At 39.2% G+C, this 55,229-nt stretch overlaps 2 protein-coding genes across 4 annotated transcripts; one reads left to right on the top strand and one right to left on the bottom strand.

Moving 5' to 3' along the window:
* Positions 1-20,034: 20,034 nt before the first annotated feature.
* MS3_00003171 (uncharacterized protein) lies at positions 20,035-23,272 on the top strand. Its single transcript, XM_051210894.1, has 4 exons — positions 20,035-20,249; positions 20,287-21,365; positions 21,403-21,499; positions 21,534-23,272. The coding sequence occupies exons 2-4, from the start codon at positions 21,288-21,290 to the stop codon at positions 22,919-22,921; spliced, it is 1,563 nt and encodes a 520-aa protein (XP_051070918.1). The 5' UTR covers positions 20,035-20,249; positions 20,287-21,287; the 3' UTR covers positions 22,922-23,272.
* A 2,294-nt stretch (positions 23,273-25,566) lies between these two features.
* MS3_00003172 (uncharacterized protein) lies at positions 25,567-54,736 on the bottom strand. 3 transcript variants are annotated; one of them, XM_051210897.1, is made up of 7 exons: positions 53,158-53,336; positions 51,092-51,299; positions 43,628-44,556; positions 41,141-41,257; positions 40,207-40,756; positions 38,579-39,054; positions 27,105-27,768 (listed from the first exon to the last, which is right to left on the bottom strand). In XM_051210897.1, exons 3-7 carry the CDS (start codon positions 44,406-44,408, stop codon positions 27,290-27,292), a joined length of 2,403 nt encoding a protein of 800 aa, XP_051070921.1. In that variant the 5' UTR covers positions 44,409-44,556; positions 51,092-51,299; positions 53,158-53,336; the 3' UTR covers positions 27,105-27,289. The 3 variants fall into 3 exon arrangements, with proteins under 3 accessions (XP_051070920.1, XP_051070919.1, XP_051070921.1); XM_051210895.1 differs by lacking the exons at positions 51,092-51,299; positions 53,158-53,336 and adding an exon at positions 53,676-54,736 and having other exon boundaries at positions 25,567-27,771; positions 38,579-40,756; positions 43,628-44,128; positions 44,162-46,976; XM_051210896.1 differs by lacking the exons at positions 51,092-51,299; positions 53,158-53,336 and having other exon boundaries at positions 25,567-27,771; positions 43,646-44,375; positions 44,417-50,069.
* Positions 54,737-55,229: the final 493 nt, after the last annotated feature.

Genomic DNA, 55,229 nt, shown 5'->3' on the forward strand with positions numbered 1-55,229 from the left:
ATGAAGTGAGCCAGTCAATTAGAGGTGATTTGATACTCAGTCGTTTGAGTTTATGGATAGGACATATATGGTTGACCCTATCGAAAGCTTTACGGAATTCAAGGTAAGTCACTCAACCTTCCCCGTGCGATCAAGGGTGTTTGTCCATCTGTCCACCGCAGTCAGCAGGTCGGCTATACAAGAATGACTTTTCCTGAAACCATGGTGTTGGGGTGAAAAGAGGTTTAATGATAATAAATAGTCGTGTATACCGTCGTAGACTCCATAATTTTCGGAGGTATATAGAAAAGGGCCACTAGTCGGTAACCTGAAGGTTTGCCGCGTCGACCACTTTTGAAAATTGATGTGATGTGATCCAGCTTTCAAATTTACGGTAGTTTGCCTCGGCGTAGCGCGTATGTGAACACCACGCAAAGCGGTGTTGCCAGGATTGAAGTTGCTTCCCTCAGTATAGCTAAATGAACCATATTCGGGCCAGGAGAAGTGTTTATTCTTAGGTGCTGCAGTTTCCGGTACACCAAGTCAGCGCTCACGTTCACTTCGGAAAGTCCTGTGCAGTTGCAGATGAAGCTCTCATCAATATAGTTAATATGGGTCAGTTGAAATGTCCGAGAGTATTGTTCAGTCAAACGTTTGTGTCTTAACTTGCACGATTTGGTGGTGTCCACGTAAGTGAGTAATCTGTTGACGTCTGGAAACCCAAATAATGTCATTTAAAGCGTTTCAATTTCGCCATTTTTATTTTTTTAGTGGAAACATTGGATTTATTTTTCAGTTACTGACCATTGGAACTCTGCCATTATTCGCTGAAGATCAAATTTAATTTCAAAAATTGCGTCATATCATCAAGTACATTAACATGCAATTATAAGGACTATTAATTTACTTTGGCAAGGAAGTGTTAGGCACGAGTAATCAAGCCTCCATTTCGTGGAATGTTTTGGTCGGTATAAGTGGACGGGTTAGACGGCTGATTCTGAATGAACTGTTATTGTTTAAGGATGACTTCCAGAAGGCAGCTAGTGGATTTCGTCTCATATGATAAGCATAGTTTTTCCTTAGTAGACAACGTACACTCTTTATATACAATTGGAGAGATGTAATCATGCGAACTTATACTCAACACATAGGTGAGAACTGGGTTTCTTTAGTGGTATGCAATTTCGTCCTTCCTCATGACATCGATACGAATTATTAATAAGACATATATTGTCACGTACTTTCGATGTGGCCGAGGATATTCAGTATGGAAATATTCTCCTACTGTTGGCTTATGGCGATCAGCTTGTTTTGTAATTCATATTCAGGACTCGTGACATAGTACACGATTAGAATAGACCTCGTCCAAGTTTGTGGAGAGCATACAAAATAGTCATACCGGAGTGTATTGCAACGAAAGACCGGTCAGCAAATACTAGCCTATAAATTAAAGATGCATGGCCCATATTTGAAGGTAATCTGAGCTTAATTATGTCCTCGTTTATATCATACTTAATACCATGTAGGCCTATTAACTGCCCACCATGAATAACCAAAAAGATCAAGAAACGTCTTAGACGTAGAAAAGAGAATGGAGTATTATTCTGTACATGCTTTGAGCGGTATGGATCCACTGATTACAAGGCTAGGAATGCTTGCAAACAACTAAAGTGTATGATGTATTTACTTGTTTGAATGACAGGTCAGTTAAAAAATGTACTTGAATGTAACCGCCTGGTAGCGAACACTAGTGTGTGTTCTGCAATGAAGAGCGATTAATATGCAGTTCTTCATTTCTATGTGCAATAGAAGATGAGAACAACAAACAATGTTTCGGTCTTTCTTTAATACGAAACATTACATTTAATTGACTATTTTCGACGACCAAAAATCTTCCAACGAATGTTGTTTGGAAGAAAAGCTACAAAGACAGAATACACACGTTGCAATCGACGAAATTCATGATTTACGTCTCTAATAAAGACTTCAAAAATTAATGTCAACTGAAGAGATAATAAGGATTAGACAGATGATCGCCGCCATTTCCTTTTCCAAAATACATGAGGGTGCGGTTGTTGACTAGCATACCTAAAAAATATCTAAAGAAGAAGAATATATAATACGACAATAACTTACCTCACGGTTGCACCGGTTTGAACCGAATAATAGACTACTAAGTATTAATATCCATTGTTATTATAGATCAGATTTGAGAGTTGCTCAATGCCCAGACGACATAATACAGTTAGACATCTAATAAGAAAGGTCTACCAACAATGTTTTTTATCTGACTAACCTGATTAAGGAAGATTTGAAAACCTCGAAGATTTAGCGGATAAACAAAATCGCCAAAGTAGGTATGGTAAAATTTGAATATTAGGCATATGATTTACAAACGTTTACGCCAACGTTTCTCCATATCGCCGATAAAGCCTCAATAAACACTTCGAAAACCCCGGACTAAGCTTGAAGTCATGCCTGTTTGGATATGGGAGAAAAGTGATCAACTTTCAGACTTGACTGTACTTTCTTTTCCACACCTTTGAAAGCCCTGAACGACAGCGGGCATTTCGTATTTCATGCGCTTGAGGTCGGTTGCCTCCATATATAGTTGGCTCTCAAGTGTTTGTCCATGCACTTAGTCTGTTGATTGCTGAAAATCACTAAAGTCGTTGCTAGAAAATACTTTGTTCTCCCTGGTTTTTAGTTTTGGTCACTGCTAAATAATCTGACTGAAATAACGACATGCGTTTGTTCAGATTGATAATCTATGTGACGCATCGTTCTTTTCGAAGTTAAGGAGATCACTAATAATCAGCGAGTTTGAGACTGCTATTGTCCTACATTAATGTCAACAGTACCCTCTACACTGCAGCTAGCAGAGCTGTTTCCCAACAACCTATTTTTTTGTTTTCTACTAACACGGCATCATTTATCGCGCTTGACTGAGAAATACATTATTCAACCTGACGGATGCGACTAAACGTATCACGCTAGGAAGACGGTTTACGGGTTCGGCAGAATTCGGAACAGCGTTTAATGAATCCCAGAACGTAGGAAAAACGTATTCTCATATGTTTCAGACTACCCACACTTCAGTTAGTGGTACCTGATAACTTCAGCATCGGTTATCCGACTTTTTACACAAGGACACGGATGGAGAGGGGTCTCGATGCTATCTGGATATTGGATCGTCAACAGATTTGGTGATATTCGTGCACTGGCTGCTGAACGGAACGTCACCAGTTGTCATTAGCAAATCCTAAATAACCAGGTAAGGAATTCACCTCATGAAGTAATGAACAATAGATTTTCTATTTCTCATCCTATGTACACTTTCATAGTCACACATTAAGTGCTGAAAATTGTTCTTGGTGAATTCTTTGGCTTACCGCTAATGCCATTTAATATCACGTTATATTGTATCTGCATTTATGAGATTATCTGTCCCTATTTGCCTATTCTGATATATAGTTAAACTATTCCCTGTAAATAATTTTGCTTTATGCGTCATCATAATTGTAGAAATGTAGAAACTTCAACCAGTACTGCTCCTTGTACGTAGTTACAGTAGTTCCGCGTAAAGTAGCGAAATATGTTAGTTGATGGGTACTATGGCAAACAACACTACGTTTATCCAGGGATTTCAGTGACTTCATGATATTTATAAAAACAAGTGACTGATAGCAACGAATACAGTTATACTGAAATATGAGATAAGGAAAAGTACATCCAATAAATATTAAATCTGGTTGCCCTCCATTCGCACATCGTTCTGCAATATATCTCCCTGTTTACAGCAACTATCGACCTTTATTAATAGTCAACAAAGATTACTAGAGTGATCTCAGCTGGACTTGAGGTTGGTATAGGGTGACAGTTTCGTATGATCAAGTTTGCAGTGGTGATACATCTCTAACCTTCATTTCCTTGTGTCGGTAGGTAGACATTCGCTCACGTGTTGAGGCGACGAGCTCCACTCATTGATGAGTTGATGAGAGATTTGATAGACGGCTGACAAAATACTTATTCTGACTTGGAGGGCTTCTTTGAAATGTCCTCCTAAGTTCTCCGTTTTGAAAGGCAAGTTAAATGAGGGCTTGCCACGGGAAAATAATGAATTTCTCGAGTTGCGGTTGTCTATGATCAACACTACAGGAAGACTACATGCCAATTACGGTTTAGACCCCTTCGTAGGCCAAATACCAGAAGGCATTTGAAGGTTGTAGTCAAAGGTGTATTTGTCGGCGATCTCGTGGTATGGAAATAATACCGAGATCGTCCCAAAATCTACAAGCGAGACCATTGAGCGTACGACAGTTCGTACAAGGTCACAGGCAACGAAGAGAGGGTTTTGGTACACTTAAACAAGCAGGTACAATAAAATAATCAATGGTACAGTTGGTTATAATAATTGTTGTCATTATACCAATCGCGTTCTCTTCATAAAAGTAGTTAACTGCACGTTATTGGTCGGGCCATTAGAACATAGCAGTTAGGGAACTCCAGTTTCGACTTGTCGAAGAGAAGCTGAATAACGGAATAAGCTTTTCGGATTAGAGACAAATTTATCGATAAGCATTATCTGGAACTGAAGCCTGTCTCCTCTTATAGCTTTAGTGCATATGTTCCTCACATGTTTGTATTGCCTGTACGCGCCGTTGTTATAACTTCGTTTGTATTCCGCCTAACAGTGCTTTTTGAGGTCTAGCAAACGAAGAGTGCGGTCCTTGATGACTGTAGGTTGCTTGTAGATTTTGGGGACCATTTGAGGGACAGAATGTTTTGTAGCACGTAAGATCATATGCTGTAAGCAATCCCAATGAGCATCAACATCAAGTTGAGGGTGAACATCCCAATCCACCTGTTGTAGGTAGTTCTATAAAGCTGACGGATTCAATCGTTTGAAATTGCAGCACAGTCTTGCTGATCAAACTGAAGGCTATGACGGCGTGATCGCTTCTTTTAAGGTAGGCCAGAATTGAGAGTTTGTCGACTGGAAGTTCTTCGTCTGTATATACCCAGTCTAAGAGCGACAGCGTTGCCGACTTTACATTTTCGAGTAGTCCCAGATCCTCAGTGAGGTTGAAGAACCAAGCTTCAGTTCAGTTTTCACCTCTAATATAGGTATGTTCCGCGAAATTGACTTTAGGAAGATTGAAGTACCCTAGAATCAGGATATGAGTGAATGCGAGACAAGTAGAGCGGGAAAATCCGTTCAGCATACGATTGTCGTACGTGATTTCAGCAATGGGCTTTCAGTAGATGACCTCAACTAGACACCTCGAGGTGGTAGTCAATCTTAATGAGCACCATATAGATTCATCAAGATTGACAAACTCTCGGTTGCGTACTTAATGTGTCTCCAGGCAAGATCGTAAGTATAAGGCTACTCCACCCCCAATTTCTGTTCTTCTGTCATTCCGAAACAAAGATATCCTAGGTATTGCTAGCTCCTGGTCCGTGAACTGAGAAGATATCCAAGTTTCAGATACTCCTATCAGATGAGTATTATTAGCATTGCTAAGTTCGCGCAGCTCATCCATTTTATTTGGTAAACTCGCGGCGTTCATGTATAAGCAGTTTATGCCTTCTTTGAATTGTCCTCCTAAGTTCCCCGTTTTGAAAAGCAAGTTAAATGAGGGCTTGCCACGGGAAAATAATGAATTTCTTAAAAAAAGTGCAGTGAAGTTGCTATTGATCCTTCTGAATGACAAAGGAAATTTATTCGACTGTGTAGTGACTCACATTTATCACGAGAACACGACTGGTTTAATAAAAACAATTATTATTATAACCAACTGTACCAGTGATTGTTTTAACGTGCTTTTGTTTGACTGTGCTAATGACAGCCACTTTGTGCTTCCATTCTTTTACTTACACTTTAATTGTGACTTCGCGCGAATTCGGTTACGTTCTGTAACCAAGCTTGTATCCTGGCACGATCTCGGTATCCTTTCGATGTCACGAGATCGCCAGCAAATAAACCTCGACTTGGTCCATTAATTGCCTTCTGGTATTCGGCTTCTCGGGGATTTTATGGAGTCATTTGGAACGAGCTTCTTACGCCTTCTGATCTACTTGGCACGTGTTTCTTGGTAGCGGTGTTCATAGTTAATCCCAACTCGACGCCACGCTACAAGTGTATCAGTCTCTAGACATATGGCAAGTTTGCGGCTTAGATAATCGAACTAGTTGTAGTTCTCTGAATTTTTTCAGTCCCTTGCTCTAGTTTGGGAAGGACGTGCGACGTATTTAAACTTAAATACCCTTCAGAATTGGCACTGCTAAAAGCTTTACATGAGATACATCAATGTTATTTAACACATATATATGTCATTTGGTGACAATTATGAAATGCAATTTCAAGCATTTATTGGCTACTGCAAAATTGTAGACTGTTCACATTGTTTTTGTAAATCTTTCTACAGCTTTGAACTACAATTTCTTGAGTATTTACTTTCCAAATGTTTTGATTGTCACCGTTACCTAGGAGTGCCACTTAATAGTTAGCTCTGAAAAAATAATGAGACTTTTTACTGACATGCAACACTGGAGGCAACAGCTTTTAAATCGCATACTTTAGTTTGCACGAAATATTCGGTTTTCCATGTGAATAACCATTTATTTACGGAAATTCTTCTTACAATCTTCAATGGTATTGACAAACTGTGCGTTCTAGCTACTTATCTTTGTCGTAAATGGCAGATATAATCAGCTACAACTGAAAACATAAAATTCTCCAGCTTCTATGGGGCCTAATGCTTATCGGTAATATTTGTTACTGCTAATCAAATAGTTATTCATGAATGCTTTTCTATGTTACATCGTTTACATATAGTCTAACCAATGCTAATTAGTTTTGTCGATGTATTTTAAAGAAAACTTCTTTCCAAGTACAAACTAGCCCAGGTTGTACTTTACTGCAAAGTCTATCCTGTTATTAATGATTAGAAGACAGAACCATTAACTCGGACAACAAATAGTGCCCAAGAGCAATAACTCAGTATTAATTCTAAAAATACGTTAGCGCGAACCCGCTTAAAAATGAAATTACTTTTATACCATTTCTGGTTAACTTCAAAGATAAGAGCAGAGATGCTTTAACATTTCTACAAATGTTGCATAAACTCTGGAATAAAAAATGGTTATTTGCCATCAAGTATGATCTAAGACCGTTCAAAATTCATGGAAACCAACAAAATAGCAGACTAGCAGCAATAAACTGAGAAATATCGATTCAACGGCACACAAGATAACATGTACACGGAAACAGCAGAAACTGCTTTTCTACCATGCCCCTGTTGATAAGCAAAGCAATTTCGTATTAACTGCTCTCTCCTCCTAGCTACATTGAACGGCTTGGATCATGACAGGCATTCCAGGCTAGTACAAACTTCAAACTCGATCAGTTTTTTTGTTGCTTTCCATTGATGTTTATATCACAATAAAAGGACGGATTTCATAGGTAAGTAGAGTTATTTATGAAAATTTCGAGCTTTACAGTTGACTGTGATATGCTATTTTCACCATGGCTTTCAGTGAATATATGAGTTTAGTTTCTTTAAGACAAATTGTGTCAAAGCTATTTTGATGGTCGATTTTATTGTCTGCAAAGGTTGTCAGACACCGCAGAGAACAGAAAAAAGTGGATTAAAAAAAGACTCTAATCGCTTAAAGTAGTTCTTCCTGTTTGTGTTTTTAACTGAATTAAATATCTTGTCATGGAATTTTGTCCAGATTTTTGCCTCCCATATATATCAGAATACTGAAATTAGTTCATGTCGGTATTCTCAAGCATATTCATTAAAACTGTTATTAATACGATTATTATCATCAATTGTTGTTGCAAGACAAAGAAATAGATCTATTTTGCTCCTAGGTATGGATTTATTAATGATTGATATAACTGATGTCAAAGAAATCAATAACCATTTCTTAATGGTAACACTGGTCGACCTGTGAGTAATTAATAGGATTCCAATCAAACCGCGAGCTCCTACTCGTGGTGTCCGTATGAACAACTGAAACTTGTACCATCTTAAAACCAAATTAGTGAGGTTATGGTTCAATGATGGTTGGAAGACGAGTGTTTAGTTGCATGCATGACTAAAAGGCTTGCAGAATCAGTGTGCACGTTCTATGAAAATGTTGCTGAAATAGAATCAGTCTGCATATAACAAATGATCAATGGACATCAACATCAGTTCCAATGATTCATCATATTTAAGTATTGTTTAGTGCCTAAGCGTAAAAAAACATTGAAGATCAAACAATGCTGCGACGTAAGCAAGGTTGACAGTGCGTTTTCAAATTTCTATATTCGTTTGATCCGTATTACAAAATTATAATTATTTAACATCTGTTAGTGACAAGGACAACTCATGATACGTAAACGTCGGGTTTTCTTTTTCTGAGCATTTTGATCTATCGGCCGCGTTACAAAAGCCTACATTATTAGCGTAAACAGTCTTGATCTGCCAGTTTGGTATGTTTAAAAACATTTAACCTTCATCTAGATGGATTCTGTTTGACAAGTGATAAAATGGAGAGATATAAAGTAACTATTAACTTATCTAAAGATGTCACTGGAAAACTCTCGTAAAAGTTGAGCAAAACGGTGTGTCCAATTTTGATTTGATGCGGATGCTTCATTGAAAAACCTCAGCTAGTTGTATGCTTAGTGACAACAATGAGGTCAGCATCAATGCTGAACATTTACAAATCTTTTTCTTTTGAAGCGCGTATTAAACAGATAGGAACAGTTAAGGACACCATACTATGTGGCACATCTACATGTAGGCGTCGTAAAATCGTGACGAACCTTTGTCGATGCAACGTCTTCAATACGTTGTACAAACTTCCTCATCCAGATATGCGTGCGACCATCAAGCTCGTAGGTGAACAACTTTGTTAGCCTGGTGTGAATAAAGACGTGAGGAAGTGGGCACGTTCCTGTGTAAGCTGCTAAAAGTCTGACGTGATAAGACACAACAAATGTCCCATGGGCTTGTTCAAAACTCCCGATGCTCGTTTAGACCATGTTCATCTTGATTTGGTAGGACCCTTACCAGATTAAAACGGATACTCTTATCTACTAACATTTGTGGGCCGTTTCACTTGATGGCAAAAAGCGGTAACAGTCAAGGATAATACTGACAAAACAGTGGCCCACGCCTTCGTAAAATAATGGGTAGCAAACGTCGGCTGCCCTTCGACTATTATTACAGACCATGAAAACTAGACTGAATCTGGGCCACCCACAAGCTAACGGGTTAGTGAAACGCTTTCACTGACATCTAGAATCACCACTTTCATCCTTAAACGTTTCACAATGAACCAACGCTCCTTCGCTCGTTCTACTCGGTGTTTGCAATACGACGAAAGCTGACATTGGATACAAAACAGCTCAGTCTGTTTGCGGAACGACACTCCGACTTCTATGAGAATTCATGGATTCTTCGTTTTATTCAATCAATACGGGCTTACAAAAACGATGCATTCGGCAAAACCTGTTTACGCTGGACCGCAATCAACCGATGTTATTGTTCAACCTGCCCAACGATATAGTTCACGCGTTTTTGTACGATGCGACTCGTTGCGACGATCTGTCGAAATGGCATAAGTGGGACCCTTCAAAGATTTTCAGCGTTAACCCAGGTACTATATCATCGATAAGAGCGGAACTAACGATAGCATCAGCACCGATCGTCTAAAAGTCGCGTATTCAGGAGGAGACCCTAATAATGTTGAATTTCCTCGGATACACTCGAACGACGCTGGCCTCACCATTACGATACCTCACTCGATAGTCAACAGTCACAACGAAACTTCAGTGGTATCCGAATGCCGGCCTAGAACAACGCGTCTGGAAGAGCAGTAAGTTTTCTGGAACACTTGAAAAACTACCGGACGAAAGACACAACATAACAAATTGATTCCTCATGTTATTTTTATGTGTCATGTCGAAAAAGAAAGAACTATTTTTTTAATGTGCTCATATACATAACTTTTGTTGCTAATATGCTTATTTTTATTCTTTCGGCAAACACGAAATATCATTCCATGAAGATCGATTACATGTAATTACATGTAATCAAATCGCATGTATACAATTTTATTTTACTTTCGTCCGTTTTCTGTGTCACCTTTCGTACGTGTGTATTTCAACATGCACTTAAAATCCCTTTCTTTCTCTTTTAGGGAGGCTGGAAAAGATGAGAAAGCGATAACTTTTATGGTGAATCGAAATTTTCATCGTACATTTTACAGGTAGTACATGGCGCCTTATATCAGGGTAAGACGACCGGACGCTGCTGAACATGGCAAGCAATTACAAAAGTATTTACCAATGACAAACCCGTTGGATTTAAACTCCTAACGGGCCGCGTCGTAGGGTAATCACTACTCCATTAATGAGGGAGTGATCTGTAGCGTTAAATAAATCCAGAAAATCAATAGCTCTGTAAGTTCCGATATTTGATGCTGATCGCATTGGTTTTATTTGACTCACCTGACTGGAGGCGATCGGTCACTCATTCGCACCAGATCAAGAGTGGGTACGCCGTGCTACAGACCTCCTAAGGCCGTTAACTCAGAATGGTCACTTCCTGATAAATCGATAACACATCAAATGTATTTTCGAACCTCTTCACCTCTGACTTTTGATTTGAAAATCATCTTCCTTATTTTTCTACAAATTGCGATGCCCGGCATTTAAGACCATTTCTTTTTTCATTAAGCTTTGTAGTGTTCAATATAGGAGTACAATATTAATAAAAAACGTTATTGCAGTCATCTTAAGCTCTTCTTCCATATGTGAATACTGTTCTGTAGTGTATTCAATTCACCGGATGGAGAAAAAGCGAAATATGTGAGTTAGGTCTTGGAATGCATTCATCAGGAAAAATTATCCTCTTATATGGGGACATTCACTCACCAAATGAACAAAAACTCACGAATATTGGTGACTGAGTACTGGATGTACTGCAAGTTCACGGGTACATCCTATCTTCGGATTTCCAGATTTTAAATACGTACGTCGTTCAGTGAATTATGTAAATCAAAAAACCTCTGTAGGCAATTTTTAGTGTGGTTGCACTTTTAGTTTTGATATTGGCACACTTGTTGTCTTGTAACTGCCCACTGAAATGCTATCATTATACAGGTCTCATTGAGCGTTTTATCTTATTCAGGAAATAAATCTCAAGTCACATGGCACGATAGAATCTTTATCTGCATAATTGACATTTCACGAAATTAAAGGAGAAACCTCCTAGTTTTGGAAAATTTTCAACCAACAAGACATAGAATGATAAACTTGGTTTAATATGCATTAAAAATAGACTTCCAGATAAAATACCTAAACGACATGTGGGTTAAGGATGCCACGATTATCCGGATTTTCAAAACACCTCACATAATCGAAACATGACAATCCAGGGAAATCAGTAGTCAGAAGGGAAGAGGTTTGAAAATATATTTCATATGCTATCAATATATGGAGAATTGATCACATATGTACACAGAGCTCAGGGTTGTTCATATTTATTGAAGAAAACGAAGAATCCATGAATTATCATGGGAGTCGGAGTGTCGTTCCGTAAACAAACTGACCTGAAGTAGTTCGTTAACAAGTTCCAGATGCTGGAGTTGAGGTTCTTTGTTTGGACTGATGATCAAGCAGTGGTCAACATACGCCCGTACTAGGTTGAGACCTCGAATGTCGTCATCGACGAATCTCAAGATATTTTGTGCAGGATTTCAGAGGCCGATAGGTATGCAAATAATTCGCTGAGATTGAAAGTGGTGATGATAGCGGTCCTGCGAATGTCGTCCATAGCCTTGAGAATTCGGTAATGCGCTTTAACCATATCGAGTTTCAAAAAATCAGTTGCTGTCGAATCGTGAATTTGAAGCAACGGGTAACGATCAGGAATGGTTTTCACATTCAATCTCCTAAAGTCACCTGTTGACACCGCCCATTGCTGTCTTTCTTAAGAAACATTTTCATGGGAGATGCCCATGGGCTGTCTGATGGCAGAATGATTTCTAAGTCTATCACGTCTTTAAACAACCTCAGCCCTTCGGGAGCTTGTCTGCCCGCTTTCGAGAATATAGGTGGTCCTGTGGTGTGTAACATTGCTGGTTACACATGGCGATTTCGGTCGCGTTTGGTATATCTCGAGGTACCTGTCGATTATTTCTTGATAGTATGGATCTATCATGCGCTTTGCTGTGACTAGGGATAATCTACAACCGGAAAGAGAAGCAGATAATTTAGTTTTACCGTTCACTTACCTTCGTTTGCCCGTGTCTATGAGTACATTATATTGTAGCAGGTCTATACCAGTGATTGGCATTGAAACATCTGCAATAACTATCATCCAGTCAATGGGTTTGCGTAAACCCACGTCAAGATAAACACATCTCTTACCATATGCGGCGACTGGTTTCTCGTTGGGCGCCCGTAAGTTGGAGGCTGCTTCGCGCAGTCGATCGTTAGAATTTCATGGAAGAACGCTAACTCGTTCACTAATATTCACGAGGTAGCCAACGTTCGTCAACACGTTGGTGAATCATGGCAGACGGCTACGGTTGCCATCAACGCGTGCCTGTTCGAAAGTTTCCCGAAAGGTTTGTCGTGTCGGTTGATTTGGGAAGCTTCAGGGTTGCCCACAACTTCCAGAAGATTTCCCATATTGATTATGATATCAACACCAATTGGGGTTATCTGTCCCTCGTGATCTGGATATGTGGATTTATGGTCTACTTCGTTATCAGTACTGCTTTAATAGTAGACCTAATACTAAATCTGTTAATTTTTCATGATTTAACTGCCTAATCTATAAGATCTTACGTGGAATTCACATCATTATCTACACCAACTCATCGCATCGTAATAATCACCAATATATGATGGAGAACATACTTATGCTAGAGATAGAACTATATATTTAATATAAGTAAAATATATAAGGCAACGCTCAGAGACGAGCACACCTGCAAGGTCAAGCCGTCACCCGATGGATTGAATTTATTCTTCCCACCCTCTCCATCGTTGGGTTTTTTTCCACGTTTAATGTTGAATACCTATTAAACAATTGTTACGTGTTCAGGTTTGAGGATTGTGTGGTTAGTGCCCAATGTCGATACAGATACGGATGGTTTTCGTGAAGAACGCCTTCGAGGGTTTGGAAAGCTTCTACTGTCATGACGAGTTTTCAGGTAACGTGTCAGAGTATGACAGGAGTCTGTGATGTCGTCTCGTGTTGTTTGAGGCTCTTATTTGAATGAATAGACCTTAGTGCTGGGGGTTCTGGAGATCTCCAGAATGCACATGCAGACAGTTTGTTCACAGAGTTATTGTTGAATGAGAGAAGCACTGCCTGCACCTGTTGGAGAAGCTTAGACAAGAAAAGCTGTCTAAACAGGCTTTCGTCGAAGGTCCGTTAACCAATGACCTTTCTCACTCGTGCCAACATCTCTGTTGCTAAGCCATGTTGTAGACTAATATTGTTGAAGAGTTGATCTAGCCGTTGTTGTTCAGTTAGATCTCCTCGCTTAAGAATAACCTTTTCTATAGGTTCGCAAGATTCCGAAACATCATTAGTGAACATACTATATGCTGAAGATGGCACAGGTATTCAGTGTTTGACAACGCTTTTACCAGCAACACTTTCTAATATAATTCGTACCCACCCAGAGAAATCAAAAGACAGAGTGGAGGAGATCGGAAGAGTGTATTTGGCGATTACCAATATATCGGAATTCTCTGATCTAATCTGGCTAGCGATTGCGGTAGATGTTGAGCACAGCGTTACCACACGTGATCTGGTGCGGATGCCTGACCGAGCGCCTTCAGCTAGATGAGTCCACTAAAACATATGGTCAGCATCCAATGTCGAAAACTTATAGAGCTATTTATTTTGGGGATTTATTTACCTCTACAGATCACTCCTCCACTAGTGGGGTAGTGATGACTCTAAGACATGCCAAGCCAGAAGTTTAAAACCAACGAGTTTTGTCGTTGGTAAACACCCATCTGATAGCTTGCTACGTTGAGCAGCGTCCGGTCGTCTCTCTTTACTATATGGGACCGAGGTACAACATAGTAAAAAAGAAAAAGCACAATGAAAATTTCCGCTCCTCTTAAACTTCATCGTTCTTTTCCAGCCGTCCTGGAAAAGAAAAAAGAAAGTGTAAGCGCATGTCGAAATACACTCATACGCGCGTAAAAACACAATGTCGCCCAAAAAATGGAAAATAATCTCAAGCACACGTAATAGCGTTAAAAATTTTTTGTTTTTTGTTACTTTTTAAAATAATATAAATATATAAGCATACTAAACTTGTTTTTTTTTAAAAAATATTATTTACCGTTAGAAGAAAGATCGAGATAATATAAAATGTCGAGTAGTGCCTTACGTGCAGTAGTCGTTTAAATGTTCTGGAAATCTTACTCTTCTTCCAGAACGCGTCATTTTAAGTTTATTTTCAGACACATTCGGAGTAACATCGCGTGTGTTGGTTGTCGGTTGAGGAATTGTGAGTGTTGGAATCGTGTTGTGCGATTGTACCGAAGGAAAGTCGACGTGAATAGGATTTCCTTCTAAATTCGCTGCTTTTAAGCGATCTACGCTGATGATATCGTTTGTTCCGTTCTTATCGACTGTATAGTACTTAGATTCACGTTGAAGAATTTTGAAAGGTCCTTCGTATGCTGATTCGAATGGTCGTCGATGCGAGTCTCGACGAACGAAAACGTGTGTACTATATCGTGAGTCAGATTGAATGAAAACATCGGTGGATTGTGATCGAGTGGAAGCAGGTTTAACTGAACGCATTGCGTTTGTAAGCCTGTTCCTGTAGGAGGTTAGATCCATGTTCATTGAAGAGGATGAAGGATCCACGAATTCTCCTGGAAGTCGAAGTCTCGTTCCATAAACGAGTTGAGCCGCAGTGTATCCAATGTCAGCTTTCACTGCATTGCGAATACCTAGTAAGACGAGTGGAAGAGCACCGGTCCACTGTGAAACGTTTGCAGCTGATAGTGAAGCTTTTAGTTGTCGGTGAAAGCGTTCTACCAATCCGTTTGCTTGTGGGTGGTAGGCGGTCGTTCGGAAGCGAGTGATTCCCAGAAGCGTGGTCAGACGACGGAAAAGTTCAGACTCAAACTGACGTCCGCGGTCTGTAGTGATGGTTGAAGGGCAACCGAAGTTTGCTACCCATCGTTCGACGAAGGTGCGGGCCACTGTTTCAGCAGTGATGTCCTTGATAGGTACTGCTTCTGGCCATCGAGTGAAACGGTCTACGCAGGTTAAGAGGTAAGAGTATCCATTTGAATCTGGTAAAGGTCCTACCAAATCCAGATGAACATGGTCGAAACGAGCATTGGGAGTTTTAAATGAGCCTAAGGGACATTTATTGTGTCTGATAACCTTAGACTTTTGGCAGCTTACACAGGAGCGTGCCCACTCCCTCACGTCTTTATTCATTCCAGGCCAGCAAAACCGTTCCGCTATAAGTTTGATGGTTGCACGGACACCTGGATGAGAAAGTTTGTGCAACGGATTGAAGACGTTGCGTCGATAACGTTTCGGCACGATTGGGCGATCCCTACCTGTAGATGTGTCACACAGTAAGGTTTCCTTACCTGTTCCCATCTGTTTGATACGTAACTTGAGGGTTGTGGACGATAACTCGTGCTGAAGATCACTGTCTTCTTTTTGAAGCTCGGCGAGTTTATGAAGGTCGATTCCTTGGAAACTGTTCAAGGAAGTTATGTGAGATAAGGCGTCTGCGACTACATTGTTTGCTCCAGAGATGTGTTGAATGTCTGAAGTAAACTGCGAAATGTAGTCCAGTTGTCGAGACTCACGGGGAGAGTACTTGTCTGAAGTAGAGCTTAACGAGAAAGTGAGCGGTTTATGGTCCGTGAAAAGAGTGAATTCACGGCCTTCGATATAGTGTTGGAAATGCCGTACAGCACAATACATAGCTAGAAGTTCCCTGCCGAATGTCCTGTACCTCGATTCGGTGTCTAGCAACCTTCTAGAGAACAATGCCAAGGATTGCCAGGAGTTGTTAACCCATTGTTGTAAGACGCCACCGATTGCCGAGTCCGATGCGTCTACTGCGATACTAATGAGTGCTTCGGTGTCCTGATGCGCGAGCATTGTTGCTTTCTCAATAAGTTCCTTAACTGTGGAGAATGCTTTTCGTGCGGTGTCGTCCAAATTGATGGATTTCGCATTTCCACGAAGTTGGTCGGTAAGAGGTTTCATAAGTAATGCGCATTTCGGTATGAAACGTCTATAGAAACTTACGAGGCCGTTAAACGTGCGTAATTGCTTGACGGTGGTCGGTTCTGGGTAATCCAGAATGGCCGCCACTTTGGTTCTAAGGGGTCGGATACCTTGAGCATCGATAGTGTGTCCTAGGAAGTCTAATGAGTCGGTCCCGATTTGGCATTTCTGAACGTTTACAGTAATGCCATGTTTTTGTAGTCGTTCGAAAACAAGATCCAGATGCTTGAGATGTGTTTCTCTGTCCGGACTTGCGACTAGGCAGTCGTCAACATACGCATGTACGAAGTTGAGACCTCGAAAAACGTCGTCTATGAATCTTTGGAATGTTTGAGCAGCATTTCTTAGACCGAAAGGCATTCGCAAAAATTCATAGAGTCCGAAGGGAGTTATGATAGCTGTTTTCGGTATAACGTCAGTAACCATAGGGATTTGGTTATACGCTTTAACCAAGTCAATTTTCGAAAAGACAGTTGTACCTTTCAAGGTAGCTGTCAAATCGTGAATGTGAGGCAACGGGTAACGATCGGGAGTGGTTTTCGCGTTCAATCGCCGATAGACACCAGTTGGACGCTAATCGTTACTGTCCTTTTTAGGGATCATGTGCAACGGAGATGCATATGGGCTATTTGACGGTCGTATGATTCCTAAGTCTATCATATGGTCGAACTCGTTTTTCGCTAACCTTAGCTTTTCGGGAGCTAGTCGTCGTGCTTTAGAGAATACAGGTGGTCCTGTAGTCATGATGTGATGTGTAACATTGCTGGTTACACACAGTAGTTTCGGTTGCGTTTGCTGAATTCCAGGATACTTATCGAGCAGCGGTTGATAAAATGGGTCTATCATATGTTTAACTGTGACTGGGGATACTCTGCAACCAGTAAAAGAAGTTACGCAAACGGACAAATTAGTGTTTCCGTCTACTAGCCTCCGTTTGCGCGTGTCGATGATCAGATTATGGTGTTGTAGAAGATCCATACCAATGATTGGCATAGAAACATCAGCAACAACGAAGATCCAGTGAATGGGTTTGCGTAAACCCACGTTAAGGTAAACGTACCTTTTGCCATACGTAGCGATCGGTTTTCCGTTTGCCGCCTGTAAGTTTAGGGTCGATTCGTGTAGTCGGTCGTTAGGATTTGCTGGGAGAACGCTAACTTCTGCGCCAGTGTCGACGAGGTAGCGTACTCTCGTTGTCACATCTGTGACGAATAACAGACGGCTATGTTCGCCGGCTACGGTTGCCGTTAACGCGTGCCGGCTTGGAAGTTTCCCGAATTGCTTTTCGAATCAGTCGGTTTCGTGTTGGGAAAATTGCAGGGTTTTCTGCAATTTCTGGAAAACTTTCCATACTGGTTATGATACCAGCACCAGTCGGGGTTATCTGTCTCTCGTGGTCTAGAGACAGATCGCTTACGTGAAGTGCTTCTACGGGTGGTGTGTGAGCGCTTACGGTCGTTACTAACATTAAGGTAACGCGTGAGTGTATGACATAACTCGGTTATGTCATTCTGAGTCGTTTGAGGCTTTTCTTTGACTGAAAAAACCTCGGTAATAGATTTCGTAATCTCTAAGATACGATCGGCAGATGCAGCCAGCTCGTCTAAGGCGTTGTTCTGAAACGAGAGCAGAACCGCTTGCACCTGTTGGGGAAGTCTGGACAAGAAAAGTCGTTTGAATAGGCCTTCGTCGAAAGTTCTTAGGCCTATAACCTCTCTCATCTTTCGCAATATGTCCGTCGCAGAACCGTGCTGCAGGTCTATGTTATTAAAGAGTTGATCCAAACTTTGTCGATCGGTTAGGTCTCCTCGTTTAAGAATCGAACGCTTTAAGGTTTCGTACGGGTCAGAAACATCACTAGTAAACATACTAGGTGTCACGTACCTGTTGAATTCCCGCGGTATTGCCTTGACTACTGCGAGGAATTGTGCACGTGTGTCGATCACGCCGTGCTCGTGGAAGTCGGCTTCTGCGTAGCAGAACCAGGCTTCGATGTTGTCGGGCCAGAAAGGCATCAGTTGAAACGAGGCTGGGGACAAGGTCTTAAGCTTGAGTACTTTGGGTGTCTGTTCAGTCATGATGAAATATTAAGTACGATAATGAACGATGGGAGAATATATATATCCAAAAAAACACGAAAAAAGTCACAATGTTTAAAAAATAAAAAATAAGGCAATGATCTATAAAAATCCCAAAAAGGAACAGACTCACAGTTTACGATTTGGTGTACCAGATCACGTCGGTCTCACCAATGAAGATGGTACAGGTATTCAGTGTTTGACAACGCTTTTACCAGCAACACTTTCTAATATAATTCGTACCCACCCAGAGAAATCAAAAGACAGAGTGGAGGAGATCGGAAGAGTGTATTTGGCGATTACCAATATATCGGAATTCTCTGATCTAATCTGGCTAGCGATTGCGGTAGATGTTGAGCACAGCGTTACCACACGTGATCTGGTGCGGATGCCTGACCGAGCGCCTTCAGCTAGATGAGTCCACTAAAACATATGGTCAGCATCCAATGTCGAAAACTTATAGAGCTATTTATTTTGGGGATTTATTTACCGCTACAATGTAATGTACATGTTGAAACCGCTCAGTAGTGCTTTCACTATTGCGAGGACATGTGAATGTGGGTCTGTCACGCTGAGCTCATTAAAGTCAGCTTCTTTGTATAAGAACCAGCCTTCGGGTCGGAATGGCATTAGCTGAAATGAGGTCGGCAAAAGACTCTTGATCGTAAGAAAATTGAAGAGTCTGTTTGGTCATGATGAATATAAAGTACAATAATAAACGAGAAAAAATATACAAAAACACTAAACCATGATATCACAATACGTAAAAATTAATGAAATACATTTCTAACAAGGAACAGATTCACAGTTTACAGATTAGTGGGCCAGATCATGTCGGGCTCACCACCATAGATGTCACAGGTATTCGGAATTCGACAACACCTTAACCAGCAACACCTCATATAGTCGAAACATACCAACCCAGACAAATCAGAAGTCAGAAGCGACGAGATTCGAAGATATATTTGACATGCTATTGATATATCGGAAAGTGATTAATCTATGCTGGCTAGCGGTCGTAGGAGGTGTGGAGCATATCGCACCCAATCGTAATCTGTTGCGGATGAGTGACCGATCGCCTTCAGCCAAGTGAATTCAGTAAAACTAATGAGATCAGCATCAAATGACTAAGACCTACAGAGCTATTGGTTTTGTGAATTTATTTACCTCTACATGCTGTTATACCTGAAGAGTGAATGCTGAATTTCATGGAGTAACATCAACAGATGATGAAAATATGAGGACGCTATAAAGTTATACTAGCCATACGCACACAAGCATACGTGCACTTTGGGGATACAAAGAATAGTAGACAGAGCATAAGGGAGGTGCCTGTACCCGTGATCCGTTCTCACAAAGATCTTGAGGTGACAGTGAGTCATGATCTTAAGGAGACGGCCCACTGCCGGGAGGTAGCAGTGAGAACTAAGTTTGAGAACTGCGTTCAGGCTGCAAGCCCATGTTTAAAAGGTGACTCGGATATACTGGAAGGGAAGGTACCCCTGAAATTCCAGAACTCTGGGGTTTACCATACCAAGAGTGGCTTGAAAATCTAAAAATCTTTACTCTGTCCTATCGCAGATTAAGAGGTGGTCTGATTTTGATTTAAAGAATACTAATAAAAGACTTTGGACCTAATACACTTTCTCTTTTTCTCCCCACTAGATCGATACATCTGAGAGGACATAGAGGGCGGGTAGAAAAGCCAAGGAACAAAATACCCGCGGCATACAGGTTTTCACACTGAGTCATTAATTCTTGGAACCTGTTATCCGAAGTAATGGTGTCTGTACCTCCAATTTACTTACTCAAGAGAAGACTGGACACTCATAGAAGCATATTAGAAAAGGAATAACATAGGCCGTAGGCCTTCTGTTCTTACTACGTAAATATGAATTTGACCTCATCCACTTCAAATACAGAATACCCGCCATGGCTTAAATTTTCTAAAGTTGTTGGGAAGTAGACGGTGAGTTTTGAGAAGACTTCATCCTTCTAATGTTATGGTAAATTCATATCGTTCCCTTTCAATTTACAGTTAAAGCGGTTTTCAGAAGCTATTAATAAACTTATTAGTAATACGAAATCTGTCTACATTTATAAACGTTATTACTATAGTACAACGATATTGCTATATATAGCAATATCGTTGTAATTCTATTCTTAAGCTAACCTTTAGCTGTGTCTGATTAACCAGAAAGTAGCTGGGAATTTATATCATTTTGTTTTCTACCCACCTTTATACCATCCTTTTGCCTAGAAATTAAATGCCGTGCAAACCAAAGACTGGTTTTTGTCCATAGTTTTTGACTAATCTAACGGCTCTTAGTGAGTTATATAGACTACGCTGTTCAATTTGAGTAAAGTATAATTCAACCCTTGGCCTAGGCCAAGGGTTGAAGCTTCTTTAGTAATTTAAATATAATCTGCCAAAGGAATATTTCATTTCAAAACTCAGTGTTGTAAAGCTTTCCTTCGAATCATAGGTATACCTATGATTCGTGAGAGAATATATTTTCTCGCGCCATTATGAATTTCCTTAAGAATTCTGTTGCTGCTTAGTATTTGTTTGCAATGCTAATTACGTCCAGTCTCTTCAAGTCAGTGCAATACTCCAGGACCAACCGAAGCTATACACATCTAATTGGACTGACTTGGGTATTTCTCACATTTTTTGTGTCGCATTTCTCTCGAAGTTTTCAATAAAACCGGCTCGAATTTGGGATTTAAATAAAGCAAAGTTTCAAACCACAACATTGAATTAAGATATAGGTAGTTTGTGCGGCATAAGTTAGGTCTGATCGAATTGCATTACCATTTCTAATAATTAACAAATCACATTGACTTAATAAGTTCTTTATACCGCACCAGATTACATTCGTAAAAGTGCAGACTGCATTTGATTTATTTATTGGCTGATTTGATGAATCGATGTGAGAATCTTAAGGAACGTGTTCACGTTTTGCAGCAAGAGCTTGAAAAGAAACGTTTGCTTCTTCAGGTATTCATGAATTTTTGATTGGTAAATATTTTTACAGAAAGCTGAGAAGAAATTAAAGTCTACTTTAATCACCCAGCCGAGTATTTTGTTGCCTGTAGCAGAGGAAACATCTGAAATAATTCCGGAAGATTCTGGTAAATATTTAAATATTTAACTTTATCACAGTAGAAATTATTAGTGTGAAACTATTCGAATCAAGTGAATCGCCAGTGCAAAGTGTACTTATTCAACCTACCAGTGAAGAGTGTTGCAGACACATAACTCTATGTGTTTTAGGATCCTGTATTCTTTTATCGAATTCTCTGTTAATTACTTTGTATGACTCTAATCATATGCTCACTTTGTATAGTATATCACTTTGTAACTATGAATCACGGTTATTGTGGGAAAGAAAGCTGTTTGTCTCCGAAGTGACACTGTTGGAAATTATTATACCTCCAGGTAGCTCCGGTAAAGAAACTGTTCATATAGGTGTCTTATTGGCTGAAAAACACTCACAAAAAAGCTTACCAGTCCTATTGCTATCATTATTCATGTTTTCTATCCCAATTGTTATCAGCTTTACAGACGATAATCATTTAACTCACCTATGCCTTACGGATGTACAAACAGTCCCAGTGATAAATACGAATTTCAATATAGATCGTACGTGTTCTTCGGGAATTGTGTATGAATTTTATGTCAATCGTAAAAGTGATCTAATGTTTGTGTTATATGTTCCTGATATGCTTTCATACACCATTCACCAGTTATCATATGATGGGAAATTATGTTTAGTTCCTTTGTTGTGTCGCTGTGACTCAATGGATGCACCTAAGCCAAATTTTAACTCTTGGTTTACTGCATTAAGTCATTGTTCAGAAAAACCTACATCATTATCACAGTCGGTTTGTATTCTAGGCATTCATTTCAATCCATCATCAACCGAACTTGTTGGTTGTCTCATGCGCACAAACGACAGTGGGAAACACATTGTGGGTGAATACGTGTCAGAACGGTTTACGTTCAGTAAATTGGTACAGAATATCTACTTAAATGCTCCAGTGAAACCATGTTCTAAACTTTTAGTTGTTGCAAGTGAACGGCCTAATTTTTTGGTGTTTTCCGTTGTTGTAAAATGCTGTTTATTAAATTCATGTACATATTACTTTACTATGGGTGTTGTTTCAATGAATGGTAAACCTCGTGGATCTGTTGTACGATTAATTCCTATTCATGTCGATCAGCAAGACGTGTATAAATCAGAATTAGCTTGGAGCTTATTTACTCCACAAAACAGACCGTATAGTCAGTGTTTGCTAAGATTCGTCGCATCATGTGCTGAACAAGGAAATTTAACTATCAGTGCATGGTCTGTTAATAAATTAATAACCGACTGTTGTGAGAAAACTTCCAGCAATGAAGTTGTCAAGGTTTCTTGTTTTAACTTATCTGAAGTAAATAAGACACTCAACTTACTTATTTTGTATCATTCAGATTGTATTTTCCCAAAGCAGATTTGTACATTGTACTTTAGTCGTAATCTGAATAAAATTGTGCAACTGCACGGTTCATAGACATCGTTCATTGTTGATACTTTTTAGTCATCTTTGTTAAGTTTTAATTGTTGCAAGTACAATCGTAATGTTTATTTACATTGAGTGTGTTGCTACATACGAAACTTAGATTTTCTAAAAACCATCTGTACTGTTGTTTTATTTGGACCTTTTTTTAGTAATCGTCAACCAGATTCTGTATCTTATCTTTCCGTAATTTTATCCAATTATATTCAACGTTAAGGAATCTTACTAGCTGAGCATCAGTAAAATTATGTATGTCCTAAAACTCCAAATGATGAATATTTAGTCAGTGCTAGGTCTAGGAATGACCTTTTTTAAGTTTAAAAACCTCAAATAGCTAAGTGTTGGATGATAGTAAATGATATTGTTTTAGGTTCATTATCAGTCTTATGGACTGCTCTGTGGTTGTCTCACTAGGATTTTCATCCTCGTTTATAAATCGGAATGATCGTTGGTCACAATCAGTTGGGAAAAATTATATCCCGGTTCCCATTCTCTAACTTGTCAGTCAATCTAACTGCTGAAGATAGACCTCAGAAAACAATTAGTCAGCTGTTATATTTCCATCGAGTCGTTGCCTTCTCGATTTCTGTGAGATCGATAGTGCTCTACTGTTCAGGCTGTTAGTGAGTACTGGGTAGTTAGACTGTAGCTTAATAACAGTTAAACTGCTGCAGCGTTTTTCGCTCATAATTCTGGTTGCTCGATTTGAAAGTAGTCCATCTCTCCGAGAGATAATTTTGCTAACAACCTACTTTTTATCCCTTATCTTCCTGAACAATTGCTTCATGTTACCCATCACCACTACTGTTCCCATTATTTTGTTTTTGTTACCCACCACCTCTCGATTACCACGTAGTCTTTGTTCGTTTCTATTTCAATCTTCTTTGCTCCCTCATTGGTAATGGACCCACTGATACGTTCCTAAGCATATACTAGTCTAGCAGAACCTCCAAAGTTCGATTGGTCTTCCTTGACCTTTTGCTTCTGTTTTACTTTCGTCAACATGAAGCACTTCATGTATACTGATAAGTTTATGGAAAGTTACATCATCTGGCTGTTGGTTAAGTTGTATACGATAAGGCTTTTCGAATATCTGCAAACATTCTGTGGATCCCCTACTACCAATTCGAAATTCATTCGTATGGGTATTCAAAGGAAACAAGTAGAATTTTGAGTGACAAGAAAGATCGGGGTTTATAGGTATGTGTATACACATTCATTGTAGCATGACATTCAACTTATGCGTCTTACCACATGTCCAGACAATAAATGGAGTCAGGAAAACCTACTCTGCGAACATGAGGATGTAAACAGACAGATTAGTTTGTTCTTACTGTTACAAATAATACCCAATGGAAAAAAATTAAGTGGGCTTGACGTATATGTACTCGCACCATTCTCACTATTCACATGCCTGAACGGAAGGGCACTTTTAAATCACTTTACTTCCCGAAGTTAGGACATGTGGTTTTTGAGACAAACTCTGAAGGACCATAAGGTAGTTGTTGTACGGTGAAGAATGCTTGATGAACATTCCAATCAGTCGAAACCATTTAGAAGGCTCAGTAATATATACACGTTGAGTGATAGTGTAGATGTTTCAAGTCTAAAACGAGATTGGACCTGGTCTTTAGAACTATTTTCAGAATGATACCATTGATGCACATGAAAACAAAATCTAATTTGTACAAGGAATGCCCCACTGGAATGATATGAAGAAACATTCACAAGTATCTGAGAATACAGCATTAAAATCGCCGATGTATTTGCTTCGGGATTCCTTCCCACTGGAATGGTGGGAATTATTCAGTGAGTGAAGTTGATGTCTATTTCAAACAGACAGTTGAAAAGTTCATTTTTGCTTTACATTTCAAAGAAAACTGCTTTGTTGATATACCAGACTATAGATTATAAATGACTCCAGTATCTTCGAATTATATCAGATAAACGGATTAATGTCTGACTACCACCAAGAGAACCCAGTTTTTTCAACCAACCAAAATTTGTTTGGATCATAACCGTAGCCAACTGCCTTACGTAAACTAATAGTTCACCCAACATATTGGTTTTTATGGATAAGATCGTAGCTTTCAAGACGTCAGATATCAACCTGGCGTAAATGTAGTGACAAAGTATATTGACGAAGATATCATAAGAAAGTGTCAACAAACCTTTATCCATTTCACAGATACTCATTATTCCAAACAGTTACCAATCACTTAGGCCAAATAAAAATCAAAATATAAACTGTACGTGTTAACAGCAAAACATTCGAAGAGGTCCATGCACCGAAACAAGTACAAACATCTTGTTTTGAAGACTTTTTTCTATAAAATTTCTTTGATTAGCACAGCATTGCTGACCTGGTTATTTAACTTTACCAACAACTTATGAATAATGAAGCTAAGTAGATATGGCTTTCTTCCTGATAGCTTACAGCCCAGGAATTCATTATTATTCATATTCCATCTGTAACTAAACCACATGAGTAGCATTTGAGTGCACTGAAAGTGCGATTGATGGCATTAAAAGTTGAAGTGCATTGAGAAAATAGGTATTATATTGCTACCATCATCAATAATATTATTCGGTTTCCTGGATGTGAGTGCTGTTATGTACTCTGATGAGTCATTCGTCACCAGAGTACATAACAACACACATGCAGGAAACCGAATAATATTATTGATGATGGTAGCAATATAATACCTATTTTCTCAATGCACTTCAACTTTTAATGCCATCAATCGCACTTTCAGTGCACTCAAATGCTACTCATGTGGTTTAGTTACAGATGGAATACGAATGATAGCGAATTCTTCAGATACAGACTATCAGGATAAGCAGACAAATTTCAAGCTTAATGTCAAGACTGAGGGGATATTCGCTACTTCACAACCAGCTAGGGGAAGTCAAATGGTATAGTGTAGAGTAGTAGATTTCTATGCATAAACCGATGTCATTTGCTGGAGTCTAGTAAACTGATCCCGTACGTCTATTCTATCCTTTTTGGATTATGATTTAACGACTTTGTGTGGAACGTAAGAACCACAACTTATTAACGTAACGAAATTTGGGGCATTAAAATGGAAACTAATTAAAAACCAAGTATAACTTTTCTACCAACTACAATTTACATGTCCATTTTTCGACTGCACTCTGGAGGTTAGTAGTATTACGTCGCCACTCAAACATAACTAGGTTTAGCGTGGTTCGAATCTGTAACCAAACGGTTGAAAGTTGCATGGTTTAATTACTAGTTTATCACGATACATGAGATTCTCACATGCTTACACATATTGGTGATGAAAATAAATCCAGAAACGTTATTTAGCAAATGAGGGTTGATATTTGTACAATTATTTTCTTCGTACTCAGGTACATTTTAGAGTTCAAGTGTAAACTTGATTGATATGTCTCTAGCATTTTACATCAAGCAAGTTTAAATGAAACAAATAATCAAGAAGTACCAAGTGTACAGCTTACATGTATGTACCGAGAAATGAAACAAATTTTATTCCTCTAAATCTTTTCTGTCTAACCGATGATGTCGAAATTCAATGTGGACGTTACACTCATTGTTATAACGTGCCAAATATGGGAACGTTTTGTAGGACCAAAGGATTATATCCATTAATACTGTTTTTGTAATAATGCTACATATGTCAGCTTGAGATTACAAAGATGTTAGCATACATGAAGTAAATGTATTTATTATGTCACGAGATCATAGAAAAACTGTCTAATGTCATTTAATTTACATAGAATGTCTAGAAACTAAAAGTATCTTCGCATTAAACTGCTGGATTTATAATTGTTAGTCATTTAAAAATTTAATTAATTCATCGTAGGTGTTCGACTCGTAAATGACTGGTCCCCTCCATACATTGGCATTTATTTTTATAATCAAGCTAGCAAGTTTAGCTGGTTAACTTAGTTCTACAACATCACACCTGAATGTCAAACATTTTAATCTCTAATTAGATGGGCAATAATCAGACCTAATAGTCACATACTTCTCAATCTTCAGAATCGTTTCCATATTACTGTTTAGCACAATATACAATCAAGATGTTTGAGTGCAACAGTAACCTTGGTAGAATTAAAAAGTAAAAACTGATCAAATATACATAGAAAATAAACACCGATACAGGAACATGTGACCAAAGAAGTAGCAGCACCGCTTAATATAGACTTTTATTTTTACTGAGGACATGGTAGGCAACCAAAAATTAGAAGCTAACAAAAACAAGGAAATACAGACAGAATAACTTCCAAAGGAAAAATAGCTAATATATTTGTTCTTCGATTTCTTCTCTAAAAGGGACGTGAGATTTGAAGCTGTACAATAATTTTCATATATGGTTAAAATCTTCTTTGGTGATGAGTACGGTTGAAACGTGGACCAGACACTTTTAATGAATTAATGCCGATTCTTCTATAAGCATTCCTATTTATCACCGGAGATAAAGCGCGAAACCGTCTGTTGTGAAGATTTATTCGTTCACGTTCAAATCGGCGGAAACATGAATTAGGATTATTTAGTGGTACTGGAGAATGGTGAGTACGTCTTTTTGGCTGATTTGATGAAACAGATGATTTATTGTGCTTTCCAGAGGTGAAATCTCGGGCACTCCTCTCTGGGGATTTGTAATGACGCTGACAAGGATGATATTTAGAAGCTGAGTTAGATGACCGATTAGGATGATGACGATATTGTTCATTACGAGAATTTCTTAATGAAGGTGATCTGGAAATGGATGAGGGATATTGTGACCCATGATTCCGATGACTTTCTGGTGAATGGGAAAATCTTGAAGTATTTGGATTGGAGGGGTGTTGGTCTTCTTAAAGTAAAAACAACAAAAGCACTGATAGGTTTAAAACTATTACACTTCCATTAAACACAATTGACCATTACATACAAAGGTCATGTGTGGCCTTTTTAAAAGTTTTGGATGAGAAAATAACTATATATTTACTGATTTTTGCTAGTAATCAAATCTAATCCGACAAACCAAAGTTCGTTTTGCGTTTCGACAATTCCAAGATACATCAATAAAGTATAGTATAACTCAGTAGTCAGTGATTGTGCTGGTGTAAATTTATACTTTTAATGTCGAATCAACCATGTTATGATAAATCCTAAGTGTAAAAACATTACATCCAAATCATATTATATACAAACCGCCATTGTCCTCTAGTATTACAAAAAGCACAATAGAAATGACTGTCAAACTGTGTCCGTCTCGCTACACACAAAATGGTATTTTGCCATTTTTATAGTCTGCTTGAACGGATGAGTCTGGAAAAGCTACTCAGCTTCTGTGCAACAGTAAGGACCATCTGATGGCTGTCCGATTGAGCATATGATGAACGGGTATTATGACGTAACTATGATCGTAAGAAATGCTATCACTGACGTTTCCTAAACATGGTTACTTCAAAATGACATCGGATGCTGAACGAACAACAACAATTCTTACAAGAAAATAATATTTCTAGCTAACTTGCCATATTTGCTCCAACAAGAGTTGAAATAAGGGTAATATAAGCTGTCACAATCATCTATGTCATAAAACTAAATAATATTCTGCAGACAGTATATTACATACTACAGAAAATAGAATATTCAATACTATGAGAATGATCAAACACATGACACTCATATTTTAGTGAGTTCGTATTGTGGTGAACAGAACACGAGAGGGGACAATCGAATGTATTTAATAGAAAATTACAGGACTTGTTAATAAAATCTAACAATCATCAAGTAAATGCTTAATTTGCAAAATGTCCATCAATTGTCTCAAAATGACTCAGACTTTATTGTTCTTGCATTTTCATACAAATTGCATCCTGTTTCCATTCTTTACTTTTCGATCCTCTTGTCTCTCTGCTGCCAGACCTTCTGTTCCTGACATCATATACTACTTATGTCAATATAAGTAGCACACACCACAGTATTCGTAACATCGTGAAACCCTACGACTAAACCCTTGTGTATGTATCCTTATAACACACGTATCCCAGTATGTTGTATGAATTAAAATTTAGGCTACAAGGTGGAGAAGTATTAATATTATATTAATATGAAGACTGGTCATATAACCAACCTACTGAAAGAACACAGAATGGTGGACTAACAGATACACAGTAATGACATTCAGTTTCGTTAAACAAACTAAATATCATATAACGTTTAAAATCATACGTTTCGAGTAACTACAGCGGAAACGTAATATGGAAATTTAGCTAAGTTCATAAATATGAAGGAAAAAATTACTGACATGTATGAGTTACTGTCATTTAATATCTGCTTATTTGGAATTCATACAATCAGGGACCAAAAAGTGTGTTATTGAAAATATGGGGTTAAGAAAACCATATAAATAAATTGAATTCAAACAAGTTTGTTTACAAAATTAAGGATACGCTGATCTAATCTGACTTAAAATGTTTCCTGTGGCAAGACCCTTATTCCATTGTTTAGAATATTCATGTCAGTCATAATAAACATACAATATAAGACAAACATGCGCCAGCCGAAGTCGCTATACTGAGTTTGATAAGAGAAAATCAAATCAATAAGATAAAAACCAGAAGTCCAAATAATAGCAATGTCAATAATGGTGACGAAGATTAAGTATTGAGAATATATTTCGAAAAGAAACGATTGAATAAAACGAATAAAAATAAATTACTATGAAGCTCAAGGCATTGAGACCGCTTACAAATCACGTTGTCTTATGTCCCCAACTACTGACCAACCAGGTAATCAGTATCTGCCTAGATATCTCAATCCAACAGTCAATGACCACATGAATTGATGCCATATTTCGGTTTGGCAGCTCCTAAACATATTTCAATATATTTCTACACAAACCATCATCGCGCCTTGGGGTAGGCGGTTGTTGGACTTACTTAGTACGTGTCCTCAACACCTTAGTCGATGGAGATTTCCAGTTGCATCAACCGACTTGTCACTTTCACATAACTTCAGTAATCTCACGCTCAGTGGCCCCAACATACGAGAGGAATGATTCGACGGCGTCTATGGTCGAATACCAGTAACCTACGTTTCAAAGATATGAGGCAGAAAAGAACGAGTTTCTGAGAAGTACACGCGTCCTCTAGTTGGAGCACGGATGCATCGCCAACGCCACAAGTATAGTAGGTTTGTAGGAACCAACCGGGTTTCCTGATTCCATGCTGAGGTTTCGTCAGCAAATAATCCATCAAGGGTGATGAGATTTCCAATGCAAGTGATAAACGCGCTTCGCTACTTCCCCTCTTATCATCAGTCAAGGAAATAACGGAGGATAGACTTGAAACAACACTTTTCTTTTAAAGAAAAGTGCATCATTGAATTGTTACTTGAGGCATCCTGAAGACTCAGCATTTTGTTAGGGTTTTCAACAAAAAGACCTTTTTAGGATGAGGTTGTGGAGATTGTTGTATTTCATTGAAATCGTGAACCGACCTAAGTTAGTCTACTATTAAAAACCCGGAAAACTAAATAGCCGTTTTGTCTTAGTATAGGACTTCAGCGGTGCGAATCCACAACACCACAAAGAATCGAACATAAGACCTTCGGTCGCGGGCGCCTAATCTTTATCAGTTATGTATTCTACTTTCATGTATGAATCTTCTGACAGGAAACCAATCAATCCAAACTCAGACAGAGTCGTTATCTCTAAAGTTAATAAAAAGTTAAATGACAAATATAAGTAGAGGTCGTTAAATCCAATGGCAGTTATTAGCCCTAACATGATCACTGAATTTCGATTAAAGAACCTTCAGAAAGTTTAGATATTCTTATAGTATACCCTTTTCACAAGCAATGACACGGAACCGATCGATTAACAGAATTTAACACAGCCTTTATGTCAAGGATTGCAACAATCATCGGGCGTCGACAAAATTAGGGGTGAAATCGATTATTATAGTTGATGGTTTAAAACCAGTATTTTGGCAATGAGGACAGTCAACCTATAAAGATGGTGAAAACTTTGCTTTTTCAAACGTTCCACTTTCCTCCATTATCTCCATTATTCTAGTTAAGTCAAACATCCCAATATGCTTCACTTGACTTGTACTAAACAAAACTTGTTTGATACTCTGTAAAGATGCCTACATGCCTTTACTCACACACAAACTGTCAAATTTCTGGGACAGTCTAAACAAACATTGCTTAGGAGAAACTTAATCCGAATTTTTCTGGAAGTAAAGAACTTGTGAAGATTTTGGGACCTTCGATTTGTAAATTAGTTGAAACATATACGTTACTCATAATCATAGCTTATGTAACTTTTATAATATTAACTTATGATATACTATTGTTTTTTATCGGGTTATTTCTATTCCATTTCTATTAAAAATTCTCATGATGAATCCATTTTTATATTGTTTATATTTACATAATTACACTTTTGATCCCAATATTCTTAAACTGAGGGAAACACAATACAAACAGATTTTCATTAGTTCAGTGATGTTTTCTAAGATCCACAAAGCCGCGAAATATGAATAGACGAAACACTTATGCTCATCTGAAAAACACTAACGACCTTAAGCACTTTGATTATCATTATTTGAACACAAACGTTGCTACAAAGGGGTATCAAAAGGTATATGTGCCATACAGTAAAAATGAAGTTGTGAAGAGATAGAGAAAGGAAGGTATAATATTCTAAAACATGGATAAAAATTAGTTTCTGAGTGTAATAATAATAATAATAATAATAATAATAATAATAATAAGAAGAAGAAGAAGAAGAAGAAGAAGAAGAAAAACAGTTCGGTTAAGAAAAATACGACCAGAAAGAATTCTTTCAGTTAGAGTTAGATCCAGTTTTATGAAGAAAGTAACAGCAAGATCGCCACTGGCTTGTATTCTGAGCCATGTCTGATAACGTCTCTAGCCACTGTGTCGCACCATCTCAAGGGTCCTAACTAGGGAATCGTGAAGGTTCAACACGAGTCAGCCCAGAACACCATCAGTAATTACCATGGAATATTCACATACTCAACGTTGAAAAGTTTTTCCTCTAAGAACAAATTTGGACCTTCACCATAACATATCTTCTTAAGGGATGTTTTCTTGGCATAATACTCAGTTGTAATGCTATATGCAATCAATCTGTCTAAATCAATCCATACACAGGAACACCTAAGGTTAGACCAGTACTTTAGAAGTAGTGGCAGAGTTGAAGTTATTGACACTGTCAGTAGACTATTGTGTTACGGTCTACCGCAATAATCTATAACAGACTATGTTTAAGCATTTGACCTAGCTTCACATGAACTACTATCGATGGGATATCAACTAACCAGTTCTGTTTCGACTCTAGAGCACAATCTAACACGGTCATTGGCACAGAGTAGCCATATTAGCACATAATATCAGTTTTCAGATCAACACATGGAAAAGAGGTTTCGTTGGAATCTCAAATACGGGTCTTCGAGAGGCAAACGGCCCCCGAATGCCCTGGTACGACCGAGAGTGGGGAGAGTCCGCTCTCCCTCTCGAAATACTCTCACACGGCCACGCGCATACAGCCTCTGCCAGGGAAGTCCTACTCATTGCCTTCTCGTGGCGGGGGTGTTGTTTACGAAAATGAGAGGACGAAAAGCGAATGTCCGGCGCTTTAACCGGATCACAAATCAATGGTGCACATGGGCTCCAGTATCCTGCGGGAACAAATGGCGTATGAACCAATCGTTGGTCGTCGACTACCATGGGACTGCATCTCCTTACGATGCTCCACTGCCTTGTGGGTTACACCTTTAGGTCAAAGGCTCGGGGTGTGGCCCCTAAGATAACCACCTGCTTCGGTTTGGGCACCCGGGCAGTATCACAGCCCACACACAAATGATGAACTCTTTATGTCTATGGAAATTACTTTTCTCGCTTCGAAAAACAATCAATTGATTCAAATTATTATCAATACAATTATTGTCCTACGTTGTAGCTGACTGACTGAATACTATTATTATTATTATTATTACTATTATTGTCATTATTATTATTATTATTATTTTCCACATTATTCACCCTCTTTTATACTTATACAGCGGCTCGTCTTTGGTGGAAATTCGACTGTATCTAAACGTTCTCGAGTCACTGTCCGGTTGAAAATTGTATGTTACCACCGAATACGAGAACTGAAGCAGTTTTTCTGAAACCACGTGCACCATTCAAACTGGCTACCTTAAACGTTCGCACATTTATGCAGGTTGGACAACAAATAGGGCTGGCTATGTCTTTAGAAAGTATTAATATCGATGTTTGCTGTCTATCTGAGACCCGTATTCAAGACTCTGGCGAAGTACTACAAATTCGATCTCCATCTGTCGCTTCGAAAAGCTTGTTTTACGTGAGCTTATCCGGGGACCCTGTGGCATCTTCGTCTGGTCTTGCTGGCGTTGGTGTCGCACTAAGCGCTAGAGCTGAGGCAGCACTAGTCGATTGGATCCCCATTAACAGTCAGTAATGTGCTGTTAGATTAGAAAGTTCCATCAAAGTGAGAAGAAATCGGCGTGAGAAACGATGTCTTTTCGTCATCTCCGCCTATGCCCCGACAGATTGCAGTCCGGATGCAATCAAGGATGAGATTTACCACCAGTTATCTGTTCTTCTCCAGAAAGTGCGTTCGACAGATATTGTGGTACTAGCCGGAGACTTGAATGCTCAGGTCGGGCGTCTAGGCACAGAAGAGAGTCGTTTAGGTGGCCGATGGGGACTCGTTGGTCGCAGGTCAGATAACGGGGACCGTCTACTGCAACTTTGCACAGACCACAACCTGTTTCTGGCTAGCACTAACTTTCGGCACAGTCATCGCCGATGTGCCACCTAGCGTCCTCCCTCTGCATATCAAGCCTGGACTCAGATTGATCACATCGCGATCAGCTACCACTGGCGTGGTTGTGTACAAGACTGCCGCTCCTTTAGGAGTACCTATCTGGACTCTGACCATGCCTTGGTCTGCGCCAATCTTGCCTTACTTTTCAGTGGACAACGAAGTGACCGCCATCAACGGATTGATATTAGCAAGCTGGTTGCAACTTCTGTTGCAAGTAAGTATCGAACCGAGCTAGCCTCTAGGCTAGCTACCACTCCACCGAAAAGTATAGATGAGCATTGGTTGCAATTGCATGACGCCATGAAAATGGCGGGTACAGTCAGTTGTGGGTTCGCGAACCGACCCGCTTATAAGCACTGGGTTTCTTCAGGTTCCTTACAACTCATCGAAGCCCGTCAGTCTGCTCCGGGTGACCGTGAGTTTGACCATAAACGAAGGATGTTACGTAAGGAAATTGGGCAAAGCTTGCGTAAGGACCAAGAAGCCTGGTGATCGAAGCGTGCTAATGAGCTGGAAGCAGCAGCTGCATCTGGTAACTACCGGAAGCTCTTCCAACTCATCCGAGCCACTGGCAACAAGAAGTCTGGTGTGAGTGAAACAATCTGCGAGGATGATGGGATGCCAATCACTAACATCCATCGACGTCTTGGACGATGGGCAGAATTTTTCGAAGGGCAGTTCAACTGGCCTGCTGCTCCGGCAACATCGGTCAGACTGTCCTGCCCTCCATGGTCGGTGACGACTGATCCACCAAACGAGGAGGAAGTCCGCAAGGAACTCCAACCCTTGAAGCGTTACAAATCACCTGGCACAGATGACTTACCTCCGGCTCTTTTTAAAGATGGTGGTGACTTTTTGACTAAGGAATTGACGACGTTGTTTACAAAGGTTTGGGAACTAGAGAGTGTAACAACGTCATAGAATGAGTCGATAGTTGGCCCTATCTTTAAAAAGGGTTCACGTCGTTCCTGTAACAACTATCGGGGGATAAGTCTACTTCCGATTGCGTCCAAGCTATTGGCTTCCGTCATACTTCGTAGGTTGTTCAAAACCCGAGAAAGATTGACTCGCGAGGAGCAGGCTGGGTTTCGTTCTGGTCGAGGATGTATTGATCATATCTTTACCCTCCGCCAAATGTTAGAACACCGCCATACTTATCAAAGGCCAACAATCGTAGTGTTTCTTGACATCAGGGCTGCCTTCGATTTGTTGGACAGGGCTGTTCTCTGGGATTGTCTATTGAAGAAGGGTGTGCTTGAGAAGTTTATTAACATCCTAAAAGCCCTATATACAAACACCTCAGGCAGAGTGAGGGCATACAACCACCTCTCTCCATTGTTCCATTCGAGCAGTGGGGTTAGGCACGGTTGCCCAATCTCACCATTCCTCTTCAACTTTGCCGTCGATGACATTCTGGAAACAACTCTGATGGATGTAAGTAATGGTGGTGTGGATCTGTTGCCTAGAGAAAGACTTCTCGACCTTGAGTATGCGGATGATATTGTCTTACCGCGCGATAATACCCAAGCCATGCAATCCGCACTTAAACAGTTAGCAATTAATGTCCGTAGGTATGGTATTTGCTTTGCACCTTCGAAGTGCAAAGTACCTCTACAAGACTGGCAGGACTCCAATCCTGTACTCACCCTGGATGGTGAGCAGATAGACGTAGTCGAGAAGTTCGTGTATCTGGGTAGCTGCATAAGTGCTGGTGGGGGTGTGAGTGATGAGATCAATGCACGAATAGTGAAAGCCAGAGCGGCTTATGCCAATCTGGGCCACCTTCGGCGCCTTCGTGATGTTAGTCTGGCTGTAAAAGGTCGGATCTACAACGCGTCGGTGAGAGCAGTTTTGCTCTATGCTTGTGAAACCTGGTCTCTCCGAGTTGAGGACGTTAGACGACTCTCCGTGTTCGATCATCGCTGTCTCCGAAGGATTGCTGACATCCAGTGGCAACACCATGTCAGTAATGCAGAGGTTCGGCATCGTGTGTTCGGGCACAGAGATGATAATGCAATCGATGTCGCCATCTTGAAACACCGACTTCGGTGGCTTGGACATGTTCTACGAATGTCCTCCCAGAGAATTCCACGTCATGTACTATTTGCCGACTCTGGGACTGGTTGGAAAAAGCGGAGAGGTGGTCAGTGCATGACATGGTGTTGTGGCATGAAAGAAAGCTGCAAAGGACTGGCTTCTGTTGGTCCTTCACGACTCCCTGGTTGGGGTCTGAGAGATGGTGCTACACAGTGGCTAGAGACGTTATCAAATATGGCTCAGAATAGAAGCCAGTGGCGATCCTGCTGTAACCTTCTTTTACTTTCTCCATAAAAAGTGGTTGTGTCTCCCTTACCTGAAAGATTTCTTCTGATTGTACCTTTCCGTTCCCTCGTTACTACCACACTACCTTACACCAATCTCTTCGTTATTGTTTTCTTTTTCTTTTGCGCTCGTTAGTTTTTTTTTCTATTTCTCTTCGAATTCTCATTGTTTTGTGTGGCGCATATATATTGGCGCTCTCTTGTACCAATATTTATGTGTTCAAATAAATAAATAAATAAGACGGTACTAACAGAGAGACTTTTTAGTTCTATAGTCTGCATCTAAGTGAGGATGTTGCAAAAAAGAAGTTTAGAAAGGATTAACGATATCATATCATATTAGTTACGCTAGATATTTTATTGGGTGATACGTTTCGAAAGCCAACCACTTTGTGGCATGGACATGTTTAAACAGTTCATAACATTTCACAAAGCGGCCTGCTGAGTAAGATTAAGGCGATGAAAGAGTACACTACATAGAAATAAGATGACACAGACACACTTGTTGTTTGCAAGCATATTTTTATAGAACATATAATCAGTCAGTCAGTTACAACGTAGGACCAGGCACATATGTGCATCGGCCCAAGTTGCCATACCTCATGAACACAACAAGATGGACACCGGATTCATAAAAGTAGTTAATTCAGAGGTGGTAATATATAAAAGAAAGATTGCAATAAGGATATAGTACACAAAGAAACCCGACCGAAGCTGCTACCTTGACGCGGTGGTCGGGCTTGCCTATCGTGATGACCCAACCGAGCTATATTGGCTGGAACATATGTTCCTGTAGGTTCTACCATGCCAGGAAGGTCGATTGGAGAACGGTAAGACTAAAAGCAGAAACTCACGGTCTGAGGGTGAAGTTGTACTGCTGACTGTAGAGAGGTGTGACAGCAGTAAGGTGTTTCCCTCGGACAACCAGCATGACAGCGATGCTGCCTTCCCACAAGGAGGGGTGGGGTTAGAAAAGGTCGACCCTAACAATGTCACACCTCACCTTACCTCACGGATTTCCGTCTCCGGCGGTAAGGCCCTTTGAAGAACGGAGCTAACACGTCAAAAACCTTCCACAAAAAGGCCGTGCGCGACCGGCCTCAAGCAGTTGTCCCTTGGGCTCTGCGGTCACGCTCCCAGGTCGTTAAGACCAACACTAATTCAATTTCCTTTTCAGGTTCCTTAAGAAATACCCTTCCACGGTGTGGGCAGCCGGGAAGTGACATCAGCCCTCATACCCGTAACAGCACACACAAAGAAAGAATTAGTTCTTAGAAAGAAAGATATGAAGCGGTTTTAATCTCTTAGTTTAAGGGAAAACAGAGAGTGTATACACCTACGCCATCGTGATCGATTCTGAGCCATGTCACCAAGAGTCTCCAATTATTGGTTACGATAGTCACGCGGACCCCAACCAAGTAGTCTGCATCTACCAACATGGCTCAGACTAGAAGTCCGTGACTTCAAGCACTGATGCCACGTTTTGGTTTGGCCGCCCCTAACTTTCTTCCAACCATCCCCAACACCGGTTAGTATTGGGCGTCGTGGTGATCGGTGTTCAGACATACGTAACACGTGGTCCAACCATCTCAGTCGATGAAGATTCACAACCTCATCAACTGATTTACCATCATTCCTTAATACCCTGCGCGTCTAACCTCAATATTACTTACCCGGTGATCTCAGCAGATGCGAGCATATAATACCCATTCGTTATTCGTGGTAGTCATAAAGGTTGTGATACTGATCGATTGCCTTTGACATTAACGTTTGACACACAGAACAGTGAAGTAACATAGAGAGATATATTCTCATAGCAGTCAGTAGCCAAATCGTTAACCATGATCATCAGGATCCAACTCCATAAGTACCCTCTTGTACTGAGTACGCAGTCTAGACATTGGCTATCCATCTTCAACCTATAGCTTATGTAGAAACATTTTGGCCATGTGATGAGTAGGGTTTCAGTAAAAGAGACGACAAACGCCACCCTGTCTGGTAATATTTCGAAAGAGGGAGTTGAATTTATCCACACTCGAGCTTAGCAAGGTATTTGAGTGAACTGTGAAATTTGAAGGCCCCATAAATATCATGTTACTGTACAGCTCGAACGTAAACAAACTAAATACTAAGCACTCCCTTGTCTTAAAGGACCCTTTATTTTATACAACTTGGTGATGTAAAATACTTTCATAGTAATAACTCGTCGGAAGCAGCACATCTAATACGCATTCATACTGCATGCACTTATCAGTAAACATACACACTACAAATGAGGAACCTATGTTTTTTTCAATCAGATTAAATTAACGTATTGACCAGGTTCTTGGGTATGAGCCCAAACTGAAGTAGGAGCCTGTGTTAAATATAGTGCTTAATGACAAAACCTTAGCTTCATAATATGGTACAGGTTCACCTACAAAACCAATGCTAAAAGCCGGAAGAGACCGCAGAACAAAAGTACTTACCGTATCCGGGAGATGCTCGTAAAGTCAAATCCATAAAACCAGAACTAGAGTTCCTGGAACCATCTTTTTCATAATGTTGTGAACATCTACTCCATCTCCGCTGTTCAATATTTGGGTATGGTGAAATATTTTTTGAATTTTCAGAGATCGAAACGTTTGTGGACTCAATAACATGTAAATCTGAGGAAATTTTTGGAGTTTTACAACTGGTAGGTGATGGACGAGACCAACATCTTTTGCGTGTATGAGCTGCATAAGGTGAAGAATTGAACACCTCAGTGTCATCGTCATCGTCTACGTCATCAGCAACTTCACCCTCTTCTTGGTTTTCTATTCCTCCACCACAGGTTTCAGAGTGGTCTGACTCTGTTAAAGAATGGTCCGATCTAGAATGTGAATGGCAACTTGTACAGAGTGACCGGCTGTTATTGCTACTAGTATGGGCAAATGAATCTTCTGGGTGCATCGGTGTTTTTCTACAGAAACAAGGTATATCTACAATTATTACGTAAATAAAACTATAAAACGGCATGTATTTTGTACGTTACAACAAACTTGCTACTACTAAATTTAGAGAATCATAACAATCGAACCCAGGTTTCTGGCTTAATCATCGTTAAACACTGTTGTTAACTATTTTCTGCTGACTGCAAACTTATTTTTATTCTGATATACTTTGTTACTTTTGCATTTTCTTAGTGAGATAGATCTTGAGATAAATATTCAACTGATGGTTGATATTTTGTCTTTTTATATCAGCGTTTTGTTTCCACTGGACAGAATCCAAGGTCTAATTACTGTTGTTGTTTGGTATTCGACTAAAAGGATTTAGGATATTAATACTAATCTACTTGGCAGTAACGAGAATACTTAAGATTAAAAGGTATTTGATTTTTTATGCAGAATAATTACTATGTAGTTTTAAGGGGAGTACAAACTGCAGATGATCCCCTCGAATGAAAATGAATATCACTTTTTTAATCAAAGTAACCTTTATCGTCTAAAACATTGAGTTCTATATTCGAACCTTGAAACTAATGGAGACAAGTACTTAATTCTGAAAGCATATGGTGAAATCTAAACAAAGAAACTAATTTACGCAGATATTATTTTATATGATATTCAGTTTACTGACACAGAAAAAATCTTGCTGAAAGTTAGATAGCCATCGTGTTCACAATAGGTCAATAAGTATAGATCTATTGTTTCACCAAAACATATTCTGGATTTTCTATAATTAACTTTATACGATACGAAATAGCCCTAAAAGATATAGATACAATGTGGAAATGGATGCAGTGTCACACCTGATCAATCGATGACTTAGTGTTTCAAGAACCAGAATTGTCACCGTTGGATATCCAGGCCTGGACTGCTATTAAAACAACTAATTGGTCAAGTATGCGCTTGTTTACTAGAATGATAAACAGATAAATGTCGATTGAAAGATAATTTCTCTGTGAACGTACTAACAATAAAGACAGTAAGAGCAAAGCTATTTACAGTATCTGAGTGGTCCTCCGTAAAACGTTTACAGGAAGCTACATAGACAGTTATTCACTCTTGCTTTATTTTAGATAAACCGTCGTAGCAAATAAATTTCGAAAAAACATTTAAGAAAAACGGACCTTGTGAGAGGTGAAGCAGTTTTATCTTCAACACAGTCCTGATCATGAGAAATAGGTGGAGTAAGTCCCAAAACTTCTGGAATAACTAATTCGCCAATTTTGTTTTCTACAGAGGAGAATGAAGCGTTTTTTGACAAGAACTGATTTGAAGATTGATCAGACGGGTTGATAGAGTTTGTTACATGTTCATTAGAGTCATGGACGATTTCCTGAGCCGAATAATCTCTAAGGAGGTGAATATCACCAACAGTGTTTGATGAATCAGGAATTAAAGCATTAGGTGTAGAATTCTCATTAGAAGTTAACTGATCACTTTCTTTATCTGGTTTGTGACCTGAATCATTCGGTTCTCGAGAGGTTGACTCGACGATCATATTTGTACTATCACCTTTACAACGTAGACGTCTTGTGAACAGTGTACAGCTAGCTTCCCTAGTTCGTTTTTCGGGTTCGCTTGAGCAATCACCACTTTCCAAACGAGATATTTCAGTATGAGTTTGATAGTTACGGTGTAAGTGTTTTGAATATCGATCACGGTGGATAGAATTGGCTAGGGAAAAAAAACTTTGTGAAGATAAAATTTCAGAAAAACAATCCAAACATAGTGTACAAAAAATATAGATGTGAGAGGAATTTTAGCACTAAAAGTAAGGTGAATAAGCAATAAGGGTGACAAATTTCTACACACGTGAATAAGCTTTGTTTACATAAAGTATTTTTCAGAAAGACATAGTCCATTTGAGAAGCCAGTTTAAAACTTCCTTAAATTCGCTACCAAGAGAACGAACGAACAGCACATTTATCTGGTCTTTCAGGCAGACCTGTGATAACGTACAAACATTTTTACTACTACCTGGATTTAAGGTTGAACAGGAAGAAAAAATACTGGTTGCATAGGTACAATTTAACAAAAGCTACGTAATAAACAATTTACCTGCATTATGTTGTCTGCGAACTGCATGGTGATCTCGAGATAATCTTATGGCGCCTTCTACAGCTTTCAGGAGATGATTTGGAACATGACCTCTGGAAGATGAATCTGGACCAGTACCTGAAAAGTGAAATGTTAGAATGCCACTATTTTATTAACCTACTACGAAAGTAAAGAAGGTACAATAATGTGCGCAAAAGTAGAAATGTATTCGTTTTACAGGGTAAGGTGATGATAAGAGCGCAGATAGGTAAGCGGCTATACAGTGACAGCAAACGATTCCTGTGACAGTAGAATTCAACATAAACAAACAAAGGCTAAAAATGTTTGCCATACTTCTTACACTTACGACCTGTTTATCCCATTTAGATATACAGATGAAATTCTAAATAGTTAGTTGGCAGTAGAATCACAAGGTATACTTCTATGTAGTTAATACCTGTATAAAAGCGATTGGTCGAAAGATATTTTAAATGCATTTACATAGTATCAGGTTTGATTAAGAACACGATCTAATAAGCTCACATTCTTATCATGGAAATATGTCAGTTATTATAATGAACGAGGTGTTTTAATTTCTGGATTACATACAAACAATAGGTCTAAACAGACAGCAACGACAATAAACTACTCACCACTTGAATATGATTACAACAAAACAGAATAATCACTGTAGTGTTGTGGAGATTGTTGAGTTTTGATTGAGATCATGAATGGATCAATGTTGGATGAACATTGAAAACCTGGAGGCACTGAACGACCGTTTCGTCCTAGTATGGAACTCCTCGGTAGTGCTTTCAGGTTTTCAATAGTCGTCTAACATTGACCCATTCATGATCTCAATCAGAACAGAATAAATCAAAGAGGATTCGAAGTTAGCAGATTTTAGTATAGATCATCACCTTAGGAGGAAAGAGATCTTATAAACACCTTACAGGTGGTTACTATGGATAGGATTTGTCCTCCATGTAATCGTGGGTCAGACTTGAAAAATAAACTAGAAGTGATTCCATTGACAAATATAGACAGTTATTTAGCTTCTATAAATAAAATAAGCTCCCTGATCTAGACATATTACCGTCATTTAATTCTGCTATTCGTTTAACTGTGATGCTACAAATTTAGTAAAGAATGAGAATTAAGCACAACAAGAGACTTCTTGTGTCCTTAACATCACATTTCAGGTTTGTAGAAGCTGCTAGGGGTTCCACACAGAAAATAACAAGAAATGCCAATTCTCTATGCTATCTCTCCATATGGTTTCAATAATCACAACTAAACAGCATTGTACTATCAATAAAACCGAGTCATTTATCAAAACGCCAGTCATTGTCTCCTCAATTTAAAATGTAAATATTCGTCTACTTAGCAGTCAATGGAGTCCACTCATTTACATGTTAATATTTCATAGCTTTTTGAGATAATGTATTTTTCTTTATAACTTTAAGTGTACAGAGGCTTAAAACTGCGAAAGTATGATCTCAGAAGACGAAACTAAATGAGAAACGATTATTTCTTTAATAAGACCTGTTTACAGCAACCAAAAATGAAAAGTGATGGCATGGAAACGAGGTGGATATTCCGATTTTGAGCATGTTCATTGAACGTATTGTCTGTAGATTAACATCACAAGCAGTTTCCCTACCAGACGAGGGTAGTCATGCAATCAAAAGAGTAAGATAACTGATAGCTATGATAGTGATTTGTCGGAACTCAAATCCACAAGCACAATAAACCATTGATGTAATGGAGAAAACTCAAGTAAAGAAGAAAACGTTGTGGCTCGGTGAACTAAAACACGCAACTTTGTGACAAAATTAATAACACTTATAAACTACTTAAACATTGGTAAGTGCAGTTAAATTCAAGCATGTAATTTACGAGAGAGAGAGAGAGAGAGAGAAATGATTGCATTTTTACAACTCTATCAAAATGAAAAAGAACATACTTAAGAGTGAATTTTAGATGTGCTTTAGATAATACAGCCTTAAAACGACCTAAGGAGAATATTAATCTTATTTTATTTTTTATCAGCAAGTATTTACCAACATAAATAATCAAGGCATTGACACCAATTTTTTTATACATGTAACTGAGTACCCATGTATAGGTGTGCATATGAAGATATGAACGTTGGCTTTTGATTTAGTTCTTATATTGAAATTAGACCCAAATAAGATAAGTTTTAAACTTGTAACCGAATCAACAAACCACCCAAACATTTAATTTATCAAACAAGTGTCGTTTATATAACTACTCCTAAAATGATTATTAAAGTTAAGATAAAATGAAATTGATTTTATTCATAATTATCTAAAAAACTTTATTTTCAATGACAAAATTCGTATCGTGAATTGCATTTTATTGAGACTCTGCATTAAACTTATGTTCAGCTTATGAAATACGCTACATACGATATTCCATGATGATCTTAGGCTGCTAGTGTTCACAGTGAGCATAAGAGTATTTAAATTTATACTAAAAACTTACAAGATTCATTAGTCTTACTTTGAGTGAGTCTAGGTAAGGAAGGAGAAACATGTTGAACCATTCTAAAGTCCTTTGAAGTAGAACTTCGAACAGAAGGGTGTTTGTTTATACTATTGTTTAGTGGCGATGAAAATTTTCTGACTCCTCGCATTGATAAAATTCTGCTTTCTGATGATGTGTCTGTTTTTCTTCCTGGATTACTTGCAACTTCATCTTTTTGTTTCCTTTGATGAAAGCAATGAGATTTAGAAAAGAACTGCCCATGAATTGTTTTAGTATATTTGCGCCTACATTCGTCAGCAATACGAAGTTGTTTATCTGCATTATAAGCTGGTATACTTTTATCTCCGGATTTCTTATTAGAGCGATTTAGCCGTTTATTGACACGTGAACTTCCAGATAAAGCACTATTTTGCTTGAGTTCACAGGATTTCTCATACACTCCATGTTTAATTGAGTCACGGCATCCACAATTCTCTAGATTCTTTCCACCCACATCAACTACAGATAGTGAATGTGATAGTAACGATTTACCATCTACAGATGGGTCTAGAAAGCTATGTGAGAGTCCATTATTCATTAAACCAGTTTGAGACGTAGGTTGGTCCTGACTAGTAGAACTGGAAGATGACGTAGATGATGATGATGAGCTTGAAGACACTGAACGTGATGACTGTGAACCGAAAGAAGACCCAGATGAATGTGAATTATATTTCTTAACATGTTCAGTCTGTGTAACTGCATCGCACTTTGAAACAACATTAAGATTCCTATTCGGCATATTGTTACCAGAGTATATATTGATAGGTGGACGATCAGAATGTAAATATGCTACTAGATCCGTGTAGTAATTCTGCTTCTCGGGGTTTATTTGGGTATCACAATTCAAATTCTTTTGGCTAACAGCTTTTGGCTCCGGAACCCTATATCTAGGATCAAAGTTTTACATTGCACAAACGAAAATATGAATTACGACATTTGAGAAGTATGGAGATTAGGAAACGACTGTCCAACTTTACATAATTTAGACAGCAAAATAGGAAAAATGTTAACTGTTTATGGTGATGCGGCTAAAACCACTTAAAGTTAGGCAGAGTCAAAAGCAGGAAGGAAGTGATACTTGATGATATTTTGAACTTTGGTTCACCCAAGCGGCCGGAGAATATGTTGAATACGTTGAGTGACCTTCAACTCTAGAACGATGCTAGTTCAAGTCATCGTGTTGCAGAAATTATGTTAGTGAATAGACCTAAACATTGAATCAATTCATAAAGTTACTTAATTTTAGTTTAGGCTGTGTAGACAAGTGTCAAATTTCTGGGTGAAACCTTTCATAACTCAGTACTTAATGTATGAAGACCGTAAGTAACACGGCTCGAAATCGATTAGAACAGTGAGAATGTATTTATTAACTTTTCAATATACATGGAAATCATTCATTTTATGGCTTTCATTCTATTGTGAGTTTCCTTTTTCTGTTCTATAATAAAGTGAATCAGATTGAATTCCTATACTATAGTATAAACTCCTACGTTATGTAGTTTGTAGCTTTATGCAGATGGGAAAACATTTGAGTTAGACTATGGAACTCCAGAATTATTGTGAAAGTGAGAGACTGACAGAACATTATCTCGCACTGTACCTCTTTGAAGTGATAAATTTTGTTGAGGGTAGTGAGGTTTGTTCAGACCCTTCCATTAATGTCTTTATTGTTCTACATTTAATTCAGTATTCCGACCGTAGTATTTAGCTGACTAGCCAAGTTCGTAAATGCCTGAAGCTCTTCTAGGGTTACTGCTGGTCCTAAGCCCACACAGAGGAGGGTTAGGTATGGGGTCAGTAACCCCATCCTGTAGAAAAAAGCTTGCAAAAAACGTTAACCAGAGTAACCGAAGCAAATAATTCAAACTCTGCCCTCTGAAATGAAGGAAATATGGCGCCTCATGATGAAAGCCGATATTCTTCGGAAGTCACGTGGTTGATGCCTCTTCTAACAACCAGAGCAATAACTAATTTAGGTACGTGGGATGTTCGGACAATGTGAGAGGCCAGGAGGATCAGTCAAATAGCTGTAGAAATTAGGATATACAACTTGACGGTGCTCGGAATCAGCGAAACCCAATGGACTCAAGCTGGATAGAAGAGGTTAAATTCAAGAGAAATGCTGATGTACTTTGATCAAGAAGAAAATGTTTCGCACACTCAATGAGTTGCTCTGATGCTATACAAAAAAGCACGTAAAGCACTTATAGGACGGGGATCTCATGGATCCAGGATCATCAAAGCACCTTTCAAAACAAAGGAGGGGATCACAGTGAATGTTACCCAGTGTTATGCACCCACCAATAATAGCAGTGAAGATGATAAATATCAGTTTTACGAGGGGCTGCAATAAATAATAGCGAAGTGCTCAGGAAACGACCTGACCACCCTGATGGGAGACTTAAATGCCAAAGTCGGAATGAAGAACAGTGAGTATGAACATAGCATGGGACGACATGGACTGACTGAGAGAAAGGAACTATAACGGTGACAGATTTGCAAATTTATGTACATTCAACAAAATGGTTATAGGTGGCACAATATTCCCGCACAAATGCATACACAAAGCTAGATGGGTCTCACCAGATCACACTACAGACAATCAGATTGAAATACTGGCCAACTCAACGAATTCAAGATAGCTCTCAACAACAGGTTCCAAGCACTACAAGGTCTATTCAAAGAAGAAGAGTCAAAGAAGCACTAACTTCAACGTATCAGAAGGTTCTGCGACGCAAAAAGCATCAACATAAGAAATGAATCTCTATCGAAACACTAAGCAAGTTTCAAAAAAGGAAGAACAAGAACAGAGCAACTAACGACAGCAGTACAACAACAGAGAAAGCCAAGACACAAAACTGAATACACAGAAGAAAACAATCAAGTGAAAAGGAGCATTAGAGCCGACAAGCAGAAATATGTGGAATAAGTAGCAACGACGGTGGAAAAAGCCGAAAGAGAAGGAAATATGAAACAACTACATGATACAACGAAGAAACCAGCAGGAAGATATAGTAAACCAGAGAGACCGGTCAAGGACAACGAAGGCAAGACAACCACCGAGATTCAAGAACAAAGGAACGGATGGGTAGAATATTCCGAGGAACTGTTGAATAGACCAGCTCCATTGAGTCCACCGGACATCGAAGCAGCACACACAGACCTTCCCATAGATGTCACTCCATCAACGATCGAAGAGATCTGGATGATCATCAGACAAATCAAGAGTGAGAAAGCAGCAGGATATGACAATATACCAGCTGAAGCACTGAAGTCAGACATAAGAGTAACTGCAAACATGCTTCACCTTTTATTCACAAAGATTTGGGAGGAGGAATAAGTGCCACCGACTGACTGGGAAGAAAGATATCTGGTCAATATACAGAAGAAAGGAGATTTGAGCAAATATGAAAACTATCAAGGCATTGCACTACTGTTGGTACCAGGAAAAGTTTTCAGTGTTGCTGACCCGGATGAAAGATTCAGTAGATGCCCAACTTCGAGATCAATACGCCGGATTCCATAAGGATCGGTCGTGCACAGACCAAATCACGACACTACAGATCATCATTGAACAACCAACTGAGTGAAACTCGTCACTATACATCAACTCCCTTGATTATGAGGAAGCCTTTGACAGTGTAGATAGGAGGACCTTGTGGGACCTTCTTTGACACTATGGCGTACCTGAGAAAATCGCCATCATCATCCGGAATTCATACGACGGAGTGCAGTGCAACGTCGTGCATGGAGGACAGCTGACAAACGTATTCCAGGTGACGACCGGAGTCAGACAAGGCTGTTTGTTCTCCCTCTTTCTCTTTCTTCTGGTGGTTGGATGGATTATGAAGACCTCTACATCTGAAAGGAAACACAGAATACAACGGATAGCTTGGGTGCAATTAGACGATTTGGACTTTGCAGATGACCTGGCTCTTCTATCCCGTACACAGCAACAAATGCAAATGAAGAAAGCCAGTGTAGCAGAAGCCTCTGCATCAGTAGGCTTCAACATACACAAGGGAAAAAGCAAGGTCCTCAAATACAACACAGAGAACACCAACATTACCACACTTGGTAGAGGAACTCAGGAAGGGGTGAAAACTCTTACGTGCCTGTGCAGCATCATCGTTGAACAGGGAGGATCTGATGCAGACTTAAAGGCAAAGATTGGCAGAGTAATGGCTGCATTCTTACAGTTGAAGAACATATGGAAATCAAAACGACTATCAACCAATATCAAAGTTACGGTCTTCAATACGAACGTCAAGACAGTTCTACTGTACGGAACTGAAACTTAAAGAACTACTACAATCATCATCAAAAATGTACATGTATTTATGAACAATCGTCTAAACAAGATACTCAATGTCCGTTGGTCGGATATCAGCTGCAACACCCTACTGTATGAGAGATCAGCTTATGGGATGGAATATCTTTAATGGGTGAAACCTACAATATTGACTTGATTAGAAACCTAAATTTACGATAGCATGATGTACTTCTGTACCAAATAAGTGGTCTTGGATGTCCTTTTAAACTGAATGATGTTGTTTGGAAAAGACAGTCAGACGAAGTCTTCCTCATATATTTCCCTTGCATAGAGATACATTTTTATAAAGGTATTTACTTTATTGCTAATCTGAGTCATTATTAGCTGGAACTAGAAATCAGAACATTAACATTGTCCGAAGTTATTTTTTTGTACAATTTAGCTTTTATAGAATTTGTGGGTAGCTAAAATGTATTATGTTCAACCAACAGATTGCCTCCCAATGTTCCCAGTCGAATTAAAAGTACTCTGCGATTATACCAATAACCTGCGTATGAACTATTGCGTGAAATGGTATATTTACGATTATCAGCAAACCATGGGGAATAAAATGTTTATCTTTCTCAGTTATATTGCTTTCTAGTACAAATGATGATTGCTTGTCCACCAAGAACACATTACTATATCATTTAGCTTTGGTAGCAATGGTGCATCTCTTAATATTCAAATGCATCTACGAATGGTTGGTAGCATAATTATTTGTCCCCAAATGCCCTGAGACGGTCGAGAGTGGGGAGAGTCCGCTCTCACACTCGAGATACCCTCACATGGCTACGTGTATACAGACACTCTCAGGGAAGTCCTACCCACTGCCTTCTTGTGGCATTACTGTGATTTACGAAATAGAACGGACAAAAAGCGAATGTCCGGCTCTTTAACCGCGTTGGTGGTCACAGAAGGTCCACCTAGGGGAGTTGGAAAAACCTGATTCCTAACCAATGGTGCAGATGAGCGCCAGGATCCCGAGGGAAGAAATGGAGTATGAACTTATTGTTGGTCACTGGCTACCATGGGACTGCATCTCCTAATGTTGCTCCACTGCCTTGTGGGTTAGACCTTCAGGTCAAAGGGTCTGTGTGGGGCCTCAAAAGATAACCACCTGCTTCGATTCGGGCACCCGAGCAGTGTCACAGCCCTCACACGAATCAGTGATAACTACTACTGGTCTCATTGTTATTGTGTGGCGCATATGTATTCGGTGCCTCCTTGTACCAATGTTTATGTGATCAAATAATAATAATTATGTCAGATCATGCCAGTTTCCTTATTTTTGACTGTTTCCATCATAGACGACAGGCTTAGAGAATATAAATAACAACTATCGCAATACTCTATCTTATGACTGTTCACCAAAAAGTTGACAAATACATCCATAAAGGCCCAGCACCAATTAATTGCTACAATCTACCTTTTGGGTAAAAATTGTCTTGAAAAAATGTTGGGGCGGGTGCATTCATCAACATAAAATGTAGCATTCAAATAAACACTTATTAAAAATGTTTAAGTGAGGTAAAAAAAGGACTGCTAAGTCGACCATTAATATATTGACAAACTGAAATAAGTGGCAGGTATCTTATACATAACATGATAATTGGCTTAACAAAGAAGACTCCAAATCGAGTTTTTAAAACATTAAACTACAATACTGTCTACCTAAGAAACCAAACACCATATGATTACCGTCATAAGGGATAGGAATCTGTTTAATATTTGAAGTTCTAAATCGAACGGATACTCAGAAACCTATTATTTACTCACAGTTGTCTGAATATTTCATCATTTCTGTAAGTAACCAAATTTTACACTTAAATTAAATTAAAGAGGCAATCTTGTTCAGTCCTTATGATTTCTGTTAAATTGAGTACAATCACCGAGTAGTCATCGTTCGCTAACATTGTATCATTTTGCATCGATTGATCAATCTCTATCCTTCATTTTAGGATGACGCATGCTCACAACCACAACTGTGAATGCAGTAATTGTATATTAGCATCACTAAAACAGGCATGAGTAACGTAGAACTTGTTGTGACTAATGCAACGCTGCGTCAGCGCAGAGAAAGCAAAAGAAAACAGTACTAAGAGTAATAATTATAATGTAGAGATAACAGAGAATATAGTGTTGACTAATCGGGAAATTATTGGATTAAACGCATCGGATACACTTCACAGGTTCAATTTTCGTCATGTAGTATTTACAGTAACGTGTGGTGATATCAGGGATGAAGTTATACTGACAGCTGGATAGGAATGTGGAAGACGTGACATATATCTTAAGAGGATGTAACCTTCCGCCGCGTGGCTAGGCGAGGTAGCCGCCGTCACAACACATATGAGTTCCAAACATGTAACAGCTAATGTCGATTTCAGTAAACTGAAATACCACTCATGCTTGGCTAAAAGCATACTGTTAACTACACAGTAAAGCACTCAACCTAAAAACCCTATTTAAAATAGGATAGATAGCATATCGGGTAAGTTCCAAGGAAAGTCTTAGTAATAGGTGATTTTCTCATATTTGAGGAACACGTCTCTTATGATTTCATTTTGACAACCAACAATTTCCTTTCAACACTAAGCTAATTGACTTGATGACCGCTGATACAAAGTCACAGATAAATCACTGTGGGTCATTGTTAGGTTAGATAGGTAGAAGACTGCCACTTTATTCCGCGTGACTTCTGAACTGTAGTTACTCGTTACCCTGACAGAGCCAAAATAGTTTACGCACTGAATTAAACGTCACACAATGACCATGAGAAATGGCAGATAGTAAGCTGTCATCAGATAGTAGCCAGCAATTATTTGAATTGTTTCCCAGAAGCCTATAGTCAACAAGACTAGCAGAGCGAAAGATGGATTGTTGATAAGCTTTAGGAAAATGTGACTGAGACGCCAGGTTAACTGACCTATGATCTGTAAATTGAAGTAGTTAGGATGGTTTCTCTGAATAGTTTGAACTAAGAACTAAAATATAGATAGACTTAAAACTCGAACGAAACCGCCAAGCCACGTTAGATATCATATTTTACGGTCGGGGCATGAAACTAGAATCCACACGATTGATAAAAATCTTACAAATCTACTTACTTCGTGCAAAGTAATTTGATTTGTGACTTTAGCTTCTCTATCTCTCTGCGACAAGCAAGTCCCAAGCGGAAGAAGTTGTCTGTAATTTGATCTTTTTAGCAATTAAAACCAAGCGTTCTTTTTCCAGACGACTGACGTGTGCATTCAGTGCCTCAACTTCCGCTTCCAATAATGAAAATTGGGATTGGAGAGAACGTACATGTTCGGGCTTTAAGAAAGAAAGACGGCATCAACTTTAAGTTCTTAGCCTGTAACAAGAAAACTATGTAACCAAAGCCATAACAACAACCATGACAAATTCTGAATATTTTCCTTCAAAAATCATGGAGTCCCTGATATGCGATGGTATACATGACTATTTACTGTCCTTAAATTTCTTACCCCAAAAGCATGGTTTCAGGAAGGGTTACTCTTGTATAACCAAACTGCTAACTGCGGTGGACAGATGTGCAAGCATCTTTGATCGCAAGGGAGGGTTGATATCATTTACCTTGATTTCTCAAAAGCTTTTGATAGGGTTGACCATATATGTCTTATCCATAAGCTCAAATAATTGGGTATCAGACCACCTCTAATTGATTGGCTCACTTCATATCAGAAAAATCAACATTTTAAGGTCGAGGTTAACTTCACTTTATCTCAGGCTATGGAATATTCTAGTGAGGTCCCTCAGAGTTCAGTACTAGGACCTTCTCTCTTCTTCATTTATATAAACAATCTTCCATAACAGGTATCGTCGGACTTATTACGTTTAGCTGATGACGTGATACTTTTGAAAGAGATACGCAACCAAGACGATATACAGACAATTCAGGAGGATTTGACTCGAATTCAAAGTTTGGCAGATGACAACGGACTTACTTTTAACACTTTCAAAGTGTAAAGTAGTCCATCTGCGACAAGTCGCAGACTAGTTACAACTTAAGAAACTCCTCTCTAGTAGTATCCCGAGTCGAAGAAAATTTAGGAGTCCTGGTACCCTGTGATTTGAAGTCTTACGCTAGCCGTGACAAAAATGCCTTTCGAGCAACCTTGCACTGGTAACGTTGAAGCGCATTTTTGGCCAGTTTGACGGAAGAACTTTCCACATAATCTTCAACAGTTTTATTCGTCCCCATTTAGAGTACGGAAACATAGTATTTCTCTCCCCTCCAAAAGAATAGGGACACTCTGGAGCCTATCCAACGGCGAGCCACGAAATTAGTTCGGGGACTCATTCAAACCTTATGAAGAGCGCCTCCAATCACTTAACCTTTACCCATTAGAGTATAGGCGTCTTAAAGGTGACCTTCTGATGGCTTACAGTACCCTTAGCACTCCTGGACATCCCCTTAAACGCCTAATTAAGCTTAGTCCCAATACAAACCTATAGGGTAACACCCGGAAAGTGGAGATACAACACAGCAGAATGGACTGTAGACACAACTTCTGCTCCTTAAGAGTTGTCAAATGCTGGAATTCGCTGCCGACCGAACTATTCCAAGCGACTTTCCAGGAGTCCTTGAAGAGGAAACTTGACCTATTCTTAAAGACTAAGGATATTATCTTATCATGAGTTACCAACTTCTTTTTCTGATCTATTATAGTTAATATACCTAGGTTCCTGCCTGGAGGTATTGGTGATCCCCTGCTACTAGACACGGAAGCCTGTTAAGCGAAAGTTTCTTCTATTCCGTCCACAACCATTTGAAATCATTTAATTAGGTATGATCTAAGGACTGTAATTTGATAACTGCCTACACGCTCCCTGCCACACAAAATGTACCTTATTTGTAAGACACGACGATATCAAACGATTTTCGACAAACTACCCTAAAATATTTCTGGTTCATCATCAAGATAACCGTTTCTCAATAAGAAATCTTTTAAATGTAAAACAATGTCTAATTTCACGTTGACCATGAGAACGGTCGAAACAAGTTGGCCCCATGATACTTAAGTAAACTTGAGACTGGAACTGATGCTTGCGACGTCTTGCTGCCTGTAAACTAGATATAACGAATCAAAGTAACAGTCCGAAAAATTTATAAAAATCAGTATAACAAATTTTATGAAAACTTTGATACCACATCTAAACTGCACAGATATTCCAGTCTTTTTTCATCATCTTCAGCTACAATTTCACTATAAAGATCGAGGTCAGTCATCCCTAACCATCGACCTGGCTAGAAAAAAAACTCCGAAGTCGGTAGCGTCAATTAGGGATTAGACCGCCTAAATTGCGCTATAACATTACAAATGTCAAACTTTGCGGAAGAGAAATGACTAGTTGTGATTCTTGAAGTATGTGTTTGAAAGATCTCAGAAACATTAAAACATCAGTATTTTATCCGTCTTTCATATCCAGGAACAGATGAATGGATGGGTGGAACAATTTAAGGAATTCCTAGGAAGACTAGCTCCATTGAATCCACCGGACATCGAAGCAGCACACACAGACCTTCCCATAGATGTCACTCCATCAACGATCGAAGAGATCTGGATGATCATCAGACAAATCAAGAGTGAGAAAGCAGCAGGATATGACAATATACCAGCTGAAGCACTGAAGTCAGACATAAGAGTAACTGCAAACATGCTTCACCTTTTATTCACAAAGATTTGGGAGGAGGAATAAGTGCCACCGACTGACTGGGAAGAAAGATATCTGGTCAATATACAGAAGAAAGGAGATTTGAGCAAATATGAAAACTATCAAGGCATTGCACTACTGTTGGTACCAGGAAAAGTTTTCAGTGTTGCTGACCCGGATGAAAGATTCAGTAGATGCCCAACTTCGAGATCAATACGCCGGATTCCATAAGGATCGGTCGTGCACAGACCAAATCACGACACTACAGATCATCATTGAACAACCAACTGAGTGAAACTCGTCACTATACATCAACTCCCTTGATTATGAGGAAGCCTTTGACAGTGTAGATAGGAGGACCTTGTGGGACCTTCTTTGACACTATGGCGTACCTGAGAAAATCGCCATCATCATCCGGAATTCATACGACGGAGTGCAGTGCAACGTCGTGCATGGAGGACAGCTGACAAACGTATTCCAGGTGACGACCGGAGTCAGACAAGGCTGTTTGTTCTCCCTCTTTCTCTTTCTTCTGGTGGTTGGATGGATTATGAAGACCTCTACATCTGAAAGGAAACACAGAATACAACGGATAGCTTGGGTGCAATTAGACGATTTGGACTTTGCAGATGACCTGGCTCTTCTATCCCGTACACAGCAACAAATGCAAATGAAGAAAGCCAGTGTAGCAGAAGCCTCTGCATCAGTAGGCTTCAACATACACAAGGGAAAAAGCAAGGTCCTCAAATACAACACAGAGAACACCAACATTACCACACTTGGTAGAGGAACTCAGGAAGGGGTGAAAACTCTTACGTGCCTGTGCAGCATCATCGTTGAACAGGGAGGATCTGATGCAGACTTAAAGGCAAAGATTGGCAGAGTAATGGCTGCATTCTTACAGTTGAAGAACATATGGAAATCAAAACGACTATCAACCAATATCAAAGTTACGGTCTTCAATACGAACGTCAAGACAGTTCTACTGTACGGAACTGAAACTTAAAGAACTACTACAATCATCATCAAAAATGTACATGTATTTATGAACAATCGTCTAAACAAGATACTCAATGTCCGTTGGTCGGATATCAGCTGCAACACCCTACTGTATGAGAGAACATATGAGCTTTCAACTGAAAAGGAAACTAGGAAAAGACGTTGGAAGTGGATAGGACATTTATAACCGAGATCACTAGACTGCATCATGTGACGAGCAATATGTTGTATTTCTGTTGGGAGACGTAAAAGTGGAAGGCCACAAGCACATTACGTTGGGAAATGGAAGCAGATATTAAAATGGCGTATAACAACTCGAAAGGATTTTCCACGACAGAGGTCTATGGAGAATGCTAGTGAACGGCCTTTGCTCCTTCACGAGGGGTAACAGTCGAAAGTATGTACATTGGAGATTTCTGTTCATCATATTCTTAGTCGGTTTTCCATCATTTTTAATTTCATTGGGTGAGAACTATAAGGGTGTGTTTAAGTATACTCGTACATAAGTAACGATATAAAGCATACTAAAAACTTGTATTCATATGTGTAGAAAGCATGCGATACCGT

Source organism: Schistosoma haematobium, chromosome ZW (assembly GCF_000699445.3).
Source record: "Schistosoma haematobium chromosome ZW, whole genome shotgun sequence".
Classification (NCBI taxonomy): domain Eukaryota; kingdom Metazoa; phylum Platyhelminthes; class Trematoda; order Strigeidida; family Schistosomatidae; genus Schistosoma; species Schistosoma haematobium.

Excerpts from the sequence above, each read along its gene's own strand:
- MS3_00003171 (XM_051210894.1), top strand. The coding sequence starts at position 21,288 with ATGAATCGATGTGAGAATCTTAAGGAACGTGTTCACGTTTTGCAGCAA. Across the intron at positions 21,366-21,402 it reads AGAAACGTTTGCTTCTTCAG|AAAGCTGAGAAGAAATTAAA; the intron begins GTATTCATGAAT and ends ATATTTTTACAG. Across the intron at positions 21,500-21,533 it reads AATAATTCCGGAAGATTCTG|AAATTATTAGTGTGAAACTA; the intron begins GTAAATATTTAA and ends TTATCACAGTAG.
- MS3_00003172 (XM_051210897.1), bottom strand. The coding sequence starts at position 44,408 with ATGCCGAATAGGAATCTTAATGTTGTTTCAAAGTGCGATGCAGTTACA. Across the intron at positions 41,258-43,627 it reads AAGTAAGACTAATGAATCTT|GTACTGGTCCAGATTCATCT; the intron begins GTAAGTTTTTAG and ends TTCACTTTTCAG. Across the intron at positions 39,055-40,206 it reads ACTGCTTCACCTCTCACAAG|AAAAACACCGATGCACCCAG; the intron begins GTCCGTTTTTCT and ends TTGTTTCTGTAG.